Here is a 60,948-nt window from a genome sequence, read left to right as displayed (position 1 = left end):
CATGCATGCAGAGAATGGAGGCTGGTGGTTGAACTGCTGCTGAGTTGGGGCTTGCTAAAACCAGTTTGCTTCTTTATCTTAGAGGGTCCCTTAGCAAATGACTGAACTGAGTCCTTACATTGTTTTCAAGTTGAAGCCAAACTGTCAGAACAGCCACCAGCTCCTAGCAGAAGTCTTTAGATTGTACAGTCACCAGTGAAAGCAGAGCTTGGCTCTGTCCAGATGCAGCATGGCACAGGGCAGCCCCTTCCTGGCTGCAGGTGCAGTGGGACAGCCACTCCTGCCAGGGAAGCACCACAGGAACCTGAAGAGGTGAACAAGGTACCACACTAACTTCTTTTATAGACAAAGACTTATTAATGCTGCAGTTTGCCACTTCCTTCTTGTACTTTTTAATTCTGCTTTTGTCCTACCCAGCATTTTCCTAATACTGGTTAAAATCTGAAGCCTAATAAAGCAAATTCATGTTGAAACAGTAAAAACACACCCCTCCTATTGGTTTGCTGCAGACACATGTCTTCAAAGTCAAGGGCTGGGCTGTGCTGGAGCACATCCTAGCTATGACTCCTTCCTCCCAGGTCATAAAAACCCCTGTACACATCTTCAATAAACACTACTCCACTCCAGCTTTTGAAGAGTGATGGGAGAGTTGCTCAGCTTTTCTGCTGCCTCTTCCCTGTCAGTGTCATGGCAGGAGAACTGCCACAGTGTAGAGCCTGAGAGCTGAAAGATCACTCTGAGGCCATTAACAGAGGGGACTGGAGTGGAGAATCATGGTTATTCATCTTTACCTATCTATTATACCATGTTACCAGTGACATTGTTTTCATTTTCTGTAGATTTTTATTAACTGTTTCCATTTGTTTTCACATCCTATTCATAAAGCAGCAAGCATCACTTTTGGCATGCAGAGGGACTCCCTGTACAGCTCAACCAGCACAAAGCAGCTGGACTTTTACAATAAGGCTCACATGATTTAATTTTATACACCTCTGGAGAGACTAGTCAAGTTAGAAATGTGTAATTTAAAATGACTATTGTACAGTGGAAATCACTTATTCACAATATTCATAAGTATTTAATTCTTTATTTACAAAATACTATCCTGAGAATTTTCCCTATTAAGCTTCAATTTGAGCGAAGTAGTTTGTATAGACCTAAGTAACAATGGTTACTTAACATAAGGAAAAATGCCAGTAGGAGAGCACAAAACTGGTTCAGGACATTCCCCAAATGACTGTCAAGTCTCCTGCTGTGCTTCTGGTTCTACAGCTGATGGATTTGACTGAGATGGTTCAACTCTATTTTCAGGAGGAGGTGGTGGAGGCAAAAATCCAGGTCGTGGAGGTGGATAGTGAGGATAAGGTCTCATTGGAAATGGATTTCTTACTGTGAGAGAATCAGAGTAATCCAGTTAGTAAGTTAATATCAATCACAACAGTAAACATGTACACCTGCTCCTCCTGCTGGCTTACTGCTCAGCTAGGCCTATCTAACTACAAGTCGCATGTCAGGATCCAAAGAGACAGATGCCAGGAAAGAGAGGGCAAAACCATCACTTTTCTCAGTAGTTACCCACAACAGTCTCAAAGCAGCAGCCAACCACTGCCAGTTCCTGGACTGCTGCTGCCCCTTCAGTTTGCCACAGCAACCCTTATGTGCCACACCTTACAGGTATTTTGGCAGATAAATGGCTTAGTTCTTCACAAATACTCAGAGAACAGCAAGAGTCAGAAAGAAGTCCTGCAGTCTGATACTTACACCTGTCTCCAGTCATGCAAACTCCAAGGGAAAACAGTTGGTTTGGGACTGTCCCTTTGCAGGGCACCAGTGCACTTCAGAGCCAGAGGATGAAACTTTTAAGATTTATGGAAGATATAATTTCATAGGAAGAAAAGGATTAAGGTAACCTACCTACTTGCCTTCCTACCCCTCAAAAAGAATCCTTTAAATGCTGAACAGTACATGTTCCATACTTTCCACCCAAAGCTAGTATTTGTAAAAAGATCAAGATGAGCTGTTGTGAAAAAGGAAGTGTGCAACACAATGAACCTTAATCAGAAAATACGCTCCCTGTTAGCTGAATTGAGAAGCAGTTGTGCAAATATGTACACATCTACGCCCTGTGGTAACTCACTGCCTGCACAAAGCACTCACGTCCATCAGCTTGAAACAAATGCTGGCTAAAGCCACCTACTTGGCAGCGGAGGGCGTGGAGGCCCGAAGTCTCGTGCTGGAAAGCGCTCCCGTGGTCCGTAGATGCCAGCAGGAGGAGGGGGAGGAAAAGGAGGGCCTCGTCTCATGAAAGGTACTGGTGGTGCTCTAGGATCCACAGGCATCAGTGGAGGTCTGACTGGAGGGAAAGGTGGAGGTGCAAACCCTGAACCCACAGCTTCACTTTCAGGGGCCAGCGACTGATCAGGGAGCGAGTTCTGCAACACAAGGAAACCAGGGAAGTTAGGGGAGGGAAAGTGAACATCTCCAGTCCCATGAGGCCCACTTTCATTAGGTGTGACACTAGCTAAGAGCTAGTTCCAACTCTGCCTTAGCTGCAGCATGATCCTGAGCAAAGCTATCTACATGTACGGACCATCTGCTTGACCATAGTTTCGTCTTGGGATATAATTAATTTTCAACAGGGATTATATTAGTAATATATCAAAGTAATTCAGAAGACAATGAGTGTTGTGGTAAAGTACACATATAATTTTATAATTTGCACTGAAGAGTGCAATATAATGTGACCAATGGACTACAGACAAATGTTTCTATGTTTTTTGCAGAAAATTAAAGCTTCTTTAAATCAAGCCTCTCTAGCTACTTACGCTAAGGTTAGAATGATCCTTCATCCCATCTCCACTTGGTTCTGTTCGTGGACTATGTTCTGAAGATGCCTGTCCCTCTGTATGCAAAAGTTTAAAAAGTTATTCAGTGCTGATCTCTTTCTCTCCACTGATTTCAGTATTTTTTTCTGAAATCAGGATAGACTGGCAACAAAACCAACAGCAAGCAGCAGTTCCATTTTCCCCCTCCCTCCCACTAACAGTTTATTTCTCTGGTAAGCCCCATGCTGGGAATGGCTGGGCTATGATATGCTTTTGGCACAGAGCTTCACCAATCCTATTCAAATATGACAAAAACCAATTCCCTCATTGGCTGACAAATATCAAGGAAACTTCCAGAACTATATCAGTTTTGGATGAGTAGTCAGAAATAATAATAATAATAATAATAATAATAATAGTCGTCATCATCATCCTCCTCCTCCTCTCATTTGCCTTATTTTATAACTATAGAGATAAATAGAAACTTCAGTCTTTTTACTTTTAAACTTTGCTGGGAACAAGTATTTTCAATAATAACGAGAGAAAACTATTAAAGGGAATTGTCAGAGAGTAGAATCTGACTGGATATAAATATACTAAATATATATAGTAAATACATTTTCTTTAAACAAACAACCCCCCCTAATCTGGGATTTGAAAAATATTGCTTTCAATGCTTCAGCTTGAATAGAGATGATTATACTAAAAAACAACAAACCAAAACAAGACTGACTAGTGACAAAATTTTTATGTGCATGTTGTATTTCTAATCCTTGAAAGCAAACCAAGCTTTTTTTCTCAATGAACGGACAGGTCTTTTCAAAAACTCTAAATTACTTGTCATTTCAAGCAGGCCCAGCCTTGTTGATGATTATTGTTACTTAATCTAAAACATTTCACCTCCTATGTCACACAGACATAGAGAATACTCATGCCTTGATATTTATGTTGCATAACACTTTGCATTTTAGGTCCTTAGCAGTTCCTCACAATCTCTGTCAACCTTTAACTCTTCTTTGACAATAAGACTCCTGCTCCAGGTACCTCCTCAAGTGAAAAGTTTTCACAGTTTGGCACACCATCTTAGGAAAATCCACATTCTTTCATTCACTTTACATAACATTGTGATTATCTTCCCAAGAAACGTAACTTTTTAACTCTAATGAGTAGGAGCCTTGATTACAGCACTGTGAGACACTCTGCTGTTCTGAATGGGCTGGTTTTTAGTGGTTGGTTTTTTAATTGAAGAGCTTTTTTTGGGTTTTGGGTTTTTTTTTACAAACACTCAGCCAACTCTAGTGAAATTCTGTGTCTCCCTAAAAGCAACATTCACACATTCTTAATGACCTGTTAAACACTTGCAACAAAGTTATCCAAAACCCTGTTGCCATTCAAGCAGCTCTGAATTGCCCAGGAACTGACTACAATGTTTAAAAAAAATAATTAAATCCTGTCAGTGACTGAAGAAAGGGGTAAAAAAAGGCTGCATTAATAAGTGCAAAGACAGTGCACCTCTCCTGTCCTTCAGTCAGCAGCCAGGTGCTAGAAGAAAGTGGAACATGAAGTATTAAAAGGCAGGAGTGAGAAAGCAGAAGCAAAACTGACAGAAGGCTTGGCAAAGAGGAAGGTCAGTAGCTGCACAGGGACAGAACTGCCTTCCAATAAAGAACAATTCACTTTGAAACCTGAACCTTCAACCTGAAACTAAATTTAGCATTCCCAGTTCTCACACACTGTGGCACCGAGGACAAAGGTTCTTTCTCCTCTGGCCAGAAACAGTGCAAGGGAGATGGTAACTTACTACTAATCCTGTCAGGATCTGAGTCCTGGGTGGTGAAGTTTCTGCTGGGAACTTAATGGCTTCACTTTGCTGATGAATCAGACACATGTGACTTAACAGGGCATTACATAAAGATGAAAAATGCTTAGTAAGTATAAAGCTCTTAAGCTGTCAGTGATAAGGTCTCTGTGACCAAAACTTTGCCTATGAGCTTCTGGCAATTGCCAAGTGACACAGACTAAAATGTACATAATCGGCCAATTCAAAACCAGTGGGTCAGTGAAAGCTGTGATTAAACTGGGGCAATTCACTGTGAACAACAAAGAGCTGCCACTATGGTCAACTGTTTGAAGGAAGAGGCCTCAGACCTTCTGCCTCCGTGCACCAAGCCAGTGGACACCTGAACATTTGGCTGTTTCTGTTTCACTCTTTGTGAGTCTAAGCCTTTCTAACTTTACCAAATGTGGAACAGAAATGCCAGTATGGGTTTGTGATGTTTTAATGTTGTGATGAGCCTCATGGGAGGGACCAAAACAGACTCTCAACCAATTATGACTGGTTAACACACAGAACAGTGAGGGTAGACTACAAAAATACCTGATGACTGCCATTCAGTCATTCACGGAATCCCAGCCACCTGACAGCAGGAAGGGCTATTGCTCCTACAGGGAATGGCTGCATCAAGGCCAGCAGGTGTTCAAATGTTTCTTACACAATGGAACTTCAGGTCTGTGGTAGCTAAAAAACTGTCCTCTTGCCACAGCTTACCATGCCCAGTCAGCTTACTGGGATTTTCCACTCTAGAGTATCATGGAAGCAACTCCCACCTGTTTTATCAAAAGACTGAACACCGTAAGTTCGTAGTTCTGCTGGTCCAGAAAGTCTTCCAGTATTTGGAGGATTAGGGAAAAATCTTTCTTGTCTTCGAGCAGGAAGAGCTGGATCTGCATAAGGCTCACCTAACATTGAAGAAATCACAAAAAACAGCTCTGTGAAGATTTATTCCTTCCATTCCACACAATTTTAGACCAGAAAGGTTCTCTGGGTATCTTAAGCTCTTGTAAATATACCAAGTGTCTGTTAATCAGAGTGAGCAAACAAATCTTAAATAACCCAGAGGAATCCCACCAAGTATATCCAATTGCTTATGTTTCTAAAGAGTTGCAAAAGGTTATTGATTTTTGGTTTAACATACAGCAGAATTTTGAAAGTTATGATTGCCTAAGTTATAAACAATGGGGCCTTGAAACAAAGGTTCAGCCTAGCAAAGAAGATGGGAGACAAAATAAGTAACTGCATGTTTTAAGCCATTCTTAGGTAAGAATACTGTTTTCCATTATGTTTCATAGTGCTGTAATATGCTTCCACCAGCTTGCTGGCATCAGATCTAGCAATCTGTCATGCAGCTACAAGACAAACTATATCAGTGAGATCCAAGGGCAAAGGTGGGCTAAGAACAAGAAGGAAACCAAAATACCTCTCTGCAGTATCATGTCAACAGACCACACCTGCCAGATGAGAAACCTGCATCCTGAGAGGACCTTGAGTTTCACTACCAAGCTTTCACACAGATGTGTATGGCTTGCTGCAGTAATAACTGAGGTTACCTACTTTTTTTTTTTTCTAAACTTGTAATGTTTTTTCTTCTTTATTACAGGTATCCAGGAAGTTTGTCCATACCCCAAGTTTTTATTTGAGAAATATCAGCAGAATCCTCTTTAATTCATCTCTGCCTTCCCTGAGTGGTTAAGTGCAACACAGATGTTTAGCTGAAGAAGTGAGTGTGAAGACTGATTTTACTGCTCTTAATCATTGAAGAGACAGTATCAACAGGAAAACATGAGCCAGAGAGGATGAATGTACCATGGTACTCCTGTACTATTAATATAAATGGGGTTTTTTTGAAAAATAACATTTTTCAACATTACCTGTTTTTTACTTAAATAAATTAGAACTTTTTACTTCTTAAATCTCTTATTACCTATCCAGCCCAGACAGGTCTCTTAATGCACTTAACAGACTCCCAGTAAAATGATGAAACCAAACAGCTGATTGTCCCTTGATAATACCAATATGTACTTAAAAGATAACAGAGAAGTGCAAGTGAACCACACTATTTAAGAAGAGGAAAAAACTACTACTAAAAAATACCAGTTCAGTTGCACATGCAAGCCCAAGAAAACATTTAATATTTTTAAACCCAAAATAGTTAAATATATAGATTCTAAGTCAGTAACTCCTCTTTTCCAAGGATACAGTAGCTAAGCAGAGTTTTTACCTGGTGGAGGAAGAATTATCCTGCGTTCTCTTTCCCAAGGAGGAGACAGGGATCCAGTATCTGATGGTGGTCTGTGGGGATCAGTTAATCTATCAGAATTCAGCTCTCCTCTTTCACTTCCAGCTTCATACATGGCAGTTGCTCCTCTGGATCCTAATCGAAGAAATTGAGTAGTTATTCACCCTTGTGTTTTAAATCCTCTGCTTTGGCTTTCCTCATTCAGTCTGGAAACAGTGGATCAGATCATGGGATGCCAGCTCTGCCAGGACACAGGAGGTGCTGGCTCCACGGGGCTCTCCGGCTGTTTGCTACCAACTACGAGAAGGGTTCCAAGGCGTGCAATGAAGTCTTAGCTCAGTAACAGCACAGCATAGGGGACCTGCAATGCTTTTAAAAAACTAATCATTTTACAAGTTTCAGTTAATTTGAACCAGACACTAGCACCCTCATGATAAATAATCTTCTCAGTGATAAAAACCTGCTGCCAATCAAACTAACAATTAGCACGCTGCGAGTTAATACCGGTATCATAAAACACCCATCTGCATTCAACACTCTTCTGGTTCTAATTCTTTATTCAAGAAGAAGCAAAAAACCAAACCAAAAAATCCAAACCAACCAAACAAACAAAAAACCCTCTAAGGCCAGGTCAACACATAATCAAGTGCAATAAGAACCGTAAAAATGAGTGATTTTAGATGGCAAGCTTCCTCCAAAGCAGACTGGGTCTCAAATTACAGAAATACAGAATTCTACTATCATTCTCTAATTTTCCATGCTATAATTCAACCTAAAGCTTGAAGCCATTGTGTGTCTTGTGCACTCTGAGATAAGTACTATAATTGCACTTACTGAAATCCTTACAGAATAGAAATTGGACATATTTCCCACTAATTAAGTAAAGGCTTCAATGGGTGCAATGGTAAAAATAAACAGTAGCTTCTTTAACAAACCTGTAACAGATGCTGAACTTCACTCTAGCATTTACCTACACTGCTTCCATCAGCATAAGAAATATGAATGGAGTTTTCTTCCCTTACAACCCATGCCACCCCAGGTTACTTTCACCTACTCTGGAATCTCAGAACTGTACTCCTTACACACAAACTTCCCGGTCCCTTCTATCAGTAGGGAAGAAACACTCTCCATTTATGATGGCTGCTTCAAATTTAGAACAAAGGGAAGGGAAACAGTTTACTGAACCAGTAACTTTCAAATACCACAACCTCCAATAAAACTGCCTCCTGTTTTGACAACATTCTCTCACGGACTGATGACCAATGAGATGGAAGGAGCAGTACTCTTTCTTCAGAAAAATAACTGACTCCCTTTTACTTTAAAATCATATTTATTTCAGCTGAACCCCATCTGTCCAAGAAAGAAAAGACAACAGCTAAGTCTGGCTTTTTACTTTTCTTAATTTATGCTTCTAAAATGAATCCATTGACCAACCTACAAATAAAAACTAGATTTCCAATTGCATTGTTACACATTAAAAACTTTAGAAGCAAGCTGTAAAACAGGAAGAGTTTATCCAATTAACTCTTGATGTTGAATTGGTTGTTTTAATACTTTTTGTCACGAACAAGAGGAAAAGGTGTGACAGGTTTACAGGAGAGGAGAGAGAAATCCAGAATAGATACATTTTCAAGTTTAAGAATTGTACCTCTTCCTCCTCCTCCACCTGGAAGCATAGGTGAAAGCCTTAAAGGACCCTCCAATAAAGTAGGAGGGGAAAGAAAAGCTCTTGTTTCAGATGAAGGCCGGCCCATTGGTGAGGGTCCATATGGGGAATGCTCTGGAACAGTTAAAACAAAATACTCAAGTTCACAATACTTAGTTTAACAAACTGTATAAATAACTTCTCATGTGAAGTTAAAAACTAAACCGTGTAACTAAAATGAAAACTGTGCTCTCATTACCATGTGTAACATATTCCCAGTCTACTCTCATCAATACTACAAATGCTCTTAGTTTCAACAAAATACTTGACGTGACCTAGAGTCACTTATGACCGAATTATTTTTTTTAAATGACTGGTATTTGTACATACACATGGCTAAGATAGTTTTCAAATAATTAAATATGTGTGGTCTTGGGAAACAAAACCATGAACCAAAAGAATTAGGCTCTATTTAACAATTCAATACTGTACCTCTGCCAAATGGTCTCATTGGAATATCAAGAGCATAAGGGTCTTTTTCTAAAAGTTCAAGTTTAAATTCTGCTTCAGTTAATCTGCAAAGAGACAACAAATTAAGTAGCAAGTGACCAATAAATGCAAAAGCTTTACCAGACCACACCGTTTACTGCCAGGCCTTCTACCTAACTGGATAATGAAGCAAGGTATTTTATCCTAAATAAATGTGACAAAGGATGTCACAGTACTCTGAACTTAAAAATGCCTGAAAGTATTTCTGTTTGCTGCTGTGTTTACACTGTAATTCAGAAGTTGAAGTTGCATTTTAGATGCCACATTCCCAGTATGACATCACTCTAATTGCCCTCCAAGTATTAGTTAACCTCACACCTGAAAGTTTCTCTCAATTACCACCAGCTGTTAGTTCAACATTAACTTCTGAGATAAGCTGTGAAATTGTAAGGTAACCCCATCATCTGGTTGATACACACTTATGTAAAACAAACAAACCAAGCAAACAAACAAACAAACCCCCTCTTCCCCCCAGCATCTGTGTTCTAGTACTACATTCTGCTTCTTTCCTGAGGTATTTCAATACTTCACATGTTCCTCAGTTCTTACTTTCTTGCATGTCATAATTACAGGAAAGCTCAAGTGACTCTCCTTCTTTCAGAACTCAAACACTAATCTCTCTGCTGTGTTTGGGCCACAATACCTCAACAGAAAACATCAATCTGCCTAAATCCAACACATGCCAAACTGCATTTGTTTGGGAGTAGAGAAGAACTGCACTTACTTTTGTCTGTTATGTGCATTTTCTTTTTTTATTTCATTGAGGTGTCTTTCAGCTGCTCGGGCTGTCAGCTTTGGGAAAGGACAAAAACCAGATGCTTAGATATTGCTATTTTTTTATTAAATGCCTCATAAATATGACAATTCCTGGTCCAACACATTCTATGTGAAGTGTAGAAACTGCATTTTCACGAGATATGACTCATGTATGGAGCCTCACACATGTCAGCAAATGATATTAGCAGCTCTAAAACCTAAATTTTGGAGGAATGATAAGGCTTTCCTGCAGGTTCTTAAAACTTCAGAAATCAAATTCTTTGGTTATACCTGGATTGAAGCATCTACAGAAGATTTGAAGTCTCCAATTCTACGTAAGAATGTTTTAATTTAAAATCAGATAGATAAACCTCTGGAATTATGATCATAAAGCACCATAGCTTTTAGCAGGATTTTATCTCCGACATTCCATGAAAGTGAAGAATGTATTAGTCAGGAGATATTTTAAATTTTGCTGTTTGGGAAAAAAAAGGCAAAAATGGATTTTGTAGCAACATTCTTAGGAAGCTGTCAATGGAACATACTGTTCTCACAGGACACAATGTCTTCTACTTGTAGATAAAAGAAGTGAAGTACACCCAAAGAAAATATCAAAATGGCATTGAAACAAGGCCAAAAGCTTTCATTATTAGCAAAATGTCACACATTTGTTATATGGTGTCATGTTCTTCCAGCAGATTTATCACTATAACAAATGATACAAGATTATCATTCTACTGTCTTCATAAGTATCCAGTTTAATTTTTCCAACTATTTTATACAATAGAAGTGTTTTTAACATGTTTTTGTGTATTTCTGCAAGAAATATGTTTAAAAGTGAAAGGTTAGAGAGAATTTTGATGATCTGTTTTTAGTAAGACCCAAAAGGTGTTAAAATAAACTTTTCAAATAATGAAAAATGAAGATGCAGAAAACACAGGAAATTCAGTATTTGGAACTTACCCAATTATCATGAGCTTTTTTCTCATGTGAAGTAATCTGTGAAAGAGAGATTCATTATTCATCTAAACCCCAAAACTTATGATTGTATGCTCTATTTTATAAATTTAATGTGTGTGGCTAATTTATAATGAGGTGCCTAAACTGGAAATTCAGCTTTTCAGTAAAGTTACCTGGTGATCTCTGCTTGAAATGGTGTCAGTCAAAACCAGATGACATTAAGAAGAAGCAGGGGGAAGCAAAATTAGACACCCAACAAAGCCAAGCCCAACACAGTTCACAAGCTAAGAGCAAGTGGTATTCCAGTTGCAGTAAATCCCTCCTACTGGCACAGATGTTGTCACAAAGCACAAATACCTGATTCTCATAAGAACGAATGGTTCTCTCCAGCTCTTCCTCCAGGTCCTTTGCTCGCTCTCTGTAACAAAATGAGAATTTGATATTGTAATAAAACATGCAGGAAAGTTTTGAATACAATAAACTCAACAGTAGCCAAAAGGTGTAATTATTTTTTTTTTAATCCAAAAGACAGTATTGTCACTTAGGCCCATGGGATACAAAAAATTATACTAACGGTGGAAATTCTAGGCCTTACATTCTAGGCAAACAGGGATGCAAACAAGAGAACAGAACCCAAACCCCGACACACCCCCAGCTTTTCAGTGGTTTGTGATGTTTCCAGCATAAAGGCTGTCCTTCCTCACATGCCCTACCAGCCAGCCTCACCCAGCTCAGCACAGGAACTGATGTGGCTGGAGCACCACACTGTCACAGGCTACCAGTCAGCCCTGAGGGACAGACACCTGCACTGAAGTGACTTCAAGACCTCATGTATGATGCCACCTTTGCTGCCAGCTGCCCTGTGCACAGTGTAGAAGCTAGAGAGGCTTTCTCAGCAGGTGGGCCAAAGACACAGACATTGCTTGGTTATACGCTATTTGCAATATTAACATTATCTTTAAAATTGGGATGCCTACAAAATCCATGTTCTGGATAAATCAGGAAGAGTGAATTCTGTCTCCCTGTATGAATACTGAAGAATGTCCACAAAGAAGAAGTATTGATCATTACTGTTCAGTTAGGCCTAATACCCCCATAAACAATGAAGTAAAATGGCAAATATACATTACATATTGAAAAATTATGTCACAGTTAGAGGAAATGCAGAAAAAACCCCAGAGGTACACAGCCGGCGTAACAAAAACAGAGCAGAGCAGTTAAGAAACAGCTACAGCAAATATTCAGCCAAGACAATATTTTAGTAAATAATTTCTAAGCAACAGGACTATGTGAAAAGCTTTGAGAAACAGAAATAGAATACTATAACTACACAGCATAAATGTTAGCTCTGTAGGAAAACTGAACATTCCATTTATTTCACAACATTCTCTTAACTTTTTATTTTTAGCTTTGTTCAGTAATGGGAACTAGATTAGACACCAAGTTTACCATACCATTAAAGCTAATGTATCAGTACAATTAGGACCCTAATGGAAGAGCAGGTGCCATAATCATCAACACCCAAATGTTTTAACATTTTAACTTTTTTTTAAAAGTAAAACCACCCTCAGTCTGTATTATTACACACAAACTAGTGTCTAACATACATACACCACAAAGAAACTGGAAGAAAATACATTTGCTTATGCTTTGGTTTTTTTTTAATTCTGTATTGCCCTTTCTTCACTTTGGAACAAGTGATCACAGCAACTAAAATCTGCAATTACCTGTAGCTGTTAAGTTCTTCAGCAGCATGAATAAGTTTTTCATCTACTTTAGAAAGTTTTTCCTCCTTCTGTAGACGCTCCCTCTCTTCTACTGTCAACTTCCTTTAAACAAAATTCAAAAACTATGGTAATTTTGTTTCAAGTCAACAATTTTGAAAGCAGCCACAAATCATATCAAAACTAAAACCCAAACATTAATGGTCAGTGATTTGTTCTGGTATTTTCTAAAAATAATTTTCTAGAGGGAAAAAAAGATTGTTACTAGCTATTAAAAAAAAAAAAAAAAGTCTTTCCAGGTGCTCCTTTTTTATCCTTATGCCTTATTGGGCATTACAGAAGAAAAAACTCATGCATAAGGTAGTTCTGCAGAACACACGTGGAAACCACTGCTGAGTACAGCCCTGAATGGATAAACTGGTCAAACAAGCCTTTTCCTGTGAACAGCAGCTCTTAGCAATCAAGTGTCTAAATCGTGGATCTTGTGAACATGATTTAAATTTCTTTTTTACTCAATCTTCATTTCCTACTTTTTTATTTTCCCTGTTTGAACAGACAGTTTTTAAAAGTTGCCTTAATTAATTCTAAGGCTTTTTTTGGGCTGCTACATCACTCCACCTGCTTCTCCCCATTCCTTTTTGGCTTTTCTAAAATTCTGTGATAAGCAGTGTTCATTTGCTGAGTTTTAGTGAGGTTATTTTTAAATATCATCCACACAGCCTGCTTTCTGCCTGCTTATTGTATTTTTTTTTTAACAGGTTCCTTCCCACTCCCTCCCTGCTTTTATTTTAAAATCACAATGCTAATGCAGTGATTTCTAGGATTTATTGCATCTACAAGGATGCTAAATATCTACACAAATATACATGCTACAGAGCAGATTACTGGAAGTAATACTTCAAAAAGGTCCTCCACACTGCTCAGTACAGGATCTAGTCATGAGCTGATTCTCTTGCTGCTTTCAAGATTATGAGAAATAATTTCTGATAAGTAAAACTGTAATTTTACACCATGCCACAAAGTGATGTGCACTGCTGCCACACACACACATACACACTCCTGAAGGTTACTACATGCCCTGGACCAATCAACTTTAATTGCTAGTCCTAAACATATTTCTGATTTCAATCACTAGGTCATAATCCCTACTAATATTCTGACTGTGAGGCAGATAACCAGAACATGAAGACTTTCCTCACTTTCTTGGTGAGGAAAGTCTGATTCATAAGGGCTCTAAGTTGCTTACCAACAAGAGCTTGCCTATGTTTTAAGTTCAGTTTTATATATATCTTGTCATTCCCCTGACATTCCTTGCTCTCTTTATTATATAAAATATATCTCACAGTTAAAGCACCTACTGATTTTCTTTCAGCAACTTTGACACATGCATTACATCATATAATAATTCAATAAAGAAAAAATAATCAAGCTTTCCTACTTTAATTGCCTTATTTCATAGATTAAAAATCTGTTACTTCTTTGTTTCTGTACTTGCTTGTGGTAAATCCTAAAATGAATTGTTCATGCAAACAGTTTCTATAAACTACTGTAAACACAAATGTACATCAAAGTGTAATAATCTGTCTTCATAATTCAGAAAATTCTGGAAAGCAGTATTCAAACTTTCAATAATTTTCAGTCTCCCAAATCAGAGTTACTTTCAAATCAAACAGCAAGCATTGAAGATAAGAAGAGGAACCAGCACCTGTGCAGTTTCATTTCATTTTCTTGATAAAGCTCAGTCATTACTTTGAGTTTCTGCTGAAGCTTTTGAACTTCGCTTTCAAAACGTTCATTTTCAGACTGTAAGGAAGCTTGCTGGCTCTGAAGGGTTTCTATGCGTTCTGTCAAAATTAGAGAGAATTATATTGGGATAACACATTGGCAATATTTCAGTAAACAAAAAGTCTGTAAAAACCTTTGATCCTATGTTGATTTAGAAACATAAGACACAAAGTTAACATATTTCAATATACGACACAAAATGAGAAACCAGCAACTATACTCTCTACCTGCCACAAAGTGCAGCCCTGTACATGTATCAGGCCTTTGCTCCAAAGCATGTAACTTCTTTGAAAACTCAGTTTTGTAATTCAGAACCTAAATTTTCATTTAGGGCTCTTACTATTGTAATTATTTGACTAAAGGAGTAAAACTAACACCACCATATGCTCTTGCAGATTTACCTATACAAGGTCCTCCTCAACAGCCTGAATGGGTAACTCAGATTTGTCAAACTACCTTTATCTTTCCAAATTGAATTCAAAGTCATGTTTCTTTTCCTATTTACTATTCCTGTGCCTCTTTTCCAGAAATATAACAAGGCTTCTTCAAGCAAGTTTGAACATCTTCATGGGACAGAGCTACAGTCAATTTGGAGAACTCACCAGCACAAGGACTACGTTTAAAGGACTGTTAAGAAAGTGAAAAATACAATTTGACAGAGCATTTCACTACCCAAATAACAAAGCTGAACATCCACAAGTGCTGGCTACTCTGCCAGCTATGATTATGAAAGCAATAGCTAATTACAGGTTTTAATTTGAACCTGAGTTGTTTTCATTTCATAAGGTTTAATTCAGTAAGTCCTACACAACAGAGGAAAAGAAACAGAGCAAGATGTTTTTAAGCTCGATTCTCTAAATGCAGTACTTTATATTTTAAGGATTGAGCTTGCACCCATTACAAACTAACTATAATTAAGCTACCCTTTTAATAGATGGTTTTAAAATTTAGATTAAAACTTCACTGTTTCATGTCCATAAATTATGTAAAGGAGGTATTATATATTAACATTACTTTGCTCTTGTATTTTAAGATTCTATAGCTAACTTTATAGTTACAGAATATTCCAACAGAATACAACCAAATTACAACTTCGATTGCTCCACATCTAAAATCATGTATTTAAAATAGCTAAGCAACTTAAAAATTAATTTTAAAAATCAAGTAGTTATTACTGTAAACTTAATTCAGTTTTTACTGGAGTTAATACTTGCAGCCTATAACACCATTTTACCAAAGCAGCATCTTAAACGCAAAACAGAATTTAATTACCCATAAGTTCTTCTTTAGCTTTATTTTCATCAGACAGTTTTGAATACATTTGGTCTCTTTCTGCTTCCATGGTCTTTAAACAAGCATTTAACTACAATCAAAATTGAAAAAAAAGGAGAACATTATAAGATTACATGATTAAGAAAGTGTTTGCATGCAAAAATCTAATTAAACTTTAAAATATGCTGAACTCTAACACTGGTATTACCAGAATAACTACATATTAGTTAGTTTCCCCTCTTCTACCCACAAGTTTCTTAAAATCACGTACCTTTGCAGCATAGATCAATTTCTTTACAGTTCGTTTTTGCTCATTGTCTGCTTGAAGGAATAGAACAATAAATCACTTAAAAAGCATGAAGGGGTTTGTGACAGAGCTTACTGCTATTATTTGGTTTTTTTATACAAGAGCAATGCCAACATATCACAATAGGCACAGCATACTTGGAGGATAAAGGAGCAAAAAAAAAAAAAAAGCAGGGGTGTGAGTAGAAGATATGCCAGTATTGTAGTGCTTTGTTTGCCAGTCAATCACGACGCAGACTGGTCATGCTAACAGTGAGAAGCTGAATACAAGCTGTAAGATTGATGGGCTTGTGCCCTATGGTACCATAAGCACCAGCACAAGAAGAAGCTGCAGCAAGAAAGAGGAGGAAGAAGGGCTTTTCTGTGTTGCTGTTTAAGGGGACTCACATCTACACCCTTAGATGACACTGCTACCACACTGCCTGCAACAAGTAACACCTCTGTAAGGATAAGGAAGCAAAAATTAGGGTCTAAGGACCCTCAGTACTACTGCTGGGAGGAACTTGAAGAAAAAATAAAAGCAAGATTTCGACCAAGAAATGCCATAAAGTCACTGCTTAATATACAGACACATACTGCAGAATTCTGCAAGAGACTGACCACTGAGTCTTTACATTGCACTATGACATTCTCTATGCCACACAGTGCTGAACAGGAGGACAGGCTGCTATTCCAGAGATGCCCAAGCATCAGTTAACTGTCTAACAGGAATGACATTGGGTGAGATTTAAAAAACTGACTTCTATAAAGCTAATCTTGCAAGTTTCCTAGCAGTTAGTCAATTCTGTATTTCTAAAACATCTGTAAAATATTTAAATAGGGAAACCATACCTAAGTGCTCTCCATTTTCTGTCTCCCCCTTTATATCTGTGTCCCAGTGGTTGTCTTCAGGGTCACCATCTTCTTGTATTGCTGAACTCCAGTCTTTCATGTTCAGTATATATTGTGTCAGTGACTAAGAAAAAGCACACAAAAATCTCACAAACAAATACAAGCAATGAAAATGCAGCTATCATTACAATTACTTTTGAAGATTTCTGTCCTTTATTTAGTTCCTTTAGCAGATTAAGTCATCTCCACATACAAGATTCTAGATGTCTGATAATACTTTTTCTATCAAAGCAAGTATCTGCAGGTCAACAGGTACATCCTTGTGAAGAATTTTCAGACAGCTCTAAGCATGCATGATTTTAGTGTGGCTGGTGTATGCAAGGTACACAACTATAAGAATATACACCCAAGTTCCACACTCCAAACTGGGGACAAGGGGGAAAGCCAATACTCTATCAGAACTAAAAGAGTTTTTCCTTAGTTGTCTTTATCAGACAGCTCCACCGTGCTGCTAAGCAACCTTTTTTTTTTTTTTGCTTAGCCAGAAACATTAGAGAATAGAGACAACAAACAAAAGCCCAAAACAGCATAAGGCAACAAGGAGAGGTTGTCAGGCTTTCTTGCAACTCTATGATTAGCATCAGTCCGAATAATTTGAGTCAATCCTAAATGTCATAATTTACCTTGATTTGGCTCTCTTTATTTTTCAAAACTTCTTCTACATCTGTTTTAGAAGACTCAAACATCTTTGTTTGTTCATTTAGTTCACTAAGTCGTTCGCCCCATCCTTCAGCTTCTTGTAAAAGCTAAAAAGGGAAATACCAGATTAGTGTGATTGTCTACAAAACCAAGAGTCGAGGATGAGTAGTACTGAGCCTGCTATGTGTACTGCCTATACATAAGTGGGATTTAAACCTCTCATCCACCAGTAAGAATTAACAGAGGTAAGACTACAAGAAAGTTAGCCAAAGAGTTGAAAATTAAGACTTCTATGTTTAGTTCAGTTGCTTTAGCTGCTACAGCTGTCCATTGTAATTAATCGTTAGGATATTTTTAAGCATTTACAGGAAGTGTTCAGCTTATTCCACTGAAGTTTAAAAATCTTGATGTGACAATAGCAATGAATATAAAATAGTGAAAATTTATTTAACAACGACATACACTGGAGAATGGATGTAAAACACACCCCAATAGGAATACACATTTCTGAAATGGTGCCTGTGTCTTTTCAACTTAGAAGCAGTCAAAGAAGTAAGGGAAAACAGGAAGCTTTTAGGCAGTTATTTATATTAATGTGACTTTCAAAACTGTACTATTTCTCTTCCTCCATACCTCTTGAAGTAGTTTTAAAATTTTATTTTAAAAAAGCTTCCCCATTAATGAAAGTCACAGCTGTGTGTAACCAACACCTACTAGTATGTATCTCTGCAACTGACTGTGCTTAACTAAAATTATAGGCAGGTTCCAAGGTTACATTTTACAGATATTCCCTAGCAAAATCTCATTTCACAAAAATATTTTAGCGTAAAGGGATTAGAACACCTCATCACCAGCTATTAAAAACAACCACTGCAACATATTAACTAATGACATTGTAAGAACAAAATTGAAGAGAGGCAAATTTCTGTTAAGACAAAACGTGCTACAACAACAACATGGGGTAAAGTACAACCAAATTGTCTGTCAAAAACTACTGCTTGAAGTTGAATGACAGGCAATCAATGTAAGAGCAGTAAATGTACAGAAAAGAATAACTAAGTTGAGCAATAAGAACATAACAGGCAGTTATAGTAAAAATACAACTAGAAAACAGTAATTAAACAGGGGAACTGCCATGCAAATAGACAAGCAAGCCTGAACACTAGATATCACAGGTAAACTAGATAGCACAGAATAGACAAGCAAGCCTGAACACTCCTTATCAAAGATAAACTAGACAGCACAGAACAAAAGGTATGTGACTAGAATTGAATTAACACACGTTGCCCCTTGGCACACAATTGCACTCTCCATGCCATAAAAGCCACGTATGAATTTGCATCATCATGCAAATGACATATTAGAGATTAGAAGACATACACAGACAACTATTTTTATAATTTACATCATCAAAAGATGAATTTTAAGAGATTCCTTCTTCATGAAGCCAAAGAGAAAATAAATTTACATGACTTTATACACCTCTAAGAATTACAATAAAGAGAAACAGCAAGGATTTGCAAGGGGCTAAAGCAATTTATGCTTCCAATGGTCCTGAAGAAGGAAAAAACCAAAACAAAAAACCAGCAAAGCACAGAAGTCCATTAACAGTTCCCTTGTTCAACCTAAAAGGCCCAATCCTCTCTCTGACACATCAGAAACCTGAAACAACACATCTCTTATAAAGTTTAAGCTGTGATGTGCCAGAAGATTATGACCCATTTATGCAAATGAACAGAGGAAGAAAGGACTCTAGTTCCTTTGAACAAATAACACCTTTGTTACCTTTTGAGCATATATGAAATTCCATCTTTAAAAAAAAAAGTAAGAAAGAAAAACAAAGTAGGATATGGATATTCTGATATAGTAAACTAACTCTCACAACTAGAAAACACCTCCGAAATGAGAACACAAATAAAAAAAGCAGATACTTTCTCTTTTTTACATATCAGGTTCCAGCAACAAATAACATGAGGTTATTTATCTACTGAAAAGCACAGCAAACTACAATACGCACAAATGTTCTCAAACTACTAAAAACTGCAACAAACCTCAGTTAACAACAAAGTGTAGCAATTAATCCTAAATAATGTGGTTAAGGAAATACTTATATCCAGGTTGTTTTATCTGGAAGAAATGCAAGAGAACATTTTTTTCATCTAGGAATGTGACAAACACTGAAAATTGTTTTTACTGATTTTTTTTCCCCTGGTTTTCCTTGATATAAAATGATTGCCTAAGAAATATAGGCAATTGCCAGCACTAAATATTATCTTTCTCTAAGTACTATTTTTTAACTTTATTAAAAAGGAAGGAAAGTGAAGATTTTTGCCACACACACAAATAATTTGATTATTTCTATTTGAACCCAAGAAATAACCACAGGGGGAAAAAAACCCAGAAAATTCCTCTCTATTAGAAAACTATGCAATGCTTCTCAAAATTTATTACATAAGAATACTGTCACATTTGAAACAAAGCACTGAGACCAGACCCTTCCTCCTCACAAACACGAAGAGGATGCAGAGATTAGAAAAAAAAGGACTCTTGAAAGAATATAATTCTCAAGTAACTTAATCTCACAATTACAACAGTCAAGTCCACTGCTTCTCCACCCACAGCTCTTAATAAAACTGTCTTCCTTTTTTGTTAATCACAAACATGGACTCCTTTTAGAATCAGGAAAAAAGATCAAGTTTTACTAACAGAGCTGTGCAGAACTGAAATACTCCTCCTGCAAAAAAAAAAAAAAATTTCCAGTATCCCTTTCTTTTTTCCTGAACCACTAAGTCTGACATACACCATGTTTTGACAGAGAGGACTAAAGCACTCCCCAGCTTTTTGTAAGAATGCAAAAAAGCAACAGGCCTGTACTTCCACCACTACCCCTTCCCCAATGCAAATATCTATCAGGTTATTCCTCAGACAACAGGGTGATAACATTGCTCAGATCATCAATCAGTCTGGAAAATAAGCACATATCCTCTAAAACCACGACAAACCACCTCTAACCAACATCACACAGAACATTCAATGTGCATAGAAAATATCTATTTGTCAGAAAAAAAGAAATAGCTTCACTGTAAAGCAACCTACTGCACAGGACAACTATGGCATATACTAAATATTTTTAAATAGTCAGTGCTCTTTGTGATCTGGCTACAGCACTGAGTAAAACAAACAATTACAATTTGGGAAGTAACAATCTTTTCTATTCCTCTCTGTTACATACCTGACTTTCAACTAATAGATCTACAGTGGTACTACAGTACATTTTTCCCTGCCCTCTGAATACTCTGCAATTCCTCAATTTCTTTGGTTTTCTAGATCAAGTAAAATAATTTTCTCTCTGCCTCTGTAGATAATCCTAGCAGTGGACTTGTTCAGGTATTTCTGCTTTCCAACAGGTCTCAGCAAAGTTCTTATTAGAATTACATTACCACGTGCTCTCCTCCTTCCACTGAGCTCCATGCATGATTCCCCACAAACTGTAACTACAGCGTTTCTTTTAAAACAGAATTATCTTAGACAAACACAAAGTTGTCTTAAAAAACATGTCCTCTTCCTCATTCCATTTACTAAAACACACAGGAGGTTATTAGTAAACTCGTTGAGGATGAGCTCTTTGGAGAAATCATATTTATTATTATCATAGGAAAACACAGTATTTCTAAGGATGGCAGAAGAACCTACCTGTTTCTCACTTTCCTGGAGATGGCTGTTTTCATCTACTGCATCTTGAACAGATGTCTTGAGTCTCTCAGTATTAATCTGATACACTTTTAGGGTGGATTTGGCCTAAGTGAAATTAAAAAGTGTGTTGTTTAAACGGTATTGGTGAAGATACAGCCGGGGTCATGATGGCATTACTGGATTTGTCTTAGGTTTTCTGGCTGTGCTATATACATATTCTCACATTTTCTCTACAATTTCAACAGTTTTTGCTGCCTGTAGCTTTGCAATACTATGTATCACTGAGGAGTAAGAAAGTGAAGAAAAGACAAGGTAACTACTTCTCAATAAATGCCAATCACTATATGAAATTAAAAGTTGCTCAATGAAGTCACACCAAAGTACTAAGCTTTACAAACTCTTTTGGTTTACACAGCATATGATCTCTGCATCCCATAACAGAAAAAAAAAAAAAAAATAGCAGTAACTACATGGGGAATATAGAAATTGCAAAAATTTGAAAACAGAAACTATAAAGGTTAGACATACCTCATCAATTTGTGACTGCATAGATTTTTCTTCATTCTCTAAAGACTCCACTTTCTCCTGAATTTCAGCCATCTGAAAATTATTAGTTGTCATACAGTGTCTTTCACATATTTGACTGACAATGTCTAGGCAATTGATAAAATTATTTTTATTTTTAAACTGAGAAAGTTCTACTGCTGAGTCAGTAAAAATGTGTGTAAAAACATGTTGCAACAAAACCAGCTTCTCTTTTTTTGAGTATTTTCCTTTATCATTTTTCTAATGTTACAGGGAAAACAAAATGGAAAATGTAGTTTTTATTTCAGAACACACAAAGAAAATAGTTTTTATCTGCAGAGATTTTTTTTTTCTGTGAGAATTTTTTTAAATGGATAGTCGCAAAGACAGGATTCTTTTTATTCTTACCAAGGTATCATTTTCTGACTGCTTAGATTTTTCTTCTTCCAGTTCTCTTTCTAGATTCTCTATTTCCTCGTTGAGTTTCAAGTTTGACTTGTTCAGCTTTTCATGCATTTCCTATATCAAGTTGGTTTGTGAGTTAATACAACATTTGATATTAACGTTAATGCAACATTTGATTTTAATAAATTACATATGAAGACAACAAGTATATTTTAAATATGACAGCAAAGTATGTTTCACTCAAATACTCTAGAGACTCCTGCATGAAGAAAAGCTGTAAGAGTTAGCTCTGCAGGATCTGAGATGCAAAATGAAATAAACCTACTTGCTTTTTTAAACTTGAATTTTATAGAGCCTATTAGGTATTTGATTCACTTATCCAGAACTCTTTTACAAATATATTCTCAGTTTGGGAGATACAAACAATGTAGTGGGGATTTTTCTTTAAAACTGTGCACCTGTAGACTGTGGAAATTATTTGAATTAGATGAGACATGAGAAAAAAAATAATTCATGCACTACCCTGTCTCCTAGAAATGGGAACAATTTACTTCTTAAATATTGTCCAATATGCCATTTTTTCTAGTATTATCCATCCTCAATGCAATTGTTAAAAAAGGCTTCTCCTAATTTAAATGCTTTGATTTTAAGTAATTTTCAGTAACCCAATTAAAACTATTGTGTTGGAGTTTTTGGGTTTGTCCGACTTTTTTTGCTACTGTTTTTACTTAGTTTGATTGGGTGTTTTTTTAATATGGGCCACATTTTTCCTAAAATACTGCCTTATACTGTAGAAGTAACAATTTCCATTAATCTTTTTACCTCAAAAGATGTGTCTGTTGATTCTTTCATAGTGTTACCATCCTTCAGAGACAACTGTAAATCTTCAAACTGAAAAGGAATTACTTTATGTCAGAATATAGATAAATAATTGACTAGCATTAACTTGTGATGCTCTAGTCTGAAACACAGACATCACCTAAATATTCACAAATGCACCTTGCTGGAAACCACAAAAGCTTTAACCCTACTACACTATCCCAGTGATGTAAACAAATACAAGACATTTTGAAGTTGCTTCCAGTGAAATATATTGTATTGAGAATTTGAAGTCAGAACTTGCTAACACCTTAATTGCTCTTAAAGACACTGACAGAAAAAAGCATTTCAAGAATCCCTTTAAAATATCTTACTTCTAGAAAAGTTAATACTTTACTTGATAGAATCCATTTCTACAACACATCTGAAAGTAATAAATGAGGACTGTTACCTCTTTTTTGCAGAGGCTGAGTTTTTCAAGAATTTTGCATTTTTCTTCAACTAGTTCAGCAATTTTATTGGCAAGCTGCTTTTCCCTTCCTAAAACGTGAAAGACAAGCAAATGTTGCATCATCCAAATAATTAAAGGTGAAAAAAGAAATAATAAAGTCATATTGCAGAGAAATATGAAAAATGAAGTATCAAAAATAAGCTTACCTACATAAAGTCGACTTCTAACCTGGGAAAAAAGAGAATAAATATTGAAAATGTCTGATCACATAGTATCTGAAAACTAATCTTTTAAGCTGTTATTCCATGCCAAGTTTAACCATGGAACTTAAAAAAGGAATATAAATATGGCTCCTATTAAAAAGAGGCAATCATATCTTCTGCTCTCACCCCCTCCATGACTGTGTGTTTGCCCTGTCCTTCTCGCACTCTTATCAGACAAAAGAGGGGAAAGGAGATTCGTTTTCACCTGGATCACTTTAATAACACCCCTCTGTATACTCACCCCATAAGCACGACTGCCTGACACACAGTCAGAGAGGCAGGGAAGGGAAGGGGAAGGGGAAGGGGAAGGGGAAGGGGAAGGGGAAGGGGAAGGGGAAGGGGAAGGGGAAGGGGAAGGGGAAGGGGAAGGGGAAGGGGAAGGGGAAGGGGAAGGGGAAGGGGAAGGGGAAGGGGAAGGGGAGCTCCACACGTGAGCTCAGATTTCCTATTGAGAAAGATCTCCCACACATTACAACACACAACAGCTAAAGCTGCAGTAAGGTACTACCTGACGGGCATCCTTCAAGTGCCAAGTGAGCAGCTGCCACGTGGGGTCTAGTGCCCTGGAATCAAAACCTAACAAACTGCAGGGCAAAATCTGTCATAAATGGCCTCTACAAGAGACACAGAACTTGGCTGAACCCACAGAACTGTTACAGCATTTCTCTCACAGCTGGGCCTGGGTCATGTGCCTAATGTAACAATGGGGCCCTCAGATCTTCCCTGTTTCCTCCTAATTTAAAGCCAAGGAGTCCAAATAACGAAAAAAGGGTAAGAAAGTTGCAAGTATGCTTTTATCCTATCATCCCCAATGGATGGTTAGTTACTCCATTACTTTTCAGCAACCATCAATTTTTCAAGGAGCAGCCAGTGCAGTTCTGATGACAGATGACTGAAAAAGCTATCAATAACTTCTGTAATATCTCCTGCCTTAAGGGGCACGTGCAGGAGGAAAACAATACCAGGTTAGCTGCTTGCATGATTTCAGCTCAAATGCCTTTTGAATCACCCAGAGGGATGCCTCTAGAGAACAAAAGTATGACCAAATTATAGTTACATTAATTAACACAAACACGATCCCCTTACAGAGAATATTAGTTCATGTTAAAACCCTAAAAATGCATCTGCTCACATCTGAAAAACTAAACACCTATGGAACCAGTCTTAAAATATGAGTATCATTACCCCTACTACCCAAATCACAATGACTCTAAGAGAGTATGTGAAAAATGGGAAGAAGTTTAGAATACTGAATTACAGATACTGATCCCATTTCTGTAGCAGGGAAAGTATGGTAGGCAACTTTTATTACTCAGAGTTTTACTTACTCTCAAGAGAACAAAGGCATTACCTCAAAAATATAATCTGATTTGTGCATTGAAAGGTTTCAGCACTGCAATTCTCAAAGTCATCAGATCAGAGCATGCAGTTAAATTGGTCTCACAGGGAGCATGCAGTTAAATTGGTTCAGTGTTCCAGTGTTGCAATAAACAGAACCCAGGCGTCACTGTCCAAAGAGTTTTAAAATGCCACCTTTGACAGGAACCCATATGGACTGTGTTTGCTTGAAAGACCTGAGCTGCTCTGGCTATGGCCAGGCTAGTCACAGAGATATCAATACACACAGCAATACATACACCCTAGGGAATTCATCTGTATCCTGTGAAAATAATTTAAGGGCTGACTTTGAAAGTCTGGTGTAGAAATTAAAAGAAAAGAGGAAGCCTTACTGCAGCGAGTTTCATTGAATTTCCTCTTACAACAGTCACCCACTAGATATCCAAACACTTATTATCTTGACAAGACTCTACAACTTCTCTTTTAGAGAGATTCTAAATTAAATTACAATAGATTTAAAACTCTGAAGCATTACCTATCTTGAACAGGAAGGATAACAACTTCAATGCAAACTATTAACACACTCTACATATCTGCAAGTAACTTGAACACTTTCTGTGCTGGTTTAGTTTGGAATAGAGTGAATTTTCTTCACAGTAGCTGGCATGGGACTGTATTTTGGACTTGTGCTGAAAAGCATGGAAAACACATGGATGTTTTAGATATTGGTGAGCAGTGGTCACACAGAGTCAAGACCTCTTCTGCTTCTCACCCCGCCTCACCCAAGGGGAGGCTGCAGGTTCACAAGAAGCTGGGAGGGTACACAGGACAGCTGACCTTGATGACCAGAGGGATAACCCACACCATATTGACATCATGCTCAGCACAAAAAGCTGAGGGGAAGGAGGAGGAGGAAGCGGGGGGGTGTGGAGTGATGGAGTTTGTCTTCTAGAGTAACTGCTACAGGTGACGGAGCCCTGCTTTCTTGGAGACAGCCGAACACCTGCCTGCCCATGGGAAGCAGTGAATCAATTCTCTGTTTTGCTTTGTTGCATGCACTGCTTTTGCTTTTCCTATTAAACTGTCTTCATCTCAACCCACGAGTTTTCTAACTTCTAGTCCTCTGATTCTCTCCCTCATTCCATCGTGACAGAGGGAGTGAGAGTGGCTGTGTGGTGCTTAGTTGTTGTCTGGGGTCAGACCACAACACTTACTGATTGATAACTTCTGTACAGGAACAACAGAATTGTCAAGGCTCCAACAATGCCAGCACAAATCACTATTTCCCATGGGAAACCATACAGGTCAGGGCCAGGTCTCATATCTTCAGGCAGTGACGCCACAGCCTGAAAAGTAAAGTAAAAAGCTTCAGCAAAAGGAAAAGAGGTTAATATTATTCACAGAAACAGACATTACATGTTGACATCGTTTACTTTCCAAGGCTTGTATATCTATTTCTTTTCCAAAACTCTGAGAAAATGGTTAACAGAAGCATTTGATTTTTAAATGACAGATTTACCAAGTGAAGAAAGAAAAAATAAAGAAGTTCCAACAAGACATGAAAATTAACAGATAAAGCTCTGAAAGCTTTTATTTCTGAGACTATCAATTATCACAGAATCACAGAATGATTTGGTTTGAAAGGGATCTAAAAGATCATCTAGTTTCAATTCCTCTGCCAGTGGCAAGAACACTTCCACTGGTCCCACTTCCCCAAAGCCCCATCCAGCCAGCCCTTGAACACTTCAAGAGATGGGGCATCCACAGCTTCTCTGGACAGCTTGCTCCAGTGCCTCATCACCCCCACAGTAAAGAATTTCCTTCTCTTATCTAACCTAAATTAATCCTCTCCAGTCTAAAGCCATCCCCCCTCATCCTATCCCTACGTGCCCGTGTAAAAAGTGCCTCTCCAGCCTTTTTGTTGGCCTCTTCAGGTACTGAGAATTTACTATGGAAAATTCTCCTTTGAGTTGTCTTACAGATTTCACTGTTGGAAGAATCAACAATAGTAAGTACTTCTTAACTGCCTGGCAGAAAACTTGCTTGGTAGAAAGACCAGTTCAAGCAACCTCACGCTAAAATAACATAGTGAACACACCGGTGATTTAATACATTTTAAACACTTCGACACACTCGCGTTTCATTTGTAAACGGATCTATTTGCTCAAAGATACGACGTGCTCCATGTGGCTCAAATGTGCTACACGTGACCCGTGCCTAAGGACACGGCACCGTGCAGATAAGCCTTAATTTCCATTTCTCCCCTGCCCGAGCCCCTCGGCAGCAGCGCAGCACAAGACCCCGGCCCTCGCGGGGGCTGCGCCAAGCCCCGCGTCACTCCGTCACTCACCCAGCGCAGCCCTTCCCCGGCCAGCCCGCAGTAGCGGCGGGCGCTGTCCCGCAGCCCCGGCCACAGCCCGGCCGTGCCAGTGCCGGCCCCGGGCCCCCCGCGCCCGCCCGCCGCCATCTTCCCGCGGGCGGCGCGCGCCCCTTCCGGCCCGCCGCCTGACAACCGGCCCGTACCACTGCCCGCCGGGGGGGCGGGGAGGAACCACTGCTGCCGCGGGTGACGGGGGGCGCGCGGCACAGGTGGCAGCGCCAGGGCCCGGCTCTGCCCGCCCGCCCGGCGCGGCTCCCAACCTCTGCCGGCAGACCCTCCCCCGGGCACGGGGGCCGCCGGCCGGAGGTACCGGCAGCTGCCCTCGGCGAGCGCCCACCGTCCCGCCCCCCGGCACGGACGTGGCCCCGCGGAACCTGCTCCTGTTCCTCCCTGAAGTTACGCTCAGAGAAACTCACCTCCCGGGCGGCGCTGGCCGCCTCCATGCCCGCCCGGGCGGCAGCCGTGGCACGGCACTAAAAGTGCCCGGCGAGGCCTGGCTCCGGCGGGCCGCCCGCCGCGCGTGTCCCGGGCCGGGCGGCGGGGCCGGCAGTGCCCGGCGGGGCGGGGAGGGCCGGGCCGGGCCGCAGGTGGGTCCTGGGTGCGCAGGGCTGGGCGGGCCCGAGCTCCGCCAAGTGCCTCTGCTAAAAATGACCCTGCCGGGCTGCTGGTAGCAGATGTAAGGGGAGATGCAATGCCACATAGCAAAGGATTCTTGTTCGTCTCATTCACTGAGATTTACGCTAATTTGGTTTGGGTTTTGTTTTTTAATTACTTAAAAAAAAAATAAAAACCAAAACAAGACAACAGCGAAACAAAAACCAAGCAAACAAAAAACCAAAAACACCAAAAAAACCCCAACAAAACAAACAAAAAAACCAAAAAAACCAAACCCCCGCTTCCCCCCTCCTTGTGCTAGCGACTTTTATAACGCAAGGAGAGTGACTGGACTGCAAAGCCCCTAAGGGACCAGGATAGGTGGAAGTGCCTTTTTAAGCTTTTTTAGCTGTATCAAACAGTACAAGAACGAGGGTGGCCGAAGCAGTGAACTGTCAGTGAGTAGCAGTCAGTCACAAGGGACAAAGCCCCTCAGTTTTCCTCATCCTAAACTACAATTTAACCATATTCTATATACGTACACAGGAAATCAGAAATAAATTTATGAGGTTCTTAAACTTCAATTAGCCCATCTAAACGAAGTTCAACCAAAGCACCGAAGTGAAGTTTACCAAACAGCACTTTACCGGCCACCACTCTTTTATTTAGAGCAGACAGTGCAGGAACAGCTACCTTTTCCTGACGGTGCTCTGGCAGCGTCGTTTGTGGTGCAGTTGTGCCCCTTAAGGTTCACCTTCACTCTGCACTACGTTTTGATGTTTAAGACACCCCCATAGCAATAATAACCCCATTTTCTATTTTATATATATATATATTGCGTAGAAATGTATCTTTAATGCAATTACGAATGAGGGGAGGATTTGTGAATCAAGGCTTTGAAAATACTCTTTAAAAACAAGGGAACTTGTCTGGTTATTTACTCATCATAAGCCTAGTTTTTTAAGTCCAAACAAATTTAATGAGTACTGTTCTGAGAACTAGAGGGAGCTATTCCTTTCGTTAAAAAAAAAAAAAAAGAAAAAGAGAAAAAGAAACATAACCCAACAAAAATTAAAAATACCACTCAGGTGTTTCCTGGCTGTTAAAAAAGGCCACAAAACCCAAAACCCCAAATCCTCACACCCTAAGTTCATCAGATTCCGCACTGCAAAGGGGCAGATGATGAGCTGTCACCGACACGTTCTATGAAAAATCCTTTCTGTAGGATTTTTTCCTCCTGAGAAGCTGAGAGGCCTCAGGAACAAAGTGTAAACAATTCTTATCTGCTGCTGTGGAATGCAACAGGGGGAATCTGTGATTGGTCTCATGTGGTTGTTTCTAATTAATGGCCAATCCCAGTCCAGCTGTCCAGACTGTCTCGGTCAGAGACAAACCTTTGTTATTCATTCCTTTTCTATTTTTAGCTAGCCTTCTGATGAAATCCTTTCTTCTATTCTTTTAGTATAGTTTTTAATATAATATACATAAAATAATAAATCAAGCCTTTTGAACACGGAGTCAAGATTCTAGTCTCTTCCCTCATCCTAAGACCCCTGCAAACACTGTCACAATGAGCAGCTGACCTAACATTTTCAGGGAACTGCAGAGGGTTTATTTAAAAGGATTTTTAAAAAAAATTTTTTTTTTTTAGGAGTTTCACTGCAGAACGTAACTGGTAGCTGGCTTAAATTTGCACTAATGTCAATGGTATATCCTGGAAAGAATTCTTACCGTTTCGATGATAATCATCACTGCTGATGATGCTGCAGATTTTATTGTTTCTCTGAACTCAAGAGCATTCAAGCACAGAAGTATCTGATGTATCCAGCCTCCTTCTGGTTGGATCATAAGAAATAAAACAAGAGTAATTTACATAACTTTTGTCAACTTAATATAATTCCAACTGGATTAATTGTTTTTTGTTTTTCTTTTTTTTAAGATTGCAAATTTATTTTTCTTAAAATTACAAAACTTAGCACTTACCATTACTTGGAACATAGTTCTGGATGGCATCAGAGAAAGATGTTTTGACATCAGCTTCAGAGTCAAGTGATGAACTGTCCATTTTTATTTCAGAATTTACTGAAGCGATGGCTGTTGCTTTTGAATCTTGGTCACTGTCATGTTCACTGTAGTCAGCTACATACATTTCATACTCCTTCTCTGGTGTTTCTTCTAGTAGCTTTCTTCTGCCTACTCCTGCACATAATTGTGAAGGGAAATCATGGTTACTTTTAGAGGATTCAACTCCTAAAAGATATTAACTTCTACAGAGATTTTAATTTTTTGTTTGTATTTTCCTCACTTAAAGCCCAACACTAGAGTAAATGGGTTACAGATGTATGACTTAAGAAACACTATGCAAATAATGATCTGAGAATTTGAATGATAGAGCTTTAAGCAAAACTTACATTGTAGTAAAGAAATTAAAAAATAAGTGTTCAGGAAAAAATATGTTTGGTTTTGATAGTTAGTTTGTAGATTCCCTGGTCAGGATTAGTAGGTCTCTTTTTTATATCCAAATACAAGTGGGGTAAGCTTTAGAGTGAGAGCGGTTGAAAATACCATGTAGGATTAAAGATTAACAAATTCCAAGATACCAAGCTTCCCTGCAAAGTACAAGAAACCACAGGCATGTTCATGTAGAAGTGTGACTGAAGGCACCTGGCTGCCTCAGTTTTAGTAACTTGGAGTAAATGCCTGAAGCCAATAAAATACTGCTTGCAAAAAACCCCACACCATGCTTACCCACAAAGAAAAAAATTACAGATTGTTAAATTTAATCATATGCTTCAAGGCAGTACTGGCCAAAGATACACATCAGAAGTAGTCCAGTAGTTCAAGAGGAGTAATTTGCTCTGAAACTGTTACCATTATATTAACTCAACTTGTGTTATCAGATCCTCAAAATATCATAAATCAGTCCATAACTATTATGAGTTAGGCTCACTACCTCTTCATTTTAAATCACCAGAAGGAGACAGTGTTCCATCTGTTGTGGTTTTATTTTTGCCAACAAAGGATATTTTGTTCTTGCTAAATCACTGTTAGTGAAACATTACTCTTTAGCTGCAGTTTGGGCAGCACACTTAATTGTTATAGCAGACAAAAGCTCTGGCAGCTCTAGAAGAACATTCCATTTTTTCTGAATATTTTTCCTGCTCAGTGTCCAAATTGTGCCCCTTTTGTGCAGACACAATGACCTGTTCCCTCCACATAGCATTATCTTTAGTTGAGTAAGCTGTGATTTCACTGTGAATTTTTTCAAATTGCTGCTGCTGCTGCAGCAGTTTGCTTCCATCACAGAGATAGATACTCTAAGGATTGCTTAACATCTTGTTTTAATTTAAATAAAATTGTTGACATGTAATTAATAAGTTTGGTAAATCTGTTTATCATACAATATTTGCCTGGTTTTGGTTTTTTCTGTGCCTTCTCTATATTTAATAGTATCTTACATTGGTCAGATTCCTTTCAACTTCCTCTCATTCTTCTGTGCAGTATTCAAGTGTACTAGTCCTAATGTCACTTCTATTTTCATTTGGGTTTTTTGACCAAACATAAATGCTTAGATTTTTTATGACAGGGTTAATTGTTAGTTTTATAAAAATATATTTTATATATTATTATATATATTATTATTTATATATTATTATTAAATATATTTTCAAACAACCCTGATTGTCTAGTAAAAATACTACTGAAATCCTTTTTGTTAGCATATAATTGCTATTATTTGTTTTTCTGGATTTTGACTCTTATTTTCAGAATCTTTCTCTTTTTCTTCTCCTAACTAGCTTTAGTAACAGCAATTTTTTGTTACTAATCCTTTCAGTTACAACAGCATCTTCTTTTCAACGTCTACTCTGTCGGCCAGGTTTACGAGCAATCCCAAGTTGCCAGGATTTAATTAATCCAGTTTTTTAATAGCAGTCTGGCTTTCTAGTTAAATGGCTTTAGAAGACACTAGCTGTCTATTTTTTTTCTTTAAAAAAATAAAGAATTAGAAATAAATTTCTTCTATTTTAGAGAGCTCCAAGAGTAAAAGTTTACACTTGGTCAGACTTATATCACATGACTGTTCTTTTATTCTCTATAAATTTTCTTTAGAAATACTTTTTTGGACATGAATTCAGCTCAAGACTGGTATTACTTTGTCTTTTGCAGTAGTATGCCTTTCAAAACTCAGATTAATTTTCTATGCTTTTGTATCTTGCACTGTCATGGTGATTTGAATTGACTGGCCTAAATCTGAAGATGTAGATTAAAATTTTGTTTTACTATATCACAGGTGATTTTTATATTTCTTCCTAAGATCTAGATTAAGACTGTCCATTCTCTGGTACCAGAAGCTGATGCTGGGAACGTGAACCTTCCCATTTTCATTCTCCTCCACCTTCCCGGCAATGTTGCACATTTATAGGAATTTGTTCAGTTTATTGCTTCTATCTGACAAGCTATTAGCAAGATCATCAAAAGCTGTCCAATCTTCTACTCATTTGGTAGATTTTGCTGAAATTTTTTCTCCACTGCCCTGTTTGTTACTTCACACTGCCAGCTGATGAGGAAAGACCATTTTTTGTGGAGGTATTTGTGTTACTGTTACCCAATGCCCTATGTTTAACCTTATGATTTGAAGTGCCTTCAGTTTCTTTGCCCTGTGGTATTTTATCAAGGCTTACCAAAGCCTGTCTTTACTATGGAAGCTTAGTTCTTTTCAGCTAGCTGTTTTTACCATCCATTCTGAAACTCCATATTTTTCCAAATGGCCAGTTTCTTTGGAAATTTTGGTACCTGTTAAACTGAGGCCATTCAATGAGAGCTGAGGAGAGAAAGGTTGCTTTGGACTCAGTTCTTGGGACTCCCCAGATTTCTGATGATGTTCATCATTAAAAATGTCCTGACTGAAATATTTTATGTTGTTTTTATAAAAACCCTGTGAGATACTTTTATTCTCTGATTTGTGAATTTCATCTTTCAGCAGTACTATCCATTTTGAAATGGCTTTTGGATGCTGAATTTTTTGTGCACCATAACCTTCTACTAGTTTGTCTTTCTTGGATGTTTTCAGACTAAGAGTCAGTTCACTGTCACATGAGGTCTTCTTGATGCCCAGATGATTATTTGCTTGGTAGTTCTTGGTAGTTCCCCATAATGCTGTTCCCCCTTGCCCTTGTTGAACTCAGAAACTTCAGTATGTCTTCAAAATGACTAAAAGAGAAGCAATGGCTTTGTTCTTCCAATATTTCAGGCTTTTCTCCTGTATTTTTTATGTTTGAGGGATCACAATTTGGAGGGGCTCATGAGAAAAAGACATTTGATGCAATTGATTAATGTTCCTGTTGATGATCATGTTTGCCCATATTATAATTAATAAAACTATTACAGATATTTGTATACCAACCTGATTGGCCACGTCTGCTTTCTGACTCCTGATTTTTCTTTTCAGCTTCACTATTTCTCAGCAGTTGGCTTTCTGATTTCAAGTCTCCTTTTGAACTGTCAAGTTCAATTGGCTTCTCTTTGTCACATGTTAGTGTATCAAAAGATGATTCTCTGCTATTTGAGGTGTTTTTGGTGTCATTCAGAGTATGTGCACATGCTGATACCTCCCCAGGATTTGGCCTGTTACTGTTTGAATCTTTTATTTCTTGTGCATAATTGTCATCTTCTTCATCTGTCACTGCATTAACCATTTCCTTTGATTCTTTGCCCATATGTAATTCTTTCTGGTCTAAAGTCTGCTCTTCCTCATTCCTATTTGCTTGATCTGTTGTTTCTCTGCTTCTCTGGTCCTCTGTAGCAACTGTAGCTTCCTCAGCATGGCCAAAATTAAGAACATCACTTAAACCCAAATTAAACCAGTTTGATTTGGATTCTTGACTTCCGCTCTTTTCTTCTTGTGGCAGTACCTCGGTGACTGTTGTTTCTTCAGTACTAGAATGCTCAGGCACACCAGAGACATCATGGTTTTGTGGATCATTTTTTTCTGATGCCAAGTCAAGATCTTCATTATTTTCACCAAAATACAGAAAGCTTGTCAGTCCACCCTGAAACCAACCAGATTCGGGGGGTTCTTGTTCCTCCTTATCATTTGACTCCTGTAAATCTGTAAAGCTGTAATTTTCAGTTGCTACCTCTGTTTTTCTGCCTTCATAATTATTTGCTTCTGAAGATTCAGTAACAGCTTTTAAGGGCTCTTCATCATTTTCACTTTCTGTGGTGAACCATCCTGAAATCCAACTAGACTGAGTTTGAACAGGTTCTACTGGGAGACTGTTTTGCATTTGTGGCTCTTCAGTATCATCTTTCCCAGCCAACTTTTTGTTTACAGACTCCTGAATGTGAGATTCCTCTGAGTAATTTTCAGAAACTGATTCAGTTCTTTCTTCATTTTGTATGGGGTTTCTTGTATATTTTAAGAGTTTGTTTTCATGCAGCTTTGATTCTGCATCAGACAATGAATATCCACTTTCTTTTTTGTGATCATGTAATGCGTTATCTTCATTTTCAAAATTGTACTTATCTTCATGAAGACAAAGGAAATCAGTTTCCTAAAAGAATAATATTAACTTTTAGAATGTTCTAATGTGTAATTCTACAGTAAAATATATCATTGTTCCTTCTGTTATAACTTTACACAAAGAACTGTAATTAATTATATTATTCCTAAAGGTTCTACATCTAGATATATCTATATCTATAGATATTATTAGAGAACAATAAACACACAACTGGAACAGTTATAAAAACACATTTTGAATAATCTGAAATAAAATATCCATCAACAGTTAACTGGATATTAGATTTTCAATTGTTGTAAACTACATTGGAAACTCTAGTGATGTTGATTTACCTTAGTGAGCACTTCAACTTCTTCTCCAATTAAAACTTCTTCAACCTTCACAGCATCTCTTGGGAAATATCCAAAATCCTTTCCTTTCTGTAAAAAATATAAAACTAATAAGAGCATTTAAACTTCAGTGATATATATGTTAGGGACTTGCACATGTGCTGGAAAAGTATGGATGAACAATAAGCTTATAGAACACCCCCCTATCTCCTTAATTCTGTTTTGTCCAGTAATTGGTTTATTTTTCCTTCATGGAAGTGTTCCCCTTGCCATTTCAGAAGGCAAAGGGAAGGATACTATTCCATGTTATTATATTATGTATTATTTTTATGAACGTGTGTTTGTGCAGTACCAAAGCAGTAGCCTTAAAGCTGCTTCAGCTGCACTGATGGTCACAGCCAACTCCTACTAAAATTGGCTGCAAATTTCCCATTGTCTCAAATGGGAAAAATGTCATGCCTTAAAAACTAATGACCCATATTGAGTTACAAGAAAAGTAGGATATGAAATTCAGATATGAGACTAGCTGCAGCTCAAGAGAAAATTACAAAGAAGATGTCAACACTACAGAAAATAAGTTAATGATAGGGCCCAGAAGAATCAAGTCCCTCTGTCCAAAAAACCACTGCTGTCTTTATATCAAACCATTGCATGTAGCCTTTAATGGAGGGATACATCTTGGAAAGCAAGGAATAGTGAGATACCTGTAAAGATACTCTTGGATGAAAAAAAAAGGAAGACAGAATTTCACTGTTAAACAATAGATGTGACAGATTATTTACAGAAAAAAAAAAAAAAAAAACATACAACCTACCCAAAAATGTAATAATGTCTTGTAATTTTGAAGCACTTACAGAGTTTTACTAGCAGTGAAACTTGGTTTGGATCAATGCCTCTGTTCCTTCTTAAATGACTGTTCTAATTTCATTGACACTTGTTCCAAGTCATTAAATATGCATGATAACTTCTCTGGGAGCTTCCCTTAGGCACTGAACTGTGAAGTCAGGTCCCAATACTGGATGTTTTACCCACAGACCCATAGGTAGGAACCTGACCTGATAGACCTGAGTGTTTTCAAGGGAACGAGATTAAATAATTACAGCCAAATGATAAGATTAAGGAAACAGAAAACTTGTATTTGGATCTTGACTTTGTTTCTCTGTGAGTGATCTTTGCCAGGATTTGATTTTCTCTTTCTGTATAAAGATGGTAACAATGACCCATCTCCCAAATACTGTATTCATCCATGACTGGTTAATATTCCAAAAGAGATAGAAGATCCTTAGAAGCAAGTGGACTGCAGTTGCTATGCTATTACTATATCTAAAATATTTATGGGGAAAGTCTTCCAGATTGAAGTACTTACACTTCCTGTCCACAAGTTTTCATTTTCCCTTGAAAGTTTGGAGTATACAGTGATCTCCTCCCCTGTTTTGAAGTTAAGATACCGGCAGTCAGGCCCTAAGTAGTCGGTAGTGGCTTGAACTCGGCTCATTGCTTCTGGAATAATATGGAAAGAAATAAACAAATACAGCATCCATTTTATCTGAAGTCACTTTACTGAAGAAATCTGATAAATATCAAATACTGATGAATTGCAGTAGAAAACATTTTTATGTATGTCCTTTGTTACAATACTAATCCATTTATGTCAACACTTGGAAATCAACTAATGCAAAAAGCAACCCTGTCTTGTTTTCTTTCCCATGTACTGCAGACATCAAGGGGAAAAGCTCATGTCCCAAATGGACATTTTTCAGTGCTTGCTTAGCCAAGGTTTCGATGCTTAAATAGAAAGGATGTATGCAGGATTAGCAAATACAGTTACTAAAGTAATTAAATTAACATTAACATTTATTTAGGCTAACAACTAAAAAGTATTTCCCAGGAATATTTATAATTTTATATTTTAGAAATTCTAAGTTAGATCTAGTAATGATTTCAGGGATTTTGTCCTCTTTTTTGAATACATTTATGTTATGATGAAAATATGTACATTTTAGGAATATAAACCTTAAATGTGTTGTTGAAATCGATGTTTCCAATTCAGTTTGAATTATTTAAAGTTTTCTTTGTCTCCACCCCAGTCTCCCCAGAGAAACCACTACTGATATGCTCTGATCAGTTTGGAACCCCTTTCACACGCTGTTCCACAAAGATAGACATCTCTGAACATTCAAAACCTACTAAAGTTGGTATGGCTCCACAAGATAATAGAAATCCATCATCAGAGGAAATCTAAGGTCACTCCCACTTCAGGGGAAATGGAAGATTGAAAATACATTGAAAATACAACACTTAAGTCTGCCAAACCAATGGAAACAGCTTAGAAACAGCTTCAACTATGATTTTGACAGGTTTCACAATGGTAATCAGTGGATAGTAAACAGGACATTATTTGTCCACTTGTGATTCAGTGGCTCTGCCTCCTGCAGAGTTATTTAGTCTTTGAAAACCACAATAAATAGTTACAGCACTTACTTCATGTTAAAGAAGAAAAAATAAGTAAAGAGTAAATATTAACAGAGTGTTTTGTAAGAAGGATTACAAAAGAAATCCCAAACCAGTTTGCCAGTAGAAAAAAACCTCAAGAGTTCTGCAGAATGGGCTATGAATAAAACACATGATAAAGGGTCTTTTTTCTCAGTTTATAACCTACCATTTTAATATTATTTGCATTTTGTTTATTTTATTTTGTACCTGTAAAGAATGAGTTTAAAATACTTTAAAGCTGTTTTATACTCCTGTTTTGGGGACACCTGAGGAAAACTAGCTATCCAAAACTATTTTTACTGAACTTTGATCCGTATAACCTTACACAACAATCCAGCAAGTCTTTTTTTCTCTTTTTGTTTTAAAATTTCAAGCCATTGCTCTTAAACTTAACCACAAACATTTGCTATGGCTACTCATTTTCAGTCTGTTTCATTGCTAATTTTGACATTATGATTCCCAATAGCTGCATATACACCACAGACTCCCTTTGAAAAAACCAAATTTTTACTTACTCTCACATTCCGGATCACCACACTTCTTCCATTTTGAAAGTGCCTTTGTACTCTGCACACTCGCTGAAAATGAAATTACTAACAACAGAATTCTCTGATCCAAGATCCTTGACATTTTAGATTAAATCCAGAATGCACTGAACTGTGGAAACTGCATTGATGTGCAGTTAGCAAGAATATTCTACATTTTTCTTAGCCTAACAAAACATTGCAAGTAAACTTTCAATCCTGTTTTCCTTCTCTGATCTGCTTAAACAGAAGTACACTACGCTAACCTGCTAACAATCTGCAGAGTCAGGTGTCCTGATTATACACATGCGTTAATAATTAACTATGTTCTGATAGCTAGGCTGATGTTTTGAATACAAAGAAAGTAGTTCAGGTCAAATAAAAATTTAGCCTCTATCAGATAGATTCTTCTGTACTGAGTTTGTACAAGATTGTGGCAGGGGAAATTCAACAGCAGTTGTATTAGGATTATTTCTGGAATATGAATGCATTTTTAATGTACCTTCTTCATGTGATTTTAAGATGGTGTAGTGTGATGACCAAGAAGCCTGGCAAGGTCTAAGACAGCCTGCTATCTACAGCCTACACCACATTCCTTCTACTTTATCTTCGCAGATGGATTTCTGCATAGCTGACGTCAAGAAGGGAGGAGTGGGCTGGAGGAGGCCCTGTGGAGATAGGATGGTCCTGTTTTGGCTCTGAAGAACTGAACAGAAAAGAACAAAATCCTATGACTGAAACTTTGAAGGACACCATGGCCAAAATAGTAACTTCTGCCTCAGTAAGGGTTTAAACATTTAAATATTAAAGCACACACCCTAAGTATGCTAATAAGTTTATTGGAGTACATGCTATCACATACATGACTCTACTACTCAATCCTCCACCTAGATTGTGCTACATTTAAGAAGGAGGAGGAGAATAAGATGGGGCTGTATGTAAGCTGGATAGAATTTTCATGTACTTAGTGAAAGAACCAAAAAGATCTTGGAGTCAGTTACTCTTGGTAACTTGGTAAGATCTGATGGTTACTCTCCTGTCTTTACAAGCAGAGATGCTTGGTAAGCTTCTGCATAGGATTATTGCTATTACCCAGGCTAACTCAATATTATTGTTATTGTTAGAGCTCTGACACATCTAGTGCTGTTTATCAACAGCAATTCCAAGTCTGTGTTTCTGTTGTTTCAGTAAACCAGACTCTGTGTGCTACGTGTGAATCTGGGACAGTGAAGGTTCTTACTGAGCACAGCTTGACCTGTAGTTTTGGATTCGTAAATGGCATTATTTGTGATTCTGGGCTTCTGAAAGTTTTTGTTGATCACAACCAGACCTATAGTGCCAAATTGATTATAATTATAAATCAAGGCCTGCCACATTCAGACCCTCTGTTAAGGTCCAGCTGGAATGCAGAGGTCATGACTTTCTGTCAGTCTCTATATCCTTAACACAATAGATGAACTATCCATTTTATGCTTATATTGATTTGCATTAATACTAACCTAGCTACTGACAGTCTTCTAGCTTTGTTTGTTTGTTTCTATAATAAACTATTTTTTTTCTGTTTACTGATATGTTTTAGATAATTTATAGCTGGTCATTGGGAACTTGGAACAGCAATGTTTTCCACATACTCTTTTGGAGCTTTCTCATGCACTACATCTAAGTACAGTCCATCCTTTAGCATGGGGAATGCTTACTTGGCTCCAAAGTCTTAAAGGTGCCTGGCAGTTTTCAGGCTTGTAAGACAAGTAGAAAATCCATATGCTATCTCTGCACCATATATCACAGAGCAATACAGCAAAACTAAGCAAATGACAAGCCTTGCTTTTTAAAGAATACCCTGTTTCTTAGCAACCTATTATCCAATATGTAGTTATAAATATTTTTTCTCAAATTTGTTATACTTTAAAGTAGTAATTATACAGGGAGGTGTACAATAGTTATACAGGCATGAAGTTTTGCTATAAATGAAAACCTGCAGAGAATCAGAATATCAGGTTGGGAGGGGGCCTTAAGGTTTATCTGGTACAACTTTTCTTGGTAGAAGCATGGTCCCAACAAGATGGTCTACATGAATCTTAGAACTGTCAAAACATTTGGGTATCCACCACTTTATGGGGAGATTGTTCCCATGGCCAATTGCTCTCATTGTGAAATATTTCCTCTTCTGCCTAATCAGAATCTCCCCTGAATTTTGTACTTACTATCTTTTACATGTGACTACTTGTAAAAAAAAAGTCTCCACCTTCTTTGTTTGCATCAGAAGTAGGCTTTGCTTCAAAGGTTTCATATTATTGTCCCAGACTTCTTTGGTGACCTAAACACAAAATATCTTATTAACCTATAAAAAAACTTCACTTTTCTTTCCCACTGTCCTGCATGAGGGAGCCTCTTCTCCCAGCCTTCTTGATAGCACCCCAAGAATCTGCATTACTTCCCAACCTGATCTTTGCAGTCGTTTTGGTTCCTAGTAAGCCTGCCTCTCCTTCAGTCCTGAGTATGACTCATGCAGAGGTCACTGTATTCTTTTCCCACAAACCTAAGCTGTACCCTACTAGCAGCATAGTTTCCTTCTGCTCCACAACACAAACCTGCCAGACACTGGTGCTCAGCCTGATCTATAGAGCCAGCAAAAAAGGGCACAAAGTGAGTCAGGGTCACCTTAACCAGCAGTGGCCTGCAAACAGAAACTTTGCAGAAAGGACATGTCCCCCACTTGCAATCTAACACTTTGGCCCCTTCCTTTGCCACATGAGCTGATAGTCAGGCAGCCTATCCTATGACCTGTCACACCAGCTGTCTCTGCTGTTAGGTAATCCACCACAGAGCACCAAGGAATACACTGCAGATCAGCACCCCTGTCACTCCTGACTAACCGCAATGCTGCCCCTTTTTTCCCTTCCCAAGTCTCTACAAAACAGATTGGTGAGAAAGAATATATAAGTAATTTATACCGGAAGGACTTTCTATGTGCTTAGTGTTGCACAAATTAAAAAAAGGAGAAAAAAAGGAAAAAAAGGACATTTTAATCAAACTGGTCAGAGGTCTTTCATAGTGTTGCACACCAACCATAGAACATGGGACAAAACCCAACAATGGGCTGAGAAAGGTTAACAGTCCCTTTTTGAGACTGGCAATATGGAGCCCATTCACCTAAAAATGGAAAAGTGAGGTATTCTGACATCTAAATTTACGGACTTCAGTAGGTTTGTGGGGGAGAACAATCAGAGCCACACCTTGAGGTCTGTACAATATTACTGTATTTGTGAAAATACCTCTGAAAATGGCACTGACTTCACTTTCATATAGATGCCAAACTTAGTCCAATGGACACTGCTCATTGTGTTGCTTAGTCTCCACAAGCATTCGTCAAGGCTGAAGTGCTGACAAACACTGCCCTGATCTCTGTTCTATGTTATTTGTTCCTCTAGTAACTTCACTAGTAAATCCTTTGGGTGCAAATCCTATACATAGCATAGGCTATCAAGCAGGACTTCTAATCACCTTTGAACTGAAGTCAAAGAGTCATGGAGTTTATTATAGCTAGATTCCAAAGGACAAAGTTGAAAGCTTTATATCAGATTGAGTGAGAATTCAGTTAATTTCTGTTCTGGAGAACTGAAGCAGTGAATGTGAGCACTATTGCATATGCTAAGACAAACAACAATAATGAAAAAGATCTATTAGCAAAATTTTGTTTCTTTAAACAAGTATCTTTTAAGAAATAAGTAAGAGGAAGTAACACTAATTCACTCTTCCAGTTGGACAAATCTAAGCAGATAACAGTCATTAATCACCCAGACTTAAACCAACTTTTTGAACCAGAATAACAAGTAGCAAGAAAAAGCCACTGTTGCTTCTCTATTACAAAGACAGTTACAAACATGACAACTGACAGTGCATTTCAAAAAAATCATGGAAGTTGTGACTTTTATTACTATGAATCTTGAGAACACATTTCCAAGCTTTGAACACCCCACATTTTGCCATATAATAGAATACTGTCATGTAATAAAAACTGCCTGAACCAGGAAAAAAAACCCCCAAGACTGAACATTCTCCGTAACACAGACCTCTATACATTACTAATGCACCACTGCTGCAGCATTTGATCCCATCACAAATACATGTACTCTCTCTCAAAGAAATTCTTCTTTGACCAGGCAATTCATTTTGAAGATCTTTGACATACATTAAATGAGTATGCTTACCCTGTTGTACCACAGTAATTGCTATAAAATCAGCAGCTGAACCTGAATCTTATATCTGGGGTCTCTAATCACAAGACCATTACTTTCCCAAGAAATCAAAGATGTTCCAGAAATCTATTTGTAAATTTACTAGTTTCAAAATTAATTTTGTTGGAGGGGGATTGTTCAGTTCTCTAATACCTACTGTCTGCAGGAAAATTATGTTCAGGTTTCCTTTGAACAAAATATAAAGAAGCTGTTCCAAGCACGAAGACATCACCCTGAAGTACAGGAATTTGAAGAAGTATGCCTTTCACCCAAAGTATTGTTTCAGCTTATGTTCAATGAACAATCTGTGTAACATCTACTCTGACAAGCACTCCAAGTGGAGCATTGTGGAAAAACACATTCTTGGAGAATTCCAGCTTACCTGTGCATCAGGACTAAAGAAAAAAAACAGCAAGTTATAGTACAGAGTCAGTGCATAGTAAGAGGTTCTAAAACAACCAAACCACCAACTGCCTTCTTAAACTATACTGAAAGCTAGAAGGGACCACGTGATGGAAACACTTCAAAAGACGGGCATGGAGCATACACGGTATATTCCCTGCTCACATAAAGCTTCTCTGCTTCATTCCTAGAAAAGGGGAAAAACTATTGCTCCTTTGTCCACTTTACTTAAGTGAAAAGTGAACGAGGCATTTTTCCTTTGATCTCCTTCAGAAGGGATAAGAAAATGTTTCAATCATTTCCTATCTCTATGCTACCTGCACTAAATACATAGAAAATACAAACTGTTCCATCAAATTGCCTCTTGAAGTTGTCAGCTATTTTCATGGTCTCATTCTTATCCACAGCTCTGATATTGTTCCAGTATAAGAGGAGGACACCTTGAAGGAAAATGCAACAATTACTAGGCACACTACTGCTTTATGGTGCTAATAGTACATTACCATCTTACACTACTTCTGTAGTGGAATATTGATTGGAATATTTACCTTTTAGAAAATTTCAAAGTTATCACACACTGATGTTCATGTTACACCAAGCTGCTTAGATCTAGGAATGCTAACAATTAATGGCACTGCTTACCAATGGTAGTAAGTTTCTTCTAACAAACATTAAATTATCAATTACATCATCAGCTTAATATGCAGCAACAAAGCTCCTGTATTTTCACAGTCAAAAATACACTGCAGCTGGGAATATAACCTGAAACAATGTGATCAGTCAGTCCAGTCCTCAGTTCAGCAACCAGACCCAATATCCAATTTTTTTCACAAACCCCGTTAATGGGTTGCACTGAAACAGGTCAGAAGATTTGCACACTGACTCCAGTACCAGCCATTTAAGCCTGTAAATGCACTACAGCACTGAATCACACAAGCTCAAAATAAGAAACATTAAAATTATTCAACTTTACAAACAAGTGTAATTAATTGAAAAAACTACAATGGCTTCCAAAGGCAATCTGAAACCTGAAATTAGTCAAAACACGTAGACCAGTAACATTTATTCAGTTATTCAGTATTATGGGTTTTTTTGGTAAAACATTAAGATCTTCAATAAGGATTTTGAACTTTTTTTCCGTCCTTCAAAAAAGACACCACATTAAACCACAAGATTCCCAGAAGGGAAGGAAACATTGCTGGAAAATACTGACAAGAATAAAAATTAATCTGTTGCAGAGAGACAGAGGCAGATAGGATATTGAAGTAGCAAATGGACTGAAGAATCTGAACTTGAGAAAGGGGAAGGCTGTGTTTTCCCACTGCCTATTTGTGCTGCACTCCATCCCTTACTAGACACATTTCCTGAAGTCACGACATTGAGCATTTCAGAACACATAAATGTGTCACTACTGTTGAGTTCAGATGAAAACTGACACCAAGCTAGAACCTGGCAACTACCTTCCAGAAAAACGGGGTGTACGTGGCATTTTGTAGACTAAACTAAGCTTGTGTGTCTTTCCATACTGAAATCTTTCTAGGATCTCCTGGTCTGTGATTTGGCGTATCAGGTAACACAATTCTCTTCCTGCCAAGACAGCACAGATGAGAGCACTCCAGTTTCATAGTCAGTTAAGAGACAATTAAAAGTCTTAAGAATAACTTTGGATACAGAGCTCGTAAAGTACAGCCACCTGCAATTACAAATCATACTTTAAATGTAGAAAGCCTAAGGTAATACACCTGTTAATAGAAAAGATCATAGGCAACGAGTGAGTAAGTAGTCTACAAAGCCACATTTATTTGCACATGTACAGAACAAAGCAACAGATGTTATTGTTTTCCATACAAAATTATATAAAAACAGTATTCACCTTCATAGATAACACTATACCACCTTAGGTTTATTAAATACATTCAGAAAGCATTCTTGCACGCACACAACATTAGTATTAGGTAGTCCCAAGTAACTCCAACATTGCAACGTAACTATTCCTAGTGGTATGAAGGGATCAAAGATTAGTCTGCAACTAAAACAAAAAGAATCCTGGCTGAGGAGCAAGCTTAAGTCTTTCTTCCACTGGCCACCAAAACAAGGATCATCATTGAAGAGATTAGCTATAAGTAGAACATAGATGCAAATACTACCAAAGCACCTGCACAAAGCAGGTAAGAGTGGTTTTCCAGACTGACTTGAGCTACCTTGGCCAGTGTTAACATTCCCATTTAACTACTGCTTGCCTATGGATAGGAAATTTTTATAAAACTGGAAGATAGACAGAATTGACTAAGAGCTTGCAGTTACAGAAGAAAACAAAAACTATAGATTCAAATCAATTACTTTGCGTTCCTACCTAGCACTGGAGAGATTATTTGCTTTACTAGGCCTTAAAATTCTCATTCTTGCAAGGAATAGAGGGGAATGGCAAAATTTTGTATTTCCTGCAATGCTTCCTTCCTACATATAATCTAAAAAGAGGAATTTAATTGTCAACAGGACATCTCAAACAATTTATTTAAAATGCACATTTATTTCTACAAAAAAAAGTGTATGATACAGAAGAAATGATCACATCTACTTTAAAGGTTTACCTATTAAAATATACAGAGGATCTTAATGAGTACAGGATATTTAAAAAAAAGATGCAAAGGAGTGTTAATCTTTTATTTTTACATTTTCAGGAACTTCACATAATTTTGGTAAGTAACCTTTTACAAAATTATGTAAAAAGTACAAGAATGCCTGGTAAACAGTCTGCATTTTTCCAAAAGATTTTTTACAGCATGCAATTCTTAAGGCAGCCTTCTCTTCCTCCTTACAAGGAATCCTTTCACTCAAATAATCTTCTGCTGCAAAGATTAGGCTAAGGAAGCTTGGTCTCTTCTGTTAACGCCTTTTGTCTTTCCTGTCTGATTTACGGTCTCTTTCACTCCGTGAAGTTCTCTTGCCTGACCGACTACTTTCTGATATAGATCTCTTTCTGTCAGACCTTGAACTTTTATCCTTTGAGCTTTTAGTATCTCTGCTACCACCTTTTGAGGACTTGTGACTTCTATCTACTCCTGAAGCATCCCTGCGCTTCCTGTCTGTGCTCCTTCTGCGTTTTCTATCTCTGTTATGCCCCCTGCCTCGGCTTCGACTTCTACTCTCACTACTGCTAGAGCTACTGCTGCTACTGTCCCTGCTCGTACTCCCACTTGTAGTGCTGCTGCTGGTGGAACTGCTCCGACTGGAACTGCTGCCAGTACTGGAACTACTTGCACTGGTAGTACTGCTTGAAGTGCTACTGCTACTACTGCTGCTGCTACGGGCATGACCAGTTTTGTTCCCTGCCCTACCCCTGCTTCTACTCCTAGTCTTACTCTTACTTTCTGCACTCGGTGTCTGATTCTGCTCTGCCTGGGCTTCAACCACCTTTACAGACACCACAGCATTTTCATCCTTGTCTGTCTGGGGCTCTGTATCCTGAGTGGACTGAGACAACTGAGGTGATTGTGCTAGTGGCACAGACTGTGGCTGAGATAGAGCCTCAGCCACAGATTCTGTCTGAGCTTCAGGTGTTTTCTCCTGTGTTTCTTCCAGTTCAGCATTATTTTCTGTTTTGATACCTTTCTCCTTCTTGGGAGAAGGAACATTACACACTTTTTCTGGCTGAGCATCACACTCTGATTCTGGTTCTATTTCTTTGCCATTTTCATTTTCTACAGGTTCTACACTATCTGCCTCATTCATTTCAGCCACATCCTGATCATTATCCACAGGCTGAATGTTTTCACTTTCCTCTTTTACAACTGTAACCTCCTCATGCTGACCATCCTGTTGCTTGTCATTCTCCCTCACCTCAGTAGGCTCTTCTACTTTCATCTCTACATCATGTTTCTGCTCATCCTCTTCCTGTTCCTTTTCTGCATCGCTATGCCCTGAACCTGAACCTATTTTTCCCTTTTCCTCCCCTACCTCCTCCATTTCTACATCATTGTGCTGATTACCTGTCTCCATCTCTTCCACCTGCTGAGCCACCTTACCCTCTTCCTGCTCCTTGTTCTGTTCTTCTTTCTTTTCTTCATTCTGCACCTCCTGATGTTCTTTTTCCTTCACAGATTGTCTTCTGGGTCTGGCCTCCATTTTGTTAATCTGCTCTGCAAATTCATTTCTCCTGCTTTCAAAGAGCGCTAGGGAATAAATGCATAAACAATAGCTAAGATAATCTACAGACACTGAAGTCTCCTTACCCTTTAACTGTGAGCTAGTAAGTTATCAAATTGTTCAACTTATAACATTGCAACCTTGCCCTTTGTGAAGTAGCAGGCCATTCATGCATAATGAAAGAGACTGCTAGTTATCTTAAGAAAACAAAGCAAAGGGGAGAGTAAGCTCAGCTGAGTATTCAAACAGTAAAGCCCTAAATCTAAGCTAACAAAAACTTTTTGACTTCATTAAAATCAAACCAACCAACAGTATATCAAAAGAATACCTTAATTTCCCAGTATTTACCTATTAAGGTTATACCTCCTAAGGCAAACAAAAGACAGTCAAAAAAAGCAAAAAGCTAGCTAGGTATTAAAAAAGCTTTATACTGTAGGCTATCCAGACAGGTGAGTTATCTTCTCTTACCCTACAACCAACAAAATAAAGAAAAGCACCTAAGAAAAAAACAAACCAATACATTCTTAGTTTAATAAAAAAAGAACAGTAAGACTACCATCAATCGGAGCATTTTAAATGTTCTCCAAAAGAAAAATAGAGTCATCCTGTGAAACAGAAATAAACACACATTGAGGTAAAAAAAATCATCATAAATTTATAATGGTATGATTAAGAAAATACTTCTCAAATGCTTTGCAAACACCTGCAGTTCCTTGCATCTTCACAGAATCTGCCTTTCCAAAAATGAAGTTGCTGCACTTGGATACATCTGGGTACTAAAGCCAATATAAAGGACTGTTTTAAACACATACCTCTGAAATTCTGCATATGCAACTTTTGACTTCTTGTAAGAGAATCAAATCCCATTCAATATAAAAAAAAAAAAATCACTGAAAGATTAATTTCCACTTAATCTCCACATTTGAGAAAATAGTTTGTCCTAAGCATGAAATTAATGTATTTAAGCAGAGACTTAAAATAAATTTGTATAGCAAACAAAGGGAGGCAAGAACAAGGACCTTTGTATCACAAAGACCCTTACCATTCATCTTTTTCTGTGACTCGTCCATCAGCTTCTGTGTAGCAGGACACATTCTGCCAGGTATGTAGAATAAATGAGGTTTTGTCTTTGTTCTTATGTATTTAATTATTTTAGCATTATGTTCATTCCATTCTTCTTGCTGAGAAATGAAAGAAAATAACCCTGAGTTACACAAGAATAGTTTAAACAAGAGAAAGATCAAGACCAAAACAAAAACTCACCAACTGAGCAAGCTCAACCTTTTGCTCCAATAACCGCAGCTCTGTCTGTTTAGCACGTCTTTCTTCAAACAGTTCTCGCCTCTCATTTTCAACTTGCTTTCTCTCTTCCTCTGCCTGCACTTCAAGTTTCTGCTCAATTTCTTGTCTTCTCTTTTGCTAAAATAAATGAAATAAAATCTTTATTTTTTTTTCTACATCAAGAGAAAATGTTCTAGTTTGATCCACTTAAAAATCTTCAATTACTTACACCATTAAAGGCATTCTTAAAAACACATTAGGAAATACCTCCTAAACTACAGCTAATGGAAGAAAAAAATGTCACTGCTTGCTGGCACCTTACTTTTTGTTGGTTTAACTATACAGTTATGGGACACACAGTGAATTTCTGTGTGCTCTACTATCTTTCAATTTGGACTTAAATTTTCAACATAAGCTTCAGTAAGTTGTGTTTTTCCCACCAATGGCAGAAAAATAAAAGGAATGTATTTGAGCTACCAGGGAAATCAGGTAAATTTCCCACTTGGGAGAGAAAGAACTAAACTCCTCCAGAAACAAATGAAGGACTGCAGACTGGTGTTTGTGACCAACAAAAATTAGATTGTGAACACTTCCAGTATATTAATTGCTAATTATATATATGACTACTATCCAGGAATGCCGTTTGTATGCCCTAGACTGCCATGTGCTCAGACTGTACAATAACTGTTCATAAAAAATTGGAATTTACTGCCTGGACAACAAAATAGCTGTGTTGTAAAACTCCTCAGGCCTCGACTTTGATTTATAGCAAGTGTACATGTATGAACAAAAAAAGACCTCCATAGGTACTCAGAAAATTATGTAAGGAGCAGTAACTCTTCAAAGTCTCTTTGTGCAAACACATACTGCTATAAATTAGACAGGGACTCCCATGTTTCTAGACCATCCTGATAAACAGCTTTTTGTTCTAATGCAAGCAGGCAAAAGTGAACTTTGGTCTTATGTGCCACATGACAAGTTAGGTAAACCACCCAAATACTGCATCTGAAAGTAATCAATACCAGCACTGTGAGTCAGTTCTGCTGACACTATACAGAAAATGTTTTAAGTTTATATCTTTCTTTCTATCTGCTTCAACTGGACTGCTGAAATTCAAACTTTAAAACATTGCTTTTAATCTAAAGGTTATTAGTGTTAACTGAATAACTCATTTTGTGCCACAGTTAACAAATACCACAGCCTTCACAAATTAAAAGGGAATAAAGTTGACACCATCCCACACACAATTTTTTTGAAGTAATCACTACGCTATGCAAAGCCTTTGCTTCAGTACAATCACACATTTACTTATTAAGATCAGAAATTCTGGTTATCTGTATTGGAGCAGAAAATACATTTTTAGACAGATAGCATAACCAAGCACAGATTTCTGTATACTTGGTTGTAATTTAAACATCTGGAACACACCAACGTAGGCACTGCTTCATCAATACTGCATCACTATTATTTCCAGAAATAGCCTATGACTTCTTAAATAGTTACCTGATTAAATTTCATTTAACATTGCCTTTTTGTTTCCAGAAAGGTCAGAAACAGGGTTAAAAAGTCATAATAAGAATGCCTTTCCTGCCTCCCACCCTCATTCCCCTGAAAAAACAAAACAAAAACCTACATGCACTGTCACCAATTCGCTGCACCTGCAACCTACACTGTAGGGAACTTTCATTCTTACTTGAAATAACTTAATCAAACAATTTTGCTTTATTATTTACAATCTGATAGAATTAAAAGTAAGTACCCTCTCAGTAGCAATAGCAACTGTGGACTCCTGTTTAAATTTTTGAAGAGTGCCCATCAACAAGCCAAATATACGTCGATTCCTGAAAAAAAACAAAGCCACAAGAAAAAGAAATTTGAGATTCAGTTCAAGTACTGAGATTGTTATTTGTATAAATAATCAGAGAAACTTTCCACCTCAAGGCCCAGTAGTACCCAAAGCCATTATCAACAGAAAACACACTGACTGTGCCAACAGTCCAGGATATAATTTACAGTGACATATCATTTTGCTTATGAGTAAGACACAGCTCTTACGTGTAACACAGAACAGCTAGCACAGGCAGAACTGGAAGCCTGCATATTTTTCATCTAGAAATAATAACACTAAGGAAATATTTTAAAAAATCTTAAAGCAGAGAGGACTGAAGAAAAAAGCCAAGTAAATACAGTGTGAGCTATCAATAAGGGAGCAAACTGGGTTTTCTAAAAAGCATACACTCCCCTCTCCACAATCTGCTTAGACTATTAAGGAGAAATGGAGCCACAGGGGAGTGAAAGCTTATCTGTCAGAGCTGCTCAACAATGAGACACTGCACCGTGGGACGAAAACAGAACTGCTCTTATCTGATTAGGTGCTGTTTTGAGAAAAATAAGTAAAATTCTTCAACAAATTCCCTTCTTCTGAGCAAGAACTAGTTTCTTGACTTTCACCTTCAACTGATTTTTATGCAATCCCAAATGAAGTCGTTACAACCTGAGCAGACTTTCTTATTTGACTTGAACCTGATCAAGTGAGAAAGGAAATGCTACTGTCTTCCCTAAGTACTACTCTATTACAGTGGCACAAACCTCACATGGAAAGGTAAAAGTATATTAAATAATAGAAACAGGAACAGAAATTGAAAGTCAGAGATCACTGAAAATGCATTTGTATATGAATGACATCCCAGAAGACATTGAGCAAAATCAGGAGTTCAGGGGATGCTGTCCTCTTAAAGAACCTCCCTCCTCCACAATTCATAGAGACTAGTACTGATTTTCTCATCTCTCTAGAGACTACTGAACTGAAAAGCAGTAAAACTACAATTCTGAGGGAACAAGCTTTTAGTGCCTGAAGATCTAGGAAGTTCAGAAAGAATTTTGAAGTCTCCCTGTAAGGGAAACAATTAGAACCTAGTAAAGGAAGGCTTGAAGTGGGGTTATAATTAAAAGAAGTAAGAAAAGTGCCAGTTTTCTGTGCCAGTTGATCTGTGGGGACTTATCAGAGAAGACTTCCATAGTTCCTTACACCAGTTCTAATTCTTCTGTTTATTTGGAGTATAACTATTACTGCACCAGGTGACTTGCAGTCTGAAATGGACGGAGTCCAGGACGTTGAACACAGTTGCAAATTTGATTTTCCAATACCTCTTATTTTCCAATACCTCAATAGCTCTTACCAATAGAGCTGCATTTCAGTTAGAATTTTAACAGCCCTGAGAAAAATACAATATAGGAAAAAGGAGACAGACATAGGAGGAATCTAAAAAGCAGCAGATGAAATGAAGGCAAGACTGTACTCACAGTAAGAAATCAAAGTAGCACGAGAAAAGAAACATGATGGAACTATTTAATTTAAAAAAAGAGGCAGAGGGAGTGAGGAACCATACCCAAAACCCTACTTCAACCAAAAAATAAATGATGAGCCAAGACAGCTGTAACAATCCAAGACATGAAGCTACAGATATTTCTGTCTTACTCAAATGACGTTAACACACTAGCACTAGCAAACCTGTTCCTGTAGGTGGCCTGAAAAGTAGAATTCATGTCAGTTATGAGAACAACACACAGGTTGCTGCTTGTGAAGTATTTTCAGAGAATACTTTTAAATTAAATTTTATACCATAATGGTAACTCTTCAACATAATCTTTGATACACAACAGCTTGTGTGCAATATCTTTTAAATCTAAAGCTACTTTCTATAGTAGAACTCAGAAGTACCACCTTTGTGTAAAAGAGATTTCTGCATACCTTTGTTTTCCTTTCTCATCCATATTTTGATCTTGTATAAGGTCTCGACGTGTTCGCTCTTTGGAGGTAGCAACAACAGAAGATGGCAACGCTGGCTACAAGAGAGAAAAACAAACGACTTTGTTCATCGTGTTGCAGGTTGGTTTCCTCTTGCACAGCTCCATTTACTATATATTACCTTTTTAATATCATCATCCTCTGCGTCGCTTTCTTGGCGTGATTCTCTTCTTGTCCGACGTTCTCCACCCAGCCTGAGGAAGAAAGCCAGCGGTCATCAGAGAACATGAATTTAGGAGAGAATCTCTTCCAGCATGAGAAAAATACAGGCATGTCTAGTCAGAAGAACCCACACCTGGGTGAGAATCTCCCCACTGTTCCAACTACCAGTAACTAACATTTTACAAAAAAAAATCTATTGTTGATGAAAATCAATGAGACAGAACAGTTTAAATTTTAATACAACTTGCAGAGTAATAAAAACAGAAGAATCGTCAAATACCATATTTGACTTTAAAAAATACATTTGGAATTTATTCTTTTAAATGTTCGTGCATTTCCAGAAACCTCTAAAATGGCTACTGGTATAAAGGGATCACTAGACAGATTTAAATGCATTGACATGGAAAGATTGGTGCAATTCCTTAAACAGGAAATGCTGTTCAAATTACCTACCAAATACCTATGGGAGAGAGGCAGATGGATTACCACTTGAGACATGTATGATCTAAGGCTTTAACAAACAGCAACTTAAAATAAATAATTGAAATAAAATAAAACCTAAAATAAATAATTGAAGTTGAAGTTTTTTTCAGCTTTGTGGCACAGCACTTTCCTGTTTCCAAGCTTCATTTTCTGCTAACTCAAAAATTCCAAAGTAAGCTTTGCTTTGGTCAAGAACTACCACTGCACTTTAAGTGCCCATATCACTTAAGCTCACTCTTATCAGTCACATCTGATGGATTTGTAAGTCTTCAACAAGTAATTTCCAAAGAAGACAGTGAAAGTCCCTAGTTAGTACCAGTTTCTGGTTTACTGTTACAAATTCTCATTCAGAAAAGCAAGCTGGCTGCATTAGTTTTTGCACTCACCTACTGGATGCACCTTCAAGATCCCTCTGTTTGGCTGGGGGTCCTCCTCCACTATCCGAGAATCCACGCCTAAAAATAAAGCACTTGTGGTCTTAGAACAAGTTAGATTAATCCCTGGACCACTTCAAATCTGCACAATTGAACTATAATTTTGCTTTACAGTCATGATTAAACGTAAATTTTACTTAGCTCTATCACCATTTACCGTCAGTACTGCAGTTGCTTGTGAACCATCTAATTTCACCTTGAACTTCTGCACTTATTTAACTGAGTAGCTACACTGAAACAAGCATCCCATTGTGTTCAAATAATCTTATCTGCAGTAATTTTCAGGATGTGGTTTTATCCACATGTATTTTAAAATCCCTCCTAGAGACCCTACCAGTTTTTAAATCAGCAAGAGACTGATTTTGAACGATTTCAAAGACAAGGTTCCAGCCACCACACAAAATCTCCCTTCATTTTGACGTTTCCCCTTATTTTTCAGCCTAACAGCTGAGAAGGTCAGAGAAAGCCACCCATTTAGACTTGTTGCAACTCAAAATGAAAAGGCGCTTTAAACTTAACCCCCAAAGCCCCGCAGGGCAGCTCTAGCGCTCATTCAAACAGTACGGCAGCGAGCAGCAGAGGTAAACGAGAAACACACAACACTCAGCGCAATGGCACGAACCACTGCCAGCGAAAGGATGGATGAAATTCCACTGTCCGTTCTGCGCTTCCTTACCTTAGCAATAAGCTCCCACGCCCTCTACCTCCACCGGGGCCTGCGAGGGCTAACAGCCTGTTTTGAGGGGGCCTGAAAGAGACAGTAAGCGCTGTTAGTGGTGCCTGCCCGGCCCCGGGGCGCTGCTGCCCGCCCGGCCCAACGGGCCTGCGGCCGCTCCGTCCTGCGCTCCGCGGCCGTGCCCCACCCCCGCGGGGCAGATCTCCCCCATCGCCGCCCCAACGGAGCGGGCACGGCCCGCAGAGGGACGCGGGGACCCGCGGCCAGCTCCGCGCCGCCCGCCCTGCAGGCCCGACACGCGCCTCCCCCCCGCCGCCCGGCCCTTCCTTGGCGGGACAGCGGCGCGCCGGGCGCTCCCCGCCTCACTCACCTCACATCATTGGGGTCCCGGCCCGTGAGCTTGCGGATATTCTCGTCCACGTGCTTGAGGCTTTCCTTGGCTTTCTCCAGCTGCTCCTGCAGCGCGCGCACCGCCACCGCCATCCCGCCCGCCGCGCGGCCTGGCCGGGCCCCGCGCGAGGCAGCGCTGGGAAACAGGGGGAACAGGCCCCTCCCACTCCGGTGGCCGCGGGCCCGGCGCAGCCAATCGCACCTCGGTGGCCCCCTCTGACCGCCAATCACAGGGCACGAGAGGAAGGGGCACGCCCACCAGGGCGGCTTGCCAAAAGCGATCACCAATCACAGAGCCCAGAGCCAGACTGGCATCCCGGCCGCCCAACTAGCGGAAAGCTCTGCCTGCTAGCTCGACGAATTAATGAACGGGGCCGCCAGAGTGACATGACACAGAGCTAATAAGAACTCAAACGTCATTTCCTTGTAGCCCAATCACAAAACCACTTCGAGGCTGCTTGTTCCACCCGCCCTGGACACATCCCGCTTTCCCACTCAATGGGGTCGAGGAGCCGGCACGCTCGGGACTCGGGCGAGAGCCAATCACCGCGGAGCTACCAGAGGCGCTTTTGCCCGGCGAGCCAATAGACGGGAGCGTTACTTGGCGCTGGCTGCGGTGGCGGCCTGACGGCCGGCGCGTGCCGGGCCTCCCCTGCCCTCACACCCGCCCGGAGTGGCGCGGCAGGGCAGCTCCGCTCTGCGCGTCAGGCACAGCGCCGGGGCGGCGGCGAGCCTTTAAACCACGCTCTTGCCCGGCTGCAGCCGATGTCGCTCTGTGGCTCCCCGCGGCGGGCAGGGGAAGGCACGGCGCTCTCTCGAAGGCAGTGACACACGCGCGCTCCGCCTGCTCCAGCAGTAGGGTGGGCGGGGCAGCTCAGCAGGAGGGGCGCGTTTGATCCCCGGCTCCGGCCTTCGCTCAGGACCCTGCGCTGCCGGCTCTGCAGAGCCTTAACCCGAGAGCCCAGCCCCTTCCCAGAGCTTCCCCGGCGGGGAGAACCGGCCCGGCCGATCCTGCTGGGCTTCGGCCGGGATCTCCCGCGGGTGTCCGGGCCCGCCCGGAAGGGGCGGCGGCCCCAGCGATGGCCGACGAGGCGCTGTTCCTGCTGCTGCACAGCGAGATGGTGGCGGGGCTGTACCGCGCCGCCGAGCAGGGCGAAGGGGTGAGTGGGGCCGGGGCCGCCCTTGGGCCGTCCGGCAGCGGCCGGGGCTGACGCTGCGGCCGTGGCGCCTTGTGTCTTGCAGGAGAACGGGCGCTGCACCACCAAGCTGGAGAGCATGGGCTTCCGCGTCGGGCAGGGGCTCATCGAGAGGTGAGTCTCCGCCGGGCCCTGTCAGCCGCTGCTCGTTCTCGGAGCTTTCACCTCGCCGGTAAAGCACACCTGCCCGGGCAAGGTGTAGTGGTGTGGCTGGACGGAGAGTGCGTTCCTATTGCCGTCAGTTGTTCTGGCATCTTCTGTTTTCGTATCTCATTTTTGTGGGGACCTGCGTTTGTGTATCACGGGACGGTTTTGGAGTGTGTTGTTTTCCTAGTGCTTCCCATCGTGAAAACCGAGTCAGAGTACATGGTTACTTTTAATACTTAGAATTATCTTTAATTCTAATTTGTGTTGACTTTTGCACGTTTCCTGCTTCTGGTACGTTTTGTGGCTTCATTCTTTTTCTGATTTGCTTCTTGACCATAATTTAATGATTGGTCCTTACTCTATTTCATTTTTGTAAAGTGCCCTCAGCCCTTGCGACTCCGCGACTGAGCAGCGATGCAACTCCAGCACCCTCGTTCCGAGGTCGTGTGCAGACTCCTGGGTTTCTGAAGTCATGCTTTTGTTGAATAAAGTGCTCCTTTGGTGGCAGATAAAGACCCTCAATGAACATCCGAAATAAGCAAAAGAAAGAAGTTCCTTCTGAGAAATGGGAACAAGTTTTATATACTTGTTGCTATGTTAGAGCTCTTTTGCCAAATTGAAGGACACCTTTCAAGAAGTAGTATAGGTGTGAGCTTTTTGTTTTATCTTCTACGTAGATACTTTTTTGAAGATAAAACTGATGGAGCACTTTCCACCTTTCTGTATGTCAGCTATGTTTGATAATCCTGGAATTAAAACAATTTATTCTGCTATCATATTGCAAATTCTAAGATAACACTGTGTTGCTCTTAAATTAAAATACTTGATGAATGGACAGTGAGGCTAGAATGATACTGTACGATGGTTGGAAAACTAATTTCTATAATAACTTCAAAAATGATGTTGTATAGTACCATTAAAAATATTTTTAATTGGTCAGGTTATGTGTACCATCATTATTGATATGTTTCTCACTTTTCTCTTAGGTTTACAAAAGATACTGCCAGGTTCAAGGATGAATTAGATATTATGAAGTTCATTTGCAAAGATTTTTGGACAACGGTATTCAAAAAACAAATAGATAACCTAAGGACTAATCACCAGGTACTGATGCTGTAGATTAAGATTAGAAAGGTGGTGAGAGTTTTGAGTTGCTAGTGCATTATTTGTTTTTCTTGGTCTAGAATTAATTACCAGATAAAAAACCCAAAATGTTCCATATTTGTTCTGTTTAAAAAGCATGTTTTTCAATATTCATATTATTATGTAGCTTTAGAATGCACTTTAATAATTGCCTATGATGTCTTTATTGCCACTGTTTGAAAAGACTAAATGCTTTGAATTTCATTGCACTGTTGCAGTGCTACAGAAAGGACAGTAATGATTACAGTTGAGTAACATTTAAACAAGAACTTTTTAATCTGTCTCTTAATAAATGTTAGCAAAAAAATAGTGAAAAAGTGATGTTACTCTCTAAATATTTATTTAAATAGAATAGGTGCAGTGATTTTTTTTTAGTTTGAAGCATGTTAAGAGTTTTCAGCAGTTAAGACAGTTGTAATCTATTGAAAATAGTTGTATGAGAAACTTCTCAGACTTGCATGTTGTTGACATTCGCTGTATCCATGTGCTTTCCTGTATCAACAGCCACAGTTCTTAATGCCAGATCAAAATAACTTAAGGAGCCATTTTACTAGAGTAAAAAATCTTTTTCCTAATTGAATCACTTGGTTTTCTTATGGCCATTTCCCTGTTGGGAATGTTCTTCTTCCCAAATTAGGAAGAAGAGAATTTGTACAACGATTGTGCCAAATAAAATAGGTTTTATTTTTCAGTGACTTATCAAGTAATAGGAGATAATTATTACTTTAGAAATCTGGGATTTAAATTCAAAAAAGCTGCAGTATTGAGCTTAAGGTCTTAATTGTACATACAGGCTAATTAAAGTTCATTAAATTCTGAAGTAGCACAGTCAGTAGCAAGGAAATTATCATGGCGGGTGTAGTTAAAGCTATACTGTGTTTATACTTAATTTATTAAGATGCATATTGTTGCACTAAACTGTGTTGTAGAAAATACCAGACTTTTACTTTGATTGTCTGCTGGGTATTGTTGCCTGTACTGCTATTAAGAAAAATAATTCCCACTGAATTTGAGAATAAGAATAGAGATGTGCAAAACCCAATGAAGATGGAGATTTGAATGTAAAAATCAGTATGCATTGGATACATTACCAAAGACTTTCTAGTATGTAACTGTTTTTTCTGATCACTGGAAGGACTCTTCCAAGAAGAAATGTACATCAACATTTTTTAGGGGTAACTGATCATATTATTATCTAGGGTTTTTTTTTTGTATACTCACAATTAAGTGTACTTTCTTTTGCTATTCCTTGTAAGTAAATAATACAATTTAAATGTAAATCACATATGTCTTAATCTACAATTTTTCTTCCTGAGCTCATATGTATTTTATCTACAAATCAAATCCATTCACAGAAAATGTGGATTTTATATTAATGCACATTTAACTAAACTCCTCAATTTTTTCTTTTTAAACAGGGTATTTACGTCCTTCAAGACAATAAATTCCGTCTCTTGACACAAATGTCTGCAGGAAAGCAGTATTTAGAACATGCACCAAAGGTACCCTTGGATTCTGTGTGGGGGAGGGCCTACCAGTTTCCTTTTAATTACCTTCATCTATTAATAACTATACATTTTGTAATTAAATAGAAACTTCTGAAGGTCACCTAAAGATATGCCTTCAGAACCTGTGTGCTTTTTAGAAAGGCACCCTGTTTCAGAACATGGATTTGATTTATAGTTCAAAAAATGGTTTTGGTTATAGTGAAACTTGCTGCTGTTACATTTGAGTTATTTCATGGCGCCAGTGCTTGTCTGCCACTGTAACACGGATTCTTTCTCTTCAGGAAGCATGTGTTTTCAAAAACTTTATTAAAAATTCCCAAAACACATTGGGAAGATTCTATTTGTACATAAAACAAGCTTCTGAGATGATGTGAATGTTCAGAAAGATCTTCCACCAATTAAAAATAGTTGTGAGTGCAGATGCTCAGTTATGGTAATAGTTCAGGTAAAATCAGTCCCTCTGCAAAACCTATCATAGAGCACTTTGGTTCAGGTGGATTAAAAATGGGACATTCAGTTCTATTTTATGGTTTCTTAATTCTTGATCTTAGTCCTCCCAATTGGCTGCTGTCCTTGGAAAATTTTTTTTGTGTGTGTTTGAAATGTGAAAATGAAATGTTTCTTCTATTTTGCAGCACACATTTTAAATATCTGCAGGTGTTTGTATTCTAAGGTATGGCCTGCACAAGAATGCTGTCTTGGACTGTTTCTCCTTTGTTGACTTCAATACCAGTTGCTAATTTCTGCCAAGTCTTGTGAATAATTGATTTAAGGATATTAAGTTCCTACAGGTTTAATGGAAAGAGAGGGTGACTCAAAATACTGCCTCTAATGAGAACTATCTGTGTAGTGAGCTCTACTCTACCAAATATTGGAGATACCTATTAGAGACCTGACAAAGTCTCTCAAAATCTCCATGGTTTTCTGTTGTCCAAGTATTAAGTTGTGTTCTTGAGTACTTAGGTGCAATCTTTATCAACAAGCTTCACTGTTAACACTCAATTGAAGTGCAACTTTTTATTTAGTATTTAGCATTCACCTGTGGACTAATCAGAGGAGGGCTGTCAAATCTGGGAATAAAGAGTATTGTAACAGCTGAAGTTTCATCAATGCCTGCATGTAAGTAGTACTTGGAGTGTTCAATTATTAGCTCACTTGGTAACTTTCCTGACTGACTGTTAAAAGCATTTTTCAAGGTGGGATTTGTTTGAAGCTGCTGGGCCATAGGAGTCCATGTAAACTTAAGGATATGACTTGCTACTATATCCTTTAGTATTTAGAAAATACTGACAGGGAATAAGCCTCCATGATGTTGAGTGGAAAGCAAAACTTAAAAGTTGTATTTACATTTAGAAGCATCAGATGTGTAAGGATGTGTGTCCAGAAGGTTATTTGCACAAGTGAAGCTCTTTCTCTACAGAAGTCATTAAGGATATTAATAAGACCATTGTAACTACATAAGCTGCTGAATTAAAAGTTTGCACAGACTTAGCACAAATTTTAGGTTTAGCTGACAAAACTTCTGTGATGTGGGACATGGTCAACTTAGAGACAAAAAGAAAAGAGAGAAGCTGTTCAGCATGGAATTAAAATTTAAATGCTAAATTTAAACAATGGCTCAATTAATGCTAAATTTAAATAATGGCTCAACTGCTTACAATTAAACTGTGAGGTTGAAATGTTCCTTACTATTTATTTGGAAAAAAATTTAAAAGAAAGTAATTACTTGGAGAAATAATTCTAATGGTAATAATGTGATCTGACTCTGCTTTTCCTGCAGGTAAATTTCAGGTGATGATACAGAAGATGTAGAGCACATTCAAATCTGGGTATCTACTTTAAAAAGCCTTTGTATGTGGATTCACTATCTTGGCTCAGTCTTGTATATAAACATGTAAATTATAGCAGTGTGCAGCACAATTCCAAAATATATAATAAATGCTCATAGAAATAACACTATGCTTGTGTCTTGGTATGAGATTTATTCTATACTAATGTAATAATTTATACATGGTAAAACTGTGTACTCTACATATTCAGCAAAACATTTCAATTACCACAAGAGCCTGGAAGACCAGAGACAGAGTTAGAGAACAGAGAAAAGTCCTGACCAAGACTAAATTTGAATAAAAAACAAATGCATGTTGTGTTGCCCAACTTGAATGTGCAAGTGCTACCCTTCCCCATTCGCTCTGAACTGGGAGGCAGTGATTGCTTTTGTATTTCTTTGATGGAGCCCGCCAACATGTGAGCTAACAGCTCACATCATTAAAGATACTCGGTGGAGACCTTTGTTGGATTGTAGTTTGGGGCAGTAGAAGAAAACTTGTTTTTAAATAGTTCAAGAGTTTCTCCTGTCCCTGAAATTAGCAACTGTTCCTTGTGACAGAATGATTTATACCTAAGGTCATCTATACTGGCCAAAGAAGGAAATTTATTCCACCTTGTTGTGCATAAACTCTATATTAATATTAATTGTTTTTAATTGCTAGCTGCTGTTTACTTCTGTAATGTACTACTCAAAAAGTAGTAATGTTTACATTTTACTGAAACAATTGTTTCAGTAACACACTGGCTATAGTTGAACTGCTAAGCAGTGCTAGACCTCAGGCACCAAAACTTGAAAAAACACATTCAGCCCTAAATCTAGATTTCTATAGGAAGGCTGCCATTAAATAATATGGAGTAAGAAAACCCACAACATTTAAGAACAGTCTTTAAAATCCTTTAGGTTTATTTAAAAAAGTCCTCAATAAGTTTGTTAGAAAAAGAATAATAATTTGTAATGTAACCTCAGATATCACTTAATAGCAGTGTCCATAGATTACTCAGATTGTAGAAATTTCTAGCCAAGAATGTAGTTTACAAAGACAGGAGCTTGAGAGATCATCCTGGACACTTCAGTTACCACTTTACAATGATGGTGATGATGGTATTGGAGACACTGACAATCTCAGCTAAAACTCAGCTGAAGTTCTTCACAGCTGTCCCAAACGCACTAGTGTGAGGGTGTTCTGAAGGGATTGTGTAATACTTCAGGTCTGAACAGTGCAGTGTCTTGCTGTTAACTGTGGCAATGCAAAATACTGGATGTTCTCAAAACAGCCTAGGAAGGCTCGTCAGCCAGGTCACGTTGATCAAAGTACCTAGGAATGAAGTGGAATATGG

The 60,948-nt window shown here is 38.5% G+C and overlaps 4 protein-coding genes across 6 annotated transcripts in view; 1 reads left to right on the top strand and 3 right to left on the bottom strand.

Moving 5' to 3' along the window:
* Positions 1-820: 820 nt before the first annotated feature.
* On the bottom strand, positions 821-37,887 carry MIA2 (MIA SH3 domain ER export factor 2). Of its 2 annotated transcripts, none has more exons than XM_059849947.1 (29): positions 37,758-37,887; positions 36,116-36,249; positions 34,753-34,839; positions 33,301-34,450; positions 29,880-30,095; positions 29,628-29,731; positions 26,137-26,268; positions 23,528-23,549; positions 23,322-23,410; positions 22,874-22,942; positions 22,055-22,165; positions 21,650-21,721; positions 21,122-21,226; positions 17,413-17,535; positions 16,730-16,853; positions 15,864-15,913; positions 15,593-15,683; positions 14,241-14,379; positions 12,539-12,640; positions 11,169-11,229; positions 10,815-10,850; positions 9,820-9,887; positions 9,039-9,121; positions 8,550-8,681; positions 6,884-7,036; positions 5,433-5,564; positions 2,826-2,902; positions 2,198-2,432; positions 821-1,389 (listed from the first exon to the last, which is right to left on the bottom strand). In XM_059849947.1, exons 1-29 carry the CDS (start codon positions 37,870-37,872, stop codon positions 1,241-1,243), a joined length of 4,161 nt encoding a protein of 1,386 aa, XP_059705930.1. In that variant the 5' UTR covers positions 37,873-37,887; the 3' UTR covers positions 821-1,240. The 2 variants fall into 2 exon arrangements, with proteins under 2 accessions (XP_059705930.1, XP_059705931.1); XM_059849948.1 differs by having other exon boundaries at positions 15,864-15,910.
* A 6,295-nt stretch (positions 37,888-44,182) lies between these two features.
* On the bottom strand, positions 44,183-53,926 carry PNN (pinin, desmosome associated protein). The gene is made up of 9 exons (XM_059849943.1): positions 53,767-53,926; positions 53,397-53,468; positions 52,673-52,741; positions 51,763-51,835; positions 51,585-51,679; positions 49,593-49,674; positions 47,816-47,971; positions 47,595-47,733; positions 44,183-46,578 (listed from the first exon to the last, which is right to left on the bottom strand). Exons 1-9 carry the CDS (start codon positions 53,877-53,879, stop codon positions 45,293-45,295), a joined length of 2,085 nt encoding a protein of 694 aa, XP_059705926.1. The 5' UTR covers positions 53,880-53,926; the 3' UTR covers positions 44,183-45,292.
* A 294-nt stretch (positions 53,927-54,220) lies between these two features.
* On the top strand, positions 54,221-59,739 carry TRAPPC6B (trafficking protein particle complex subunit 6B). Its single transcript, XM_059849946.1, has 6 exons — positions 54,221-54,946; positions 55,029-55,096; positions 56,116-56,233; positions 57,691-57,774; positions 58,806-58,899; positions 59,561-59,739. The coding sequence occupies exons 1-6, from the start codon at positions 54,866-54,868 to the stop codon at positions 59,590-59,592; spliced, it is 477 nt and encodes a 158-aa protein (XP_059705929.1). The 5' UTR covers positions 54,221-54,865; the 3' UTR covers positions 59,593-59,739.
* A 757-nt stretch (positions 59,740-60,496) lies between these two features.
* Positions 60,497-60,948, bottom strand: part of GEMIN2 (gem nuclear organelle associated protein 2) — an 8,160-nt gene continuing 7,708 nt past the window's right edge. For both annotated transcript variants that reach the window (XM_059849945.1, XM_059849944.1), the window contains one exon: positions 60,497-60,926. In XM_059849945.1, coding sequence (XP_059705928.1) covers positions 60,887-60,926 — 40 coding nt within the window. In that variant the 3' untranslated portion in view covers positions 60,497-60,886. The remainder of the gene's footprint in view (positions 60,927-60,948) is intronic.

This window comes from Haemorhous mexicanus, chromosome 6 (genome assembly GCF_027477595.1).
Source record: "Haemorhous mexicanus isolate bHaeMex1 chromosome 6, bHaeMex1.pri, whole genome shotgun sequence".
NCBI classification, from domain to species: Eukaryota; Metazoa; Chordata; class Aves; order Passeriformes; family Fringillidae; genus Haemorhous; species Haemorhous mexicanus.
Note: the sequence above shows the minus strand (reverse complement) of the source record. Positions and strands in the feature narration are given on the sequence as shown.

Bases quoted from the DNA above. Each gene is read 5' to 3' on its own strand.
- MIA2 (XM_059849947.1), bottom strand. From the start codon at position 37,872: ATGTCAAGGATCTTGGATCAGAGAATTCTGTTGTTAGTAATTTCATTT. The intron at 15,914-16,729 runs GTATGGTTTCCC...TATTCCTTCAAG, and splicing joins AGAAAATGGAGAGCACTTAG to CAGACAATGAGCAAAAACGA. The intron at 8,682-9,038 runs GTACAGTATTGA...TAACTGTTCCAG, and splicing joins AATGAGACCATTTGGCAGAG to AGCATTCCCCATATGGACCC.
- PNN (XM_059849943.1), bottom strand. From the start codon at position 53,879: ATGGCGGTGGCGGTGCGCGCGCTGCAGGAGCAGCTGGAGAAAGCCAAG. The intron at 47,972-49,592 runs GTACTTACTTTT...CATTTATTTTAG, and splicing joins TTGCTATTGCTACTGAGAGG to CAAAAGAGAAGACAAGAAAT. The intron at 46,579-47,594 runs GTAAGGGTCTTT...TTTATTCCCTAG, and splicing joins GTCACAGAAAAAGATGAATG to CGCTCTTTGAAAGCAGGAGA.
- TRAPPC6B (XM_059849946.1), top strand. From the start codon at position 54,866: ATGGCCGACGAGGCGCTGTTCCTGCTGCTGCACAGCGAGATGGTGGCG. The intron at 54,947-55,028 runs GTGAGTGGGGCC...TGTGTCTTGCAG, and splicing joins CCGCCGAGCAGGGCGAAGGG to GAGAACGGGCGCTGCACCAC. The intron at 57,775-58,805 runs GTACCCTTGGAT...CTTTTTATTTAG, and splicing joins ATTTAGAACATGCACCAAAG to TATTTAGCATTCACCTGTGG.